Raw genomic sequence first — 72,089 nt, forward strand, 5'->3', positions numbered from 1 at the left:
ACATGCACGATTCTATAGAAAAAGTTTTCTTTATAACTCCAAATTTCAAAGTTTTAAAGGCAACTGCACACTGATATTATCATTCTTGTTTCATTTTAGCATGGATGTTGCTCCCTAGGAGGGCAAGATGACATAGATTTACTTTTAAATTTCAATTTAAAATAAAACCCAGAATTACTTAGGCCATGTAATTTCCATCAGGTTCATCAAGCACCTAGTAAAGTCTTAATTAGACATATCTAATATTAACTAACATTAGGTGGTAGAACCCATATAATTCCGCTTGTTCAAGGAAGTAGCTACAAATGAGGGTCCCCAAGGGGAGGTGTTCTCTCCTGGTATATTCCTTTTTTTAATTTCTAAATATTAGCTTCTGTTTCTATGGAAACTGCATATCTTGCTTTGCTATTTGCCTAAGAGACTTTTAGATAGGTTAAAATAAACTCACATAGTTAACAATAACAGTAACATTCTGCTCCGTTCTTAAAATCACACACATTTTCACAGATGAGTTAATAAATCAAACTTTATGATAGGAAATGGGGCTAATATCAATTGCAACCAGAGACTATGTTTTTGAATTCAAGGCCAAATATTTGAAAAAGGCTGCTATTCCTATATAGCTCTTACTTTAAAAAAATCTACTGAGAGTTGTTAATGGACTTCAGTAAAAGACTACCGGGAATACAGTTATCGTTTAACAAAATGGGGTATAATGACTCATTGCAATAAGGCAGAACTCACACCATGGAGAACTGTGGGTGATTCCGTGAAAGGCCATTAGAATGGGATGTGGGCCTGAGTTCGACGATTTGGGGGCAAGGTTCATGAAAGTGGAGTTTTGGACTGGATGCTATCAGGACTCAGTGACAGTTCTGTGATTCGATATGTTTAATAATCTCATGTGGCTAGCAGAGGAAAGAAGAAAGACTAAATTTGTAAGTGGTAAGGAAACAGCTCTTAGATGAGCCAGAATAAGGGAGGGTTAGTTATTTTAGTGGTTTGGACACTGTTCTTGTTTTTTGTCTGTGTTCAGCTATTATGTGGGAGTCTTGATTTCATCTAGATCCTTCAAAGTGACAGATAGGACTTTGGACTGCTGTGGTTCCACAGTGAAGTTGTTGATGTTCACCAGGAAACAGCTCTCCAAGCTCTGAGTGTCAAGCCAGTGAGCAGCAACGCTGAGGTGCTCATGATAGTGCCACGCCCATTCCTGGCTCTTGTTGTGCCAGGCCGCAGACCCCCCCCCCCAAAGACCACCAAGAGCCGAATCCGATGCAAGAACACGAGAGCCATTTATTGCAAGCTCGAGCCTGGACTTACAATTGTCACCGATGCAGCGGATCAGAGGTGTGAGTCCCCACCACGTGTTCAGCAGGGTTTTTATAGGGTTTCCAGCAAGAGGAGGGGGTTTCTATCCTAGCAGTTACATGATTGTCTTAAGGTTCGCGGGCTGCTACATAATTGGTCAGCATTTCACGGGCAAGTTTCAGGGTAGGCTCATTGGTTAGGGGCATAATCATTTCCAGTAAGGGTAGGGGCTTTCCAACTTAGTGATTACAAGACTGGTTAAATCATACATAGCAAGCAGATCATTGGTTGGGATACATAAGACTAACCATAGGACTGCAGGCAACAATATATTTTTTAACTGTTTATGACCCTACAGCTGCTTTATCCATGAACTTGACCAACCTGTCCATTTCCCAGTAACTGGGGTTGTGTTTCTCAACCCTTTGTCTAACTGGCAGCTGCTAGGGGTATAATTGCAGTTTTGATTGTGGGTTTTCTGAGAACTTTTCCAAAAACTGGTTTTTCAACAACTGTTTGTCCCTTAAGTGGCTAACTTGTGTTCTTCCTCAACACTCTCAGAATTGATTTCTCTTTTCTTTTTTTGTCAGAACCAATAACTGGATTTAAGAATCATTCAGGTCAGAGCATGAGTGACAGCTAGAGCCAAGGGCCTTGACCCTCTTAGTCCTGTACTCAGCAAGCACAAATTGGCTGTTGTGGATTTTTTTTCCTCTCTGACCATCTTTGATCTTTAGGGTATTTTTAAAAATTGTCATTTTTTTAATTATAAAAAGGGGAAGCTTAAAAACCATAAATCTAATTTTAAATCTACTTGGAGAGCCATTATACATTATCCAAATATGTTTCCTCAGTTCCAAATTTATTACTTTTCAGTTTAGTTTTCTCAATTAGCATATTGTATCAGACTAAAAATAAACTTTAGAACAAAAGCATCTGAAAATAGAAGCAAACAGAGAGCTTTTTCTACTCATTTTAGAAACCAATCCCCCACCATTTCACTACAACATCTTGAAGAGAGCATAATGAAATACAGGTGTTGACTTAAATCCTAAACTGTTTTTGTATTGTTGTCCATTAACCCTTTGCGGTTGTGAAGCACTGCGGAGGTATACATTTCTCCCTTGTTCTTGTTTCAGCCTCAGCATTCATACAAGATTAGCATTTGAGGGATTAAAGTTACAACCCCCAAGGTGACCTTAATCAAAACAGTGATCACAGCTTATTACACGGCTCACATTGATCTCACATTGAAGGGGATCAGCAAACACTGGGTACCTCTGTTATGGGAAAGAGAGGATGCTGAGGGGAGAGGCCATTCATTCACTAAACAACTAATCAATCAACTCGAAATGGGAGCCAGATTTGGTACGAGATGCTGAAATGCTGATGTGAGCGGAGCACAGAGCTCTTGCTCTCACAGTTTGCTATGGAGCAGGTGATCTGGACATGAGTCAGGCTCACAAATAAATGCCTGTGTGGTTGCAAGTGGAAGACCTCTGGATGATGGGGGGTCACTTCCATGAAAGAATGGAGCAGTGGCACCTGACATTCTTGAGGAAATAAAGTGTTAAGAGTGACATTTATGGGAAGAAGGAGAAGAAGATTGCTGAAGAATGTTATTAACAGAGGCAAGAGCAGAAACAGAGGCTTTAGGGAGGCTGTGAAGAGGTTTTGACCTTGTTAGGTGGTTTCCCTCCAAACAGATCCAGAAGTTTATCTGGTTTTGCCACATGCTTATTGATGTTGCATTCAAGAATGGCACCTGTGAGCTGATGAGGGCGACTGGAGCTGTGGGACCCTTTTTAAACCGCCTCCAGCTGAGGCTTCTCTGTATCCTTGAACACAGAGACAAGTCTTCTGACTTGAGAGGAGGTAGGCATAACTTTGGGCCAGCCAGCTGAGGGCAATTGCCTGATGAGTAGTACGCTTCAGCCATAGCCTTAATCTGCCCACCTTCAAATTGGCTCAGGGATCTGCACTCACTACTCTCTAGGATACGTGTCTCTCCCCATCCCCCAGAATTTCCAGCACAGAAGCCAGAGAGAATGAAGAATATCTATGTCTGTGGACTAGAAAATGCTTTATCAAAGCTCTATGTAAGATACTCTTTTCCTTGGTAGTTCTCTAGTGTTGTATACCATATCCAAACTCCTCTTTCTTAATAACACAAAGAATGTTTGTGGGTAAGGCTGTAGTAATTGGCATCAATTGCCCACGTCTAATTAGCTTTTGTTTCTTGTGTCAAAAATCTCACTGATGGACATTTATCGTACCAGAATACTCCAGTTGATTTAGCACAACCATATACTATCCTTGGTAATCAGGAATGTACACTTTGTACTTTGATGCTCAGTCTGATCTTTGCTGTTATTGTTGCGAGTTATTCTCCTTGCTCTAATGCTCTCCTGTGTGAGCCTTCAGGAGCTCCTGCGAAGCAGCGGAAATGATTCTTGCTCAGATCTTTACCCTGGAAAGATGAATCATGGTAATTCATAAAAGCCATGCAGAGTTCCGGCTTGACAGTTTAATAGCTTTCCTTTTAGTCAGTTGGTGTAAGAATCTAATTTTGAGCCTGTTCATTTGTGCAAAAAGGTCAATGTAATTTCATGATAGCTTCTATGTTTTTCCCCACAGAACCCATCATCTTCCAAACAGAACAGTGATGCGGGTACCATGTCATGTAAAGTAAATGCGACTAACAGGTCCAGATTCACACGTACAAAATCTTCACCTGGACAACATATAAGACCTTTACTTTTCTCCTCCACAATCATTCATCATAATCAGCTATTTCTGCCTCTTAAGCAACTATCCTTTCTCCATTCTGTCTACTATCAGAGGACAATTCTATCAGTATCATCCCTTTACATGACTCGTTCATGCTATACAATGTCAGGTAGCCTGCAATTGGTTATATTAGAGGCAATTGGCCCAGACAAAAAACTGATCAAGGACTGGTCTTGAGGAAACCCATTAGGGGCAATCTTCAGTCTGGTTAACATATTTATAAGCCAGGTCTTGTGTGCTCTCACCACTTTATCTCTATACACACCTTTAGGCTCCAGGTTTTGTAAGATAATCTATAAGGGCTGAGAAGTTGGCTCAGTGGTAGAGTGCTTGCCTCACATGCATGAGGCCCTGGGTTCGATTCCTCAGCATACATAAGCAGAAAAAGCCAGAAGTGGTGCCCTGTCTCAAGTGGTAGAGTGCTAGCCTTAAGCTGAGCAGCTGAGGGATAGGGCCCAGGCCCAGAGTTCAGTCCCCACAACTGACAAAAAAAAAGCTATAACATGTCCCTGGAAATGACAGAGGATAGTTCCATTTGGCAATGTGTGGATTATGCAGAAGTAATGATGACAGCACTCTTGAAATGAAAGCTGAAATCCACCTGTCCTTAGAAAAAGTTTTCCAAATGAAAGTATAGCCTGTAGAAGGGAAGGGCTTTTTTTCCCCAACTTGGAAGCGTCTTAGGAAGTGTTACTCTTTAGAGAGATAATTGTGGTTAATTCTTAACTCAGATACTTTCCCTTTATATTGTTAATACTAGTGAATCACCTCTTGTTATCAAAAGGCCTGTTGAAATTATACATTTTAATTTTGACCTTGAAGAGCTAAATACAGACACTAAACACCTTTACTCTGGAGAAATTAAAATCTAGGGGCTCAAAACAACTAACTACAACTTCAACAAATCTTAGAAGAGAAAAATCTGTTCTGGATGGATAAACAGCATTTGTTCTGGGTCTTGGAGTAGAAAGAAAGTATATTCTGGATAAATGGAATACATCAAAAATGCTCTGTTGTGATCAGAGACTAAGAGGAATGAGGCAAACATTAGCAGGGGACAGAGGATAAGCGAGGAAGAGTTGGAGTGAGAAATAACTAGGAAAGAAGTGTACACAGGGCATGGGGTACTTTAATGTCTTGTTAAAAAGTGTTCACTTTCTTCTTAACAGAAATTCAGATTTTTTTGAGGGGATGTAACATTTTTTTAATGTTATTTAGCTGTAAAAGAAAATAGCCAAGAGGTTAGAGAGTGGAGACAGGATGGTAAAAGGCTGGGAGGGAAGCGTTAGACTATAAAGAAGAGGAAGACCTGGGAACTCTGAATGCCTAGTAGACAACTGCTGGCCGTGGCAGCAGTTGAGAGAGTTGGAAATATCCTGGGCACAGTGGGCAGCTTCCAAGATGGCCTCAAGGCCCCTCATCTGCTGGTAGTTCCATCCCACATTGTATCTGGGTTGTTCTCTGTGGCCAATGGAACATGTCAGAAGTGATGGCACATGACATTCAATATTAGTTTACGAATAGCTTTTGTCTTGGCTGCTCACTTCTGTGTATTTGCTTAAGAGGAAACAGCTGCTCCTGAGTGAGAAGCCCTATGGGAATGGATGCTTTTTGACTACAGACATGTGAGTCAGCTTAGAAATCAATTCTGCAGCTCAAAGTAGTCTTTATATGACTCTGGCCCTAACTGACATCTTAACCATAACCTCTTCAGATCCTGAGCTTGAATCACTCAGCTGTGCTGCTTCTCATATCTTGTTTTAAGATGTTAAATCTGGGTGATTTGTTATGCAATGGTAGACAATAAATACCCTGAATTATTGGGCAGACTGATGAAGACAGGAAATACAGGGAAGGTAAACTAGTTTTAGCAAGGAAATGACAAATTTACTTTTCTACATGTTGAGTTGTGCTAATTCTGTCTATTCTTCAGACATTTGGGGACAGATACAGAGTTAGAAACCATCCGTGTGATATAGAAAGGTGGTTTTCAAGCCCAGGAATCCATTAGAATTATCTGGCAAGATTATTAGACAGGTTTTGTGGTCCTTTCCTCAAAGATTCTGGTTCTGTAAATTTGAGACTGGGCCCTAAAATCTGTACTTTGAACAAGTTCCCCAGTGATACTGACGTTTTTGGTCCAGAGATCACATTTTGAGAAATCAGTGGTGGAGAGAAATTCAGAAAACACAAAAGAATAATATTTATTGTAACTAATAATTCTCCTCTCTCTGTAATGTTATTCTTTTATAGAGCTGAAGTTAACCATCAAAAATGATGAAAGGATTTAAAAACACTTAACTGCTTTCCTTTGGATGTTGAATGTCTCTAATTTTCCTGGGTTAGAAGATTTTGCCAGGGGTGGGGGGTGATACTGGAAGGTGAGGGAACTTTTAAAGGGTAGGGCATAATGGAAAGTCCTGAGGTCATTGGTGAGTTGTGTCCTTGAAGGAGATTCTGGCCCATCCTCCCTCTCTCACTGGCTATGAAGTGCACAGTTTTCTTTTCCATACAGTCCCTGCCAGTTATTATTTGGCACAGCTACCAGAGGCCCGAAGCAATGGGCCCACCCAATACTGAACTGGAACCTCCCAAACCATGAGCCAAGATAAATACTTCTCTTTGTAAGCTAGCTTTTTAGGTATTTTATTAGAGTGACTAACACAGTGACCCAATTTAGAACTGGGGAAATTTGTGAACAGTTAAAAACCATGTGAAAAAAATTGAGTCTCCTTACTCGATTAGGACCATATATAATCAATAATTGTATGTATTCACAGGGAACAGCTTTTCTGCTACTGTCTTTTGGTTTTAGTGTTGTATTTATAACTTGACATGTATTTCAGTTGATTATTAGCAAGCACATAGGGAGAGATTCCAGGAGAAACCTTAAAATATTCAATTATGTGCTATAGCATTTTCATATTTCTTCTTAGATTATTAGAGTAAATCTCTAGAGATTTTGTTTTGACATCCAGGGGAACCAATTATATATTTCCCTTAGCAAACCTGTGAGGTATTGGTTGCTGCTTCTAGGGAGATGAGGTACAACCACCTGTTAACTAGAGGCCACTTTCATAATGAACAGCTGCTGCTTCAGAATAAAGGGTTGTATTTCTTTACTCTTTTGCTTTCCCACAAAGTTCACACATGTAGAAATTAAAATATTTGATTCATATAATTAGCTGACCATAGAAAGACAAATTAATTGAATTTTCCCCCAATGATTGCATGTGTGTGTGTATGTGTGCCCTAAAAGATTGATTTTTTTGTATCTGTAGATTTCATTTATCATCTTTAGCCATCTACATTAAAATGAGGATAGACACATAATCTCTGATGTAGAGAAGGCTGGTTCTTGGATTTAGTACCCCAGTTTCCTAGTAACCTATCACTTGCCTTACCATTTGATATGCAGTCCCAACCTTGTTGCCTAGAGACTGTCCTCATCTGACAATGAATGCAGAATGCTTTGTGCCTGCATTCCAGTACCTACCTTCCAATACCATCATTTATTGCTTCTTGTTTCAGAATGCATACATTTCATACACTGCCATACATTATGCTCCCCTTGTCCCTTAAACATTTTCCTTAGATGCAGCCTTCTGATTCTGGACCTATCAATGAACTCATGTCCTGTCTACCTTTCCTCTTACAGAGCCATTGTCAACTGCTATCTGTCCTGTCTGACCAGTGGTGTCTCATTTAGTTTCAGCTACAATTTTTCTAGTTCATCCTATTGCCAGATAAGCTAGAATATGTCCCTGAGAAAGACAGAAAAAAAGCTCCATTTGGCAATACACAGATTATACAGAATTAATGATGACAGCAGTCTTGAAATGAAGGTGTTTCACCCTAAAAGCTAAACTCCAAAGTTATGCTGGATGACCATTTTTACATTGTCATATTTATTTGTTCATATAGAGAGAGACCTATTTGCAGTTATCAGCTAAGCTCGCTGAGTCAATTAAGATGTTTTAGCAGATGTTTTAAATTAATCACTTGCCATTCAACCACTTATTATTTTTTGGGGGGGGGTCTGGTCGTGGGATCTGAACTCTGGGCCTAGGTGCTGTCCCTCAGCTCTTCAGCTCAAGGCTAGCGCTCTACCACTTGAGCCACAGTGCCACTTCCGGCTTTTTTCTGCTTATGTGGTGCTGAGGAATCGAACCCAGGGCCTCATGCATGCAAGGCAAGCACTCTACCACTGAGCCAATTTCCCAGCCCTTATTTTTTTATTATTAGTTTTTACTAAGTAGCTGTACAAAGGCATTTCAATTCTACAAGTCAGGTTATAAGTACAATGCATCTTGATCAATGTCACCCCTTTTTTTTTTCTTCCCCATCTTTTCCACATCCCATCCCTACCCTCAAGTAGTGTAGTTCATTTTTTGCATAATATACACTGAATGTACTCTACTATGTTAGTGTGTAATATAGTCAACAACTTCTTGAGAATTGGATGAGACTCATGATAAAAGGGTTTTGTTAAGGCGGGCTGCTAAAGGAAACAATGCCTTTCCAAAACTCCCTTCAGGAGACACTCAGAACAGCTCAAACCTCTACAGTTGATTCTTTTCCTCTAATGAATGTTAAAGACACAGACTGTGTCATCCTGAATCTTCTTGGTATATGAGGCAGGTTATAATCAACTCCCATAGGCAGGAAGAGGAGGACCGCCATTCTGCAGCCTCTTGTTAGAGTAATATATGGACATGCAAAATCCCTTTCCAAACCCAGAAGTGTTAGCAAACAAACACCTCACAGCATTCAGATTCAGTGAGTATGTTCAGCAGGTATGTGGGCTCAGATATAATGAGAATTTAATATTATCAGCTGAAACTAATGTGTGAAAATAGTTCTTGTTTTACTCAACTATGCATGAAGGGATGAAGGATTGACACCACCTCCAATTGGGCGTAAAAGTCTCAGCCAATAATTCTTTGTTGAAATATTTCCAACTTATTAAGTTTAGGACTATGAGGAGCCTGCTGGAATTAGTACAGATGAACATAATTGCCTAAGTATGGCATGGAATAAGTGTGTGTGTGTGTGTGTGTGTGTGTGTGTGTGTGTGTGTATTTCACATCCCACTTTGTCACACAGTGCTGAGATCTTCATCGTCTCTGTCTTCCAAAGGTTTTTAAAGGTCCTTTGATGTTTAATTCTTTAAACAATTTTTGAAAATTTTATTGTAAAGATGATGTATAGAGGGGATACAGTTAACATAAGTCTGGTAATACATTTTCTCTTGAACAGTGTCACCCACTCCCTCATTCTTTCCCAGTTTTTCCCCTCCCAACTCTCCCAACTAGTTGTATAGTTCATTTCTAACAGTGTCTAGTGAGCATCATGCTGAATTGGTTTACCCTTTGTTCTACCCTTTCTGTGTTTCTTTTTCCCCTCCCCAAATTAGATAAAGTTATATACAAGAAAAAGTCTAGAGAAATAAAAACAGTGACAAAAAGGGAATAAACTAAAGAAAAAAAGGAAAGAAGAAAAAAAGAACTGCCAACAATACAATTAAAAAACACTTGCTTCCAATCTTGGAGTTCATTTCAAAAAGCACATTTTATATGATCATACGTACATAGCTGTTGAGCTCTTGAACTTCCCTATGACCCAGCAATCCCACTCCTGGGCATCTATCCAAATGATCACAAACCAGGCTGCACTTAAGCCACCAGCACAACCATGTTCATTTCAGTATTGTTTACTATGTCATCAATCCAGACGCCCCCAAGTTGACAAATGGATTAAGAAAATGTAGTATATATACACAATGGAATTATATTCTTCCATTAGAATGAATGGCATTGCCCTATTCATAAGGAAATGGAGTGACTTGGAAAAAATTATAGTAAGTGAAGTAAGACTAAAAGAAACATAGGCTGCATCACTTCCTTCATTTGTAATAATTAGAATGTGCCTATAAACCTACGAGTAAACCCAATAGATAGTAAAAGACAAATAATTACACTTGGATATGATTCATTAAACAGCACTCTAAACTTTCACACAGTGATGTTTAATTCTAACAAACCTGGGCAAGGTGGCTGCTTAGGTCTGAGGTAAATACAATGATGTAATTTATAGAGATGTCTTGTCCAAATTGCTGTAAATTTAGCCATCAGGAGCAAATAAAAGTTTATTGATGCTTCTAGGTAGAATTTAAAATGGGTATTAAGAGTGAACCTTAGTCACCCAGCTCTGATAGACATTCGGAAGAGTTCAGTTAGGCTTACTCTAATGAACACAACCATTGAGATCAGAAGTATACGGACAATTCAAATTCTGAGACAAGAGTAAATAGAGCTCATGGAATTCGGGGGGGGGGGAATGGTGGGGCAGGGATATTTGGCCTATGTTGCTTTGTGTCAGGAGTATAGTGAACTCTTCCTCCCAAATGATTTCCTAACTCTGAGTCATTTGCCTGTTTCCTTTAGAGAATGATTTTGAATCCCCCATTCCTATAAATACACTACTTTTATTTTAAGAAAATTGAAAGGAAGAAATAGAATGATAAAATGATGTAGAATAATATTCTAAAGGTTAAGGTAGTGGTGAAGATTTGATTTTGTGTAAAGCAGTGGTGATTTTAACATGGGTCTAGTATGTTAGATTGAATTTTAGAAAGTTGCCAACACCCTGCCATTTGTGATGAACAGACCTGATGTTTGGGTATCATTCAATCCACAAAACAGAAGAATGGAAAGTTCATAATACTTAGGATTAGGCAGATCATACTTGAATTGCTATTCCTGATAGTTAACTATTTTCCTAAATTGTTTAACGTCTTCAAATGACAGTGTCCTCATCTGTGAAATTGGGATAGTCATACTTCCCCCTTTGAGAGTTTTAAAAAATATTAGATGAAATAATGGAAGGCCACCCATTCAGTAACTAACACATGGGAAACACAATGAATATTACTTTCTAACAGGAGCAGCCACATACTTGTGGGGCTCAGTGAGATACAGGAATGGTCCTGCTCCTTTGTGTTGTCCATGGTAGTGATAGCCATCTCCTACATGAGTCGTAGCTCCCTGCAGACATCTAATGTTACCCAAGATCATAAAAAAAGATCATGAAGTTCATCTGGTACTAATTATACTAACGTTAATTATAACTGGTAGAAATCCAGAGATATTGACAACAGTGTGTAGAGGGGATTTAAGGGCCAGATCTCGATGCCCAACATTGCTTTTGGAGCAACAAGTAAACAGCATATGGAGTCCAGTGGCTTCTGAAAGTTCTTGGCTCACAGAATCAATGATTTGAAAGTGCTGCTGGTGTGCATCAGAACTTACTGTGCTAAGACTGCTCCCAATGTTTCCTCTAAGAACTGCAAAACTACCATGGAAAGAACAACCCAGCTGGCCAGTAGAGTCACAGTTGTAATGCCAGCTGCACAGTAAGGAAAATGAACAGGGGACTCGTATGTACATTCTGTGGTGTGCTTAAATAAAACCACATACACTCCCCCTCACACACAAAAAACTGGAGTCCTCACTAAAATGTGAATTTCCAAATGGTGAGAACAAATCATTAAAACAGAATATGGTCCCTCTAGGAAGTGGTTGTCTAGGACACCAACCTGGGATAGTAAGCCAGATGGGTAGTTACACTAGAGCTTGATTTGATGATCTTGAAGACAGATGTGGGAATAATTATATAGATTTTTTTCTTTACCAGAGTACATCTTTTCAACAAACCTTTCTTAAGACAAAGCCTTCTATTCCTCTCTGAAAGGTTAGCATTGGGCTTTAAAAATAGAATGGTGCTTTTAGGTGACAGTAGAGGTGGGAAATGGACTCTTAGATTTGACTGCTTCCCAATTATTTAAAGATCTTCTATAGTCTTAACTCAGAAGAGACTCATAACAAAGGATTTCATACTATTTGTCCAAATAACCTTAAATAAAATCAACTGCTCCAGTTTCTAGCAGATGAAAAAAATATTGATAAAGAGTTCTCATCATTCTGGGTTTATTTGTGTGCCAAGGAATCCATCTTTCAACACCTACATTATGTATCTACTAATTTATAGATATGTCTTACATTTGCATAGATCCAACCAAGAAATCTCAGAGGTCTGTGCACTCTACAAGAAAAATAAGGTTTTAAAACACCTCTTGTACCTTCAGGTAAATGGCTCTTAGGTTTTTTTTTTCTGGACCCAAATGAAAACAAAAAGAAAACAATGTACTCGTCCTTCAGATTTCAGCTTAATGCCATTTTTCTGACTCTTCAAACTAAATTCAGCATCATCCTGCCCCAGTTTTACTTTTCAGAATGCCCTGTTTCCATCCATAACACAATTTAGCCAGCTCCAAAATACAGTGTTGTGTGTGTGTGTTTACTTGGGCACTGTCCTTTTCTTCAGAGTGTACAACCTGAAAATCAGGAATCTTGTGGGGTGGGTTGACTGCCACAAACCAACACAATGCTTGGCATGTGGAGGCTCTCATTAAATGTTTGTTGAGTGAAGAAAACAATGAAAAATCCGGTGGCTTATGCCTGTAATCCTAGCTATTCAGAAGGCTGAGATCTGAGAATCATGGTTCAAAGCCAGCCCGGGCAGGAAAATCTGTGAGACTCATCTCCAATTAACAATCAGAAAACTGGAAGTGGCGCTGTGGCTCAAATGGTAGAGCACTCACCTTGAGCTGAAGAGCTGAGGGACAGTGCCCAAGCCTAGAGTTCAAGCCCCACAGATGATAGGTTTTAGGACATAGGCCTACTAAGGATTTAAGTGGCAATGTGATTTTCCTAAAAAAAACATGATGACATGTGACAGGGGCATATCTCTAGGAAATGTTGTAGAAACTTAGATATTTTTCCTAGAACTCATACATTCCATCATTTTGATTTTTTGTTGTTTTCTTCACTCAACAAGATGTACTTCCTATGTGTTATTCTTCATTGACAATTTTGGTGATCCCTTGTACACAAAGGCTGTGGGCTTGAATGCAAAGAGTATTTTATTGTGTTTCTTTGGAGGCAAGATTTGAGTGACCTAACATGATGTCAGTGTGATGGGGTGGGTAGGGAGGAATGGGAGAGTGTTGAAATGGGTGACCTAGATCAAGATATGTTGTACTCAAAAACTGCTTTGTTAAATGACAACTCCTATGTACAACTACTTAAATAAAAAAATCTAAGCCAGTTTGGCTACTGAGTTGATGAAAAGACAATAACCAGGCAACAATGTCTCCTGCATTAGGTCACCTGTGTGTTGCTTTGAGTTGGTGAACTGAATGTCATACTTTTACAGGACAAGAGGCAATATGTAGCTTTCTTATATAAGTGTTTATTTGGCCACAAGCCCATGCTGTGCGGACATGAATCCTGATCATAGGTGATGGCAGCTATGTTGCATTCAACATGGATAAAATGACAATTGGGAAGTCATTTTTAATTGTGTAGTTGGAGGTACTCCTCTTTAAAATGGAAATGTGTGGATTAGAATTCCCCTAGAGCTGAGCATGCTGTGTAGTGAGGAGAGTCAAGGTTGGCCAAGAACTGAACGCATACCATTATTACACTTACAAATGGTACCAGCGGGTAGAACTCAGCTTCAGTGCCTTCATATAATACCCTGGCATATTTGTGTTGCTTTAAGAAGGTACTTTCCAAATGACAGATCTGCCCAGCAATGCAGAGAGCAAAGTAGTCATAGATGTATCTTAGTAGAGTCTGAAGACGCTCTTCAGAGAACTTAATGAGAAGAATGCTGATAGTGGACAGGAATTTAACTTAAGATTACCTCCAATCCTATGATTATTCTAAGTTCGTAAAGCCCAAATTAATAGATTCTTTGTAGGTGTATTAGAAAGATGGCTCTGATTATTGTTACCTTGAACATTTTACATCTTACTAAAAAAAGAGCAAAATTTCTTTTTATTCGCCTTCATAGTTAAACCCCTTGAAATCATTTGTAGGAACTGACACACTTGCTGCTGCCTCCCACATTTCACCTTTCCTCCATACCATGACTCATTCTGCTCAAGTCTGGCTTTGGTCTCCACTGATCTATTTGAATGTCTTGTTAAGTTCATGGATCACCCCCTTGTTGATAGACGCACTGGAAACTTCTGAGTCATTATGGCACTACCTGGAGCATTAAAATACCACTAATGACTTCTATCTTTACAAAAACAATCCTGTCTCTGGCTCTGCACTACTTTACCTTTCTGATTTTCCTCCTCTGTCATTTTCATTTCCTCTTGGAAATGGTTCATTTCCTCTATCTACCTTTGCAATGTGGTACTCTTACCACTTCTACCTTGTATCCTCCAGTTACCCCATAGAACTCAGTGATCATATGTCAGCTGATGGCATATGATCCCTGACTCAGATGTCTCTGCAGAAAGACATCTGGATTTGGATACAATTCGATTCTGATGGCCAATTGCCTCAGTAGCTCCTCTGGGGAGGGTCTTCTACTCACCTTCCCTTAGCCCATACCTTTTCCTTGAGATCTGCTCCACTTCCCAGATTTCAGAAATTGACCCCTCAGTTGCTCAAGCTAGAAACCTAGGTCTCTATTCTTTACCTATATTCACCTGAGTGTCAACTCCTTTCCTTTACATCTTTTTTGTGTCTATGCAATTTTCATATGTGATTAGCCTGGCAGGGGTCCTCAAGCCAAAACACCAACAGTTCTTGCCTGGTGTAGGATCGTACAAAGTATCTCTGGTTTCAATTTTCTTTCTGCCATTACTTTACACCAAACACTGATTTTTCTAAATATTCTTATCTCCTTCTGATGAACACCCCTCATCCACCTTACCCTCTACAGATCCTAATACACTCATGACTCTTTAGAATGACTTTCAGGACTTGTTACAGTCTGATGCCTTACTTTATGACTCTTTCAGACCCACAGTTCTGTAAGACAATGTATATTTTGTTTTTCCAGCCCAAATTCTCTCTGTTCTTTCTCTATGCCTCCAATCTGTATCCTATGTCATTGTATCACTACTATGCAAACCAATTTTTTTTCTGTTCCTGTGTCTTGAACTCAGAACCTGGGCACTGTTCCTGACCTCTTTTGCTCAAGGCTAGCACTATATCACTTGAGCCACTGCTCCACTTCTGGCTTTTTATGGTTAATTGAAGACTTATCTTTCCTGGGCTGACTTTGAACTGTGATCCTCAAATCTCAGTCTCCTGAATAGCTACAATTACAGGTGTGAGTCACTGGTCCCTGGCTTTCAATTAATTTTTTAAATTTTATTGTTCTGGAAAGCTGTGTTCTCCTTTTCAGAACTTCTTCAGCCCCTCTCCATGGTAGCAAGGTATTCATAATGTATTAGAAAGTTTGCTTTTCTTTGATCCCTTAGAATAGTCCATGAATACAGATGGTGTCTGAGGAACTTCTCATACAGTCCTTGGCAGATCAGTTATTTTCAACAAAAAGCAGAAACTCACCAGATTTTAAGGTGTAGTGTTTCATAGGTTAATTTCACTTCAATTGAATGTAATTTCCCATGGCTTGATATGTGTGTAGGAGTAACAGTAGAGGCTTAGTATGGACATACATATATACTTGTATGCAGATATAAGGTTCATATATACCCAAGTATGTAAGAACATATTCTATACATTCCATGTGACTGTTGTAATGATCACAACCAGGGAGACTAAACAGAAAATTATTCTCTCATGGTTCTGTAGGTCAGAAGTCTGTTATTTGGCTGTTGTTGGGGCTATGCTTCTCACAGGTACTCTTGGAAATTCTTTCTCTTGGCTCTTCCAGCTTCTGGTGGCTGTCAGCTTTACTTGGCTTATGGCTCCATCACTACAGTCTTTACCTCCAGTTTCACATGGGATGCTCTTCTGTGTGTCTCTCTCTTTTTTTTCTTGAATTTGGTGGTAGAGGTATTTGACCTCAGTACGTCACTGAGTCATGCCTCCAATTCTGTATGTCTCTTATGAGGACACACATGGCAAAACTGAGAGCTCACTTAGATAATTCAGGATCTCCTCATCCTAAGATATTGATTTGATTGTACATGCAAAGACTTTTTTGTCAAGTAAAGTCATAGGAATTAGGCCATAGATCTATCTTCTTTTTTTCTTCTTTTTTTGAGACACCATTTAATTCACTACAAATATATTTTCCATTATAAGTAAAAACATAAGTTATTACAAGTTTTCATCTCTGGGGAAACCTAAATCCTTTGTGATCCTGGGCTGATCCTGACCAAAGAAGTGTATGCATGTGTGTGTGTGTGTGTGTGTGTGTGTGTGTGTGTGTGTGTGTGTGTGTGTGTGTGTGTGTGTGTGTGTGTGTGTGTGTGTGTGTGTGTGTGTGTATTTCCTTAGTTAAGAAGAAAAAAGTACAAAACAGACAATTACAAGCCCTGTTTCTGTTCTTCTTAAATGAATCTATCTAAACACCATTGTTTTATGGTTATTAAGTAGAAGAAAATTCCTGCCAGGTGCTGATGGCTTATGTCTGCAATCCTACTACTCAGGAGGCTGAGATCTGAGGATCATGGTTTAAAGCCAGCCCAGGAAATTAATTTCATGAGACTCTTATCTCCAGTTGACCACCCAGAAGCTGGTGGAAGTGAAATTGTAGCTCAAACAGTACAATGCTAGCCCTGAGCAAAATTATCTCGGCATAGAACCCAGGTCTTGAGTTTAAGCCCTGGGACTGTCACCAAAACAGTTTTAAAAAATCCCACTCTCCCCCATTAGATTAAAATAATAATTTATGCTTAAAATTTCATGTTTGGTAGATAGAAGTCTAAAATTATAGAAGTCCATAAATTATAGATTTCTTCATATATATATATATATATATATATATTCTGTTATCTATTGAAAATGTTATCTAGTGCATTAGCTAGTAGTATAGCTGGTTGACAGCCCAGGTATTTGTGACTAAGGAGGATTGTTTTTGCATCTGTATCTGCATTGCACAGTTCCTTCACATTCCTAAATGTGTTCATGCTTTTCTATCACTCAAATGTGGCCAAACACATTTTTACATATAAACTTATTCCTATACAAGAAGCTAAGAAGAAATGTTCCCAAACAGATTTATGTAATTATATGTTTTACTTTTAATATGAAATTAAGAAATACCAATATAAATTAAAAATAGCTCAGGATTTATATTGGGGAATAATTTCAAGATACTTTTAAGATTTTACTTCTAAAACCAAATGTTACTTATGATATCTATACCCTGCAATACACAAAATCATGAGTTGGTACCTATATTTTCAGTGATGGTGAGTTTTACAATTCAGAACAGTCCTTTAGTTTATTGATTTGTGTTCCCAAACTAATTTGGGTAAGGAATAAATGAGGGATTTTTAAATGAGGGATTTTTACACACTTAAAATCTATTTTCTCTTAAAGACTTTTTCTAAGCAAAAATAAAATTGATCTTTTTTTTTAAAAGAAGAGGGTAACTGAAGTAGAGAGGAATGAACCAAAGTGATGGATGGAATCTTAGGACTTAGGTCATATACAATCGTTATCTTTTTCATTTTGCTTGGGAAGGTTCAAAGTCATAGTACATTTTTTGGGGGAGAGGGGGTCTGGTCATGGGGCCTGAACTCTGGACCTGGGTGCTGTCCCTCAGGTCTTCAGCTCAAGGCAAGTGCTCTACCACTGAGCCACCTTCCCAGCACCGTAGTACATTTTTTTTAAAAGAAAGGCTTTACTGCTTCTTTTAAAAGTTTTCATTTGTCTGAAGTTTTTATTAAAGCTACTCAGACATGCACAAACATTTAATGTTTATGCATTTGTGGTAATGTGCACTAATAGTTGCTGCTTCATGTCTAGTACAGAACATTATCACATACGTTTATTTATTTGAAACTGTTTGGCGTTATGTGTTGTGAGTTAATACTCAAGAGTAGGTCTCCAGTGGTCTCATGTCATCTTTTAGTTTGCTATCACCTGATTTTTTTACCTTTACGGAATTATTACATCCAGCATTAAGAACTTTTGACCTGGGGCTGGGAAGGTGGCTCAGTGGTATAGTGCTTGCCTTGTATGTGTGAGGCCCTGGGTTCAATTCCTCAGCACCACATAAGCAGAAAAACAAATACCCCCCCCCCAAAAAAAAGAAAGAACTTTTGACCAATGAACCAATAGACCTGAGGCAGAAGTATGAACTTTAGAAAGAATTCCGTCATGAGTAAAAGAGGAGCATGGGAATAAGTATCAAAGAGTGATAGCCATTAGGCTACATAGACTTTTTTTCTAGTAACAATGACTATGCTTCATAGAACACATAAATGCACAGGTATGGTCGGCTTTTTTGTGTTTTTCATGTTGAGGATAGGAGTTAGGGCCTTGTACATACTAGGTAAGGACTCTACCATTAAGCTACATCCCCTGCCCCAGGCTAATTCTTAAAACCTAATTAAATGAAAAAAATGTTAGTTCATTATAAAATAAAATAAACTTCACTAAGATACTCAAATATTAAGAAAATATTCACTGCTTTGTTTAAAATAAGCATTAAAAATTTAGTTAAGGTTATATAACTAGTTTGTTTTACTATGAAGTTAAAAATATCCTTAGGGAAAGTTTACATATAAATAAAATAACTTGGTGGTTTTATATCATTTTAAATACAGTTTTAATTTTCTTGAGGTATGTTTAATAATACAGTAATATAAGCATAATAAAATGCTTTCTTAACTGCTGGATCTGTGTGTGTGTGTGTGTGTGTGTGTGTGTGTGTGTGTGTGTGTGTGTGTGTGTGTGTGTGTGTGTGTGTGTGTGTGTGTGTGCATATGTATGTTTGCAAACCCTGGGCCTTGAACTCAGGGCCTACTCATTGTATCTGAGCATTTTTGTTCAAAGAGAACCCTTTACCAGTTGAGCCAAAGCTCCCCTTCTAGTGTTTTTGTTTTGGTAGTGACTTGGAAATAAGAGTCTCCTGGACTCCCTATCCAAACTGTATTCAAACTGCAGTCCTCAGATCTCAGTCTCCTGAGTAGCTAGAATTACAAGCATGAGCCACCAGCACCCAGCTGAATCTTAGATCTTTATTTTAATGTAGTTTTACTAAGCCTGCAGTATAAAACAATCTGCTCACTTTGTGGATCTAAAAGATAAGTACAATATTAAACTATTTTCATAAAATGTAGACCAAATTTCCTGTAATGAGCATATTCCACTTTTATTCTTTACTACCAAAACATTGTAGAAAATAGGTGATGCTGTGCATGTGAAATTCCAACTCACTGTTCATGGACTTATCTTTGATTTTTGCTCACGAAGTAGCAAGCCAATGTGGATAGGTATTGTAGAGAAATCACTGATGAGCTGACAGACTGTGGGCATGAGTAATTTGTTTATTAAGCAAGGCATATTTTTAAAATGACCTTTGATTTCTGATCATAAGAGAAAAAAAAATCTCTAACCATGAATCACAGAGTATTTTCAGTGTAAGTCATCTTTTGCTTTGGTTAGGATGTAAGACATGTCCACATTAAGGATCTCTCTAATAGATCATATTTATACAGTACTATGGCTGGCAGTAGATGTTCAAGAAATATTTTTTTCAGTCCTGCTGTCGCCCAACTCTCTGCCCCTACCCCCTGTCCAAATTGCTTTATTATAGTCTCTTGGGGAGCACTTTCCAAATTTCAGACATATACCTTACATGTGCTATTTAATTCATGCCAGAAACTAATTAGGTTTGATTACTCTCCACTTCACTGGTATACAAATGAGGGCTTGGGGAACTGAATGGATTTATGTAAGGTCATATCTGTCTTTGTCTCCAACCTACCCTTCTCACAGCTGTTCTGTAAATCTTTCTGAATCTAAGTTTGGACATGTCACACACAGAGTCAGTCTTTTGGTAGCTCTTGCAAGCTTTGGAATAAAATTCAAAAATCTTTAACATGGAAGAGGCTTTCTTGTTATTTCTTATCTGTCACCCTTTCTTACAAGCCATATCCATGTCTTTGTGTATGTATTCACATATATGTACACATATGTATTGATTGTATATGTACACATACATGTATTTAAAATATATGTGTATATACTTACATGTGTATATGTATATATGTGTATATATGTCACCATCCAATCTTTTTGTAGCTTCTTATTAGTGTTATAAATCCTTTTAAACTCTGCTTTTATGTGTTTCTTTTTCCTGCTGAAATTTCCTTCTCTCCTTCTACCCTTGGCCAATGCCTATTCAGAAATACATTTATCAGAATTATACACAAATTTCCCAAATGATAATGATACTATTTTAAAAGTGAAAATTATCCTGAATTTGTTTCACTCTTGAATGTCTTCCTTAGAAATTAATTAAAGGTCAAATACAGTGAAAGCAGGGGTTATATTGCGGGGTAGGGACATACAAAGCAACAAAGAAATCATCTTATAAATATGTTAGAAACAATCACATGAAAGAAAAAACATTTGAATACTTATCTTGGGGTTCATTTCACCTAACATCAACTTATCTGACCTAATTTGTGGAGGGGAAGGGAAAAAACAAATAGTTTAAATAGGGATACAGGTGGGCCCATTGCAACAACGAGATGTACAAGTCGTCATGTTGAAAACAAACTTTACAACTTTGGGGGGGAGGGTGGGAAGAGGGGAAGAAACAGGGGGTTGGTGGGGGGGAGATTGGAAGGGATAGGAAGGAGAAACAAAGGAGGAGGCAACAATGCTTGATAAGAAATGTACTTATTATCTTGCCCGTGTAATTGTAACTGCTCTGTACAGTATTTTCATAATAAAAAAAAGAAATTAATTAAAGGTAAATCTGTGCTAAAAAGAAGTAGCTGTTAAAGATGTCCTTGTTCCAAAAATTATGCACTTTGCCCAGTTAAGATACAGCAGTTGATGTAGTAATTAAGCTATTCTTCTTTAAGCAGGTCATAGGAGTAAATAACTAATGTAAGGTAAGCCTCTCGAGTTTTGTAGAATATGGGTCACAGGGTGGAAGGGCCTACATCTCATAACCTGGGTTCAGGATTGGGGCACTCAGTGTAGCTTTCAGTGGACAGGCTTACTGGAAGAAGAACTCAGGACTAGATTGGCCCTTCCATATTCAGGAAGCTTGACTATAAATTATAGTCCAGAATCAAAAACACTTGTATCAGGACACTCCTTTTCAGGTCCTTTTATTTGTATATTTTAAGATATATGAATGAGTTAGTCAATTATTTTTTTGAAATCTGTCTGGTCAAATCTAATTTGACCTGTTAGGTGTTTTTTCAGTTACTTTCAGTCTAGTGATGATTAAGCATCTTTACTGTTAGGTTCAGTACTAGCCATTGAACTTGTTAGCATATGACTGTAGGCTTTCTCTTTATTAGATCAAGAGTATTGTAACAAAAGAAATGTCTATATGTTTAATGATGTGGAAGGAAGAGGAAAAGCACATTGTATCTTGAAGGACTACACAGAGGCTCTTAGGATAAATGAGTTAATCAACTTGAGAATACCCTTGAAATATTAATACATATGGTCTCCACACAAATTATTTCTGGATAGAAAATGTCCAGGCCACTTATATGTGCTAATATATGAAAAGGTGGGGAATTCACTCATATATATTTGATAATATTTGAAACAAACTGTAGAGACATTTCTTTCTGAGAGACAGGACTAATGGGACATTTGAATCAATCTCCAGAAGGTGTGCGTGATCTGAAGAATGCAGCAGGGGCCAGTGAAGGACCAGGATGCCTAGCCCAACGCACGGAGTGCTTAAGTCATAGTGTGTTTTGCTTAAATGTTTTAAGACCAGATATGTTCCTGGAATTTGTGGCAGGGCTTTTGGACAGTCACTTCGAGTTCATGAGACCAAAGAAGTATTGAAATAAGGAAAGTACCTCAACTTGATATCTGGAGCCAAGTTCTATAGTGCTACCAATTTTTCTCAAAGGTTTGATTTTCTAGCCCATGTTCATAACTTCTTGTGTTATTCTGAAATCCTTCAGTCATCTCCTACACGATGTTGTGGCCAGAACTGGTTGTAATAGATGCTCGTTACATGTGAAGGAAGAAGTAACAATTCAAAGCCTGTGTTCCAGAGAAGCTTCAATTTCCCTATTATCTCTAACCAGCCATGGCACATCACTGAAGATGCAGAACTAAAATGCATTCGCTACATAGTCTAACTAAGCTGAAATGAATAGGCCCCCCCTTACTCAACTTCTTTTTTAAAATACGTATTTTATTATTATTAAGGTGTAATACAGCGGGGTTACCATTTCATAAGTCAGGTAAGGAGAACATTTTCTTTTTGGACAGTGTCACCCCTTCTTTCACCTTCCCCCAGTTCCCCTCTCCCATCCCTGCCCAGAAGTTGCATGGTTTTACATAGTTCATTTTCCACATAGTGTCTACTGAGTACCATGATTGCATTTGTTCACCCTCCCTACTCAAATTCTTAAGTGTTATCTGTAGAAAATAAAGATTTTTTCCTGCTATTTGCTTCTGTTAGTCTTATTTCTCACTAGGCCTTTATTTATGGCACAATTACTGAGTGTGTTAGAATAATTTTTTTGCAGTTTTCTTAGGCTTAGAACTCCATCATTTTAACTGTTAGAGTCCCATATTGTTTTGCACTCTGGGCCTTGAAAGTGATCACAGATCACAATTTAATGTTGAGATGCCTATCATCAAACGACATAAATTCAGTACATGAAAAGCATATAATGCTAGGCATGGTAAGGAGATCCTAATCCTCAGAAAGCTGCATTGTTTCCTATTGACCTTTTGCATTATGAATTCCAGTTTCTGTTATCTTCATAAGACTTGTTATGGGGAGAGAGAGTTTCTACTTCTAGAGACTATTCAACTGATTTCTCTGATTTCATTACCAAACTCTTATAAGGAAATACAAGAATTGACCATACAAGCTTTTAGGTACAATTTAGTGTGAATCTTATATTTGAGGATTTGTATTTCAAAGATCTGTACAACATCAAGATCAGAGATCTACTGACTCCTTCAGATAAAGAATACCTGTCCTGTTTTATTCTAGGGACTAAAAAGACAGGCTTGAAGAACCTGTGGAAAGAGAAGAGAACTTGCTTCAAACTTTCAGCTTCCTTAGGTCTGAGGATAGGATGTGGACATTGGAGAACAGCACAGGGATTGGAGGGCAATCTGAGATCAGAGCAGAGCAGAGAAGATTTACTGGACAATTATCTTGCTACTTTCATTTCCCACCTTTAAAGTCCTAAGATTTTGCTCCCTTCTCTCCTCTACCTACTCCATGAAAATTGTTCTTGCTATGAGCTGTTTTCTTGTCCTCAGTCTGAATGTTCTTCATAGTTTGAACCTAAGTTTTCATCTCTTCTCTTATTATTTTACTTTCCTTAGAGATCTCATTCACTAGCATGCGGGGAGGACAAAGTGGTAGTATTAAATAAATGATTGACACAAACTGAATCTACTTTAATTGCTCTTAGTCAATGAGAATGAGAGATGAGACCACAAATGTTAGAGCCAACAGAAGGCACAGGTTCTCAGCTAGGAGTGTGTCTCAGAATTATTTGGGTAGCTTTCTAAATACATATATCATCCCATGCCCACATTACCCAGAGAGTGGGTCTCAACATGTATATTTGATGTAACTTCCAAAAACATTGTGAAGCATGCCTATGGTTAGAACCATAGTGGAGAAGTGAAGCCTATAATGTACTCACTATTCTTGTGTGTGTGTGTGTGTTTGTGTGTGTGTGCACGAGCATGTATGCATTCGCACATATGCCAGTCTTGTGTCTTGAACTCAGAGCCTGGTCACTGTCTTACAGATTTTTTTGCTCAAAGCTAGTGCTCTACCACTTGAGTCACAGAGCTATCTCTCTGCTTCTTTTGGTGGCTAATGGAAGATGAAAGTCTCACAGACTTTCCTGCCCAGTGGCTTTAAACTGTGATTGAACTTTGGCTCTCAGCCTCCTGAGTTGCTAGGATTACAGGTATGAGCCACTGGTGCCTAGAAGAGTGGTATGTTTTTAAGGGTCAATAACTGATATAAGCATTGCAACTTGTAGTGTCAGATGTTGTTTATGAATTTTAGGCTGATTAGACTGCCTATATTTTAGGCCCTGGTTCAACTAACTCATCTCAGAACTCACCTGTATTGACCTTCCTCAAAAACTAAATCTCCCCTATATGTGAATATAATTACAAAGTGACTAGAAGACTGTATGTTATCTCCAAATACTTGCTGTATGAATAATAAACAGGAGAGTACCAACCCTACAGAAATATGATGCATATGTGAATGTCACAGCAAGATTTCTGATTCAGTGTAGCTAGCAGTTGTTGCTGTCTGCACATACAATGAGCTCATACCCAGCTTTGCAGTTGCTTCATGCCAAGGACAGCAAAGCTGAGGCTGCATGGAGACCTGCAGAGATGTGTGAGAGAGGCACCAGTTGGTCTCCAAGCGTTATAGCGAGGGCTGTGACTATGAGTCAGAAGAGGGGAGGAAGAGGGGATATGGCTTCTCTAAGCATTTTCTTTGCAGAATAGAGCTTCAGAGACCCTGAGGTGCCTTTGGCTCTTCTATTAGGGCTATCCCCTAGAGTAGAACACATCTCTACTTCTGACCTCTAATCTTACAACTCCAAGAACCCATGACTCATAATTGATTTTATCATTTTTTATTTTTTTGTTGGTCATGGGGGCTTAAACTCTGGGCCTGGGCATTATCCTTGAGCTCTTCAGCTCAAGGTGAGTATTCTATCACTTGAGCCACAGCGCCACTTCCAGTTTTCTCATGGTTAATTGGAGCTAAGAGTCTCACAGACTTTCCTGACCGGGCTGGCTTTGAACTGCAATCCCCAGATCTCAGCTTTCTCAGTTGCTAGCATTACAAATGTGAACCACCAGCACCTGACTATGACTCCTAAAATTTTAAAGTAATGTTACAAATTCTGATCTGTGTCTTCATGCTCTCTCACCAACTGCGCAAGACCCTATTTTCCCACTGTTCATCTATCTAAGAAACAAGCTTGCCACTCAGAGGACTGTCATATATCTATGATTACTACTTTGATTTTAGTCACCAATATAATAGCACAAGTGTGCTATTGGCTCCCCACAAGTGTGCTAATGGGTTGGACTGAAAAGCCTTTGTCAATACCAGAAAAGATTATTTCTTTGAGACAGCACCACACTGTGTAGTACAGGTTGGCTGTACATGATCCTCATGTCTCTGCCTCCTGAGTCCTGGGATTAGAGGCCTAGTGATGAAAGATTCTTTTCCTTTCAATCCTCAGAGGAAGAGATTAACCCTGATTAGTTCAGCAACAAATTACAGTTAGCAAAGACTTTTCCTTGTCATGCAAATCCTGGATCTCTGTGGGGTTTGAAAATTAACTTTGGAGTCTGTGGGGTGGATGTTTTTCTGGTACAGGTTGATCTCTGTAATTAGATACGCTTTCCATGATTCAGGTACAGAGGAAATATCTGTATGTGCATGGTGTTTTCCCACTGACTTTTATAGCAGTATCTCTCCGCAAGATATAAAAGGATAGGCTATGGTTTTGGAACAGTTTGGGTATGTCCCCCGAGGATTTGTGTGTTGCTTGGCCCTCACCATGATAGTGCTGAGGTGGTAAAATCCTTAAGGTTTCTGGCCTACTAGGATGGGAGGTCTTTAGGTTATTAAGGAAATGCCCCTGGAAGGGATTGAGGTGATTGTCATCAGTTCTCATCAGGAGGCTGTTTATAAAAAGAGGGGAGCCCACTTCTTGCCTCACCATGGGACCTTCTTCTCTTGCACACGCTCCTGCCATGGTGTCATGTTATGTTGGGACACAGACTCGTTAGAGGCCAAACCAATGGAGCTGTCCAATCTTGGACCTTTACCCTCCCCAGATAAACAAACTCTAAATAACCTAAACTCAATAAAGCCCCCAAATTAACTCTATTCTTTACCTAACCCCAGGGTGTTTTGTTATGGCAATAGGAGATGGACTAATATATTCCAATGTACATACTCCAAAATATCAATACTCTCAGTACTCCTTTGTTGACAATGCTCATTTCATTTAGTTTGAACAGAGCCTGAACTCACTGTTAGTAAAAGAACAATGAAATATTATACAAAAACAGATCTCTGCTTAGCTTCTTTTCTTACTGCATGACTTTAATTAACTTCTCAGCTTCTTCTTCTTAAACACAAAGATAGTAACATCCACTCAGTTGTGTTACTGTGAGGATTAAACATGATAAAAAATGTAAATCCCTTACAATGGCTCTGGTACTTGAGAAATATTAGCTCCTTTCCTTTGTTCCTCTTTTACTGAATGGTCTACTTTATAACATCATTATTTTAGGAACTGAAGTCTACAGAGAAATCCCATGACTTGATTTTCAGATGACTTGATATAACTTCAATATATGATCAACAAGGATCATAGATTCTTCCAGATAGGCTGTATCTCACTGCAGATACTACTGCTGGGTAGCAGTTTAAGAATTTCTGAACTGATTAACGCAAAGAAACTACCAATATTTGTGTTGCTTCCCAGCTTACATCGGTTTTCCGTGGATACTCACACGACAGTGTGTTCCACACTAGATTCATCACAAAATATCAGATAAGAAAACTCTTTGTTCGTATAATTTGGGGAGGGGAAGGGAAAAAACAAATTGTTTAAATAGGGATACAGATTGACCCATTGCAACAATGAGATGTACAAGGCGCTATGTCGAAAAATGAACTTTACAATTTAGGTGGGGGGTTCAGAGGGTGGAGTGGGGTTGGGGGGATGTAGCTGAGGAGGTTGGAGGGAGGGGATGGTAGGGGGAAAACAAAGGAGGAGGCAACAATGCTGGATAAGAAATGTACTCATTACCTTGCTCATGTAACTGTAACCCCTCTGTATGGTATTTTCACAATAAAAAACAATTAAAAAAAGAAAACCCTTTATCACAAAATACCAGATATATAAACCCTGTTACAACGTTAATCTCAGATGAAGATGGAACGGGTGGAAGGGAACAGATTTAACATGCAGTCCCTTATTTAGAATAAGCTTGGTTCTTCCTATATATACCCCCTCTTCCTGGACTTCTTTGCTACAAAATGGTTTTATTTATTTAGTTAGTTAGTTAGGTATTTAGTCAGTTAGTTTTATACAAGTACTGGGGCTTGAATTTAGGCCTGGCATTGTCTCTTAGCTTTTTAACTCAAGTCTGACACTTTTGTAGAGCGAAGACCTCTAAAACTTGAGCCACAGCTGAACTTCTTCTTTTTTCTTGGTTAATTGGAGATAAGAGTCTCACAAATTTTCCTGCCCCACTGGCTTCAAATCTTGATTCTTAGATCTCAGCCTCCTAAGTACATAGGATTACATGTGTGAGTCACCAGTGCTTGGCGTCACTTCATTCATTTTTAAATTTACCTTAATAATATCGCACAATTTGTAAGTGTTACTGATACCAAACAGTTAAATAATCCTAGAAGTCTTATTAATAACCTGGCAACCCTTCAATTCTAGCTCTCATGTCTTGCTTCTTAGAGACAGATTTCTTCAGATAGTTTAAATTGGTTAGACATTTGCCTCCAAATCTCCGCACTAAAAACTATGATTAAAATTGCTTTAGTCAATAAGCTATTTTTTGGGAAGATGCTTTTATAGAAGTGATACATCTGTTGAGCTGGTTATACTAAGAGTCAATGTTTAGAGTATGGTCAACTTGTAGATGATATTGTTGGCTGAGCTGTACCATATACATGATTGCTAACCCTTACTGGCAGACATTTTGTTTTCCTGGTTTTTTTCTCATTCTTCTTCCTCTTTAGTTTGTGTAGTTCCTTAAAACTATTTTCCCTCTATTTCAACTACTATTTTTCACATTTTAGGCTATCCTCCAAACCTGCTATAGTGCAGAAACCATGTAGGGTTTCGATAGAAGGGATTTGTTTGGGATACACTTTGAGAAACTTGAATGGCTGTATCCTTAATTCTTTCTTTTTATTTTTTATTTTTTTTTAAATTGTGAAAATACTGTACAGAGGGGTTACAATTACATGGGCAAGATAATGAGTACATTTCTTATCAATCATTGTAGCCTCCTCCTTTGTTTCCCCTTCCTGTCCCTTCCCATCCTCCCCCCGCCCTCCCACCCAACCCTCCCCACCCTCCCACCCTCCCCCCCACCAAAGTTGTGAAGTTTGTTTTCGACATAACGACTTGTACATCTTATGAGTCAGATTACTCAGAGAATTTTCCCCTAGTCCCCAGATGAAAGTCTCAGCATTCTTCTCTACATAATCTTCCCTTAACCTTCTTGTTTCCCTATGGTAGGTAGTACCTCTTCAACTGAGCTGGTGTTCCAGTCCATAGTATCTCCAGAGAGGAAATACTCACACTTTGTGGTATAGGAAATGAAATTAGCCTGGTAAAGTAATTTAGGTTGCAGAACACCAGGATGTTAAAATGTTTATTTTACTCAAATCATCTTTTCAACATTGTGTGTGTGTGTGTGTGTGTGTGTGTGTGTGTGTGTGTGTGTGTGTGTGTGTGTGTGTGTGTGTTGTTGTTGTTGTTTCTGTAGGAGGAGATATTGAACTCAGGTCCTCATTAGGCAGGTGCTCTACTATGGAGCCACACATCCAAGCAATTTTGCTCTGGTTATTTCTGAGATAACTAGGTTTTTCTGATTTTTTTTTCTCTAGCCATCCTGGACAGTGATCTTCATATTTATGATCTTGTAGTAGTTGAAATGACAGCTATTCAACAAATAGGCTCTATCTATTGGTTGAGTTTTCTGAGTAGCTAAGATTATAGGCATGAGGGACTTGACAACTGGCCCATTATTTTTCTTTATCTGTATTTCCTGTAATCCTATTAGATAAACAAAAAAACTAAAATTTTCTGTTATATATTTATATTAACCTTTGGGTAAAATATGGGAGGGGAGATATATGTACAGATGTTGTATGAGATATGTGGTTTTCTGGGCATATTAGTCATTTATCCACTCAATTAAATATTGATTGACCACCAACACCTATTTTAAACAAATAATAAATGGGAAAAATACATAGTAGTCTAGTTCTCATGTGCATTACTCTATGATGGAAGAGAGACAATAGATAAAAACATAATAAATAAAGTATATTAGAAAGGGATAAACTGTAAGGTAGGAGAAAGTAAAACATGAGATGGGTTTGAAAATTTAAATGTGTTGAGTTTGACTGGTCAGCGTCAGTCTCATTGCCAGAAGTCAAGGCTGTGACAGAGGTAAAAGCTGTTAGCAATAGCAATAACACGTCTGGGAAGGCACTTGGAAGAATGGAAAATTGAGATGTGCCACTTTGATCCGTACTATACTTTTATATATTTTTTAAAATGTATTATATAGTTAATTTTTACGGTTACACAGGCATGGACCTATACAAATTGCTCAAAATAATGAAAATTATGCTAATGTGTATAATCCTTTCTCTAGTACAATGTTCCAAGCTTACATAAACACAGGACTGACTGCAGGATCCTAATTCTTAGGCACACTCATTCAGTCCCAATGGAAGGGGTAATCACGTACTTTAGCCACTGTTCCATTGGTGGTTGTTTCATTCTTGAAATTGAACTATTTAAATCCAATTCATTTTTTTCTGATGAGTTCTAAGGCCAAATCTATTTCATGATCATATCACACAGGTTATTTGATGGTTTTTACTGAGAACACACAAAAAAGATTTTGCAGAGCAAACATAACAAAATTGAAATTCAACTCTTGCTGTCAAGAAGGTTTATGTAGAAATACATGTTTTATGTAGAAATACATGTTGATTACTTTGATTGTAAAATTTTGCTTTAGATGCTAGATTTTAGTGATAAATCTGTTCTCTGTTTCGAGAATGAATATCATTGGCCCATTACTTTGCTTCTCTTTAGAGAATCAGTACCCTTGGAAGGGTAGTCTGTGCAGAGCATTTGGGGGGGGTATAATATTAGTCTCTTTAACCTTAAAACATTTAGTGTACAGGAAGTCTAAATCTAACCATCCATCTAGTCAGAGAAGGGCTTGGGAACCATAAACCCAAGGATTCACTAATTTGAAAAGAGACAAAATACTCTAGTTACCCACAGAGGAAAAGAAATAAAGCTCAAATGTAATATATATTTTTTAATGAGGAGAAAAAAATGAGGAGCAGATGAAGAAAACATTCTCTAGGGGAGAATGCACCATTGTGCAAACTAAAATTTCAGATGTGGTTTAGCTAAAGAGAAGAGGTTCACTAAAAGAAAGCAGCAAACATTTGTCACAGGCTCTAATATGGTCATGAAATGAGTTCAAGTCTGGTACCTGGCCTGTCTGAGCAAAGCTTTCCTTTTGGGCAAGTCCAGCAGTGGGTGAAATCTGACAGGATTTTGGCTCAGATGACTGTGTGCTGTACTTGTCCAGCATCATGAAATGTGCATGCTGAGGGTCAAGGTCAAGAAGATAATGGGCTTGGGACATACATATAATGCTCCTAAAAAGGCATTAGGGTACAAATTATAGTATTTTTATACTTGTTATTCAGCTAATAAAGAAATAAACCATTTAATATTTTTGAGGACCTAAACTGAAGCTTGAGACTAGACTTAACTTCATTTGAAAGTGTTGTGCAGTTTCGAAAGGCAGCACATGGATTATACATAAATGCCACTTCCTGTGTGACTGGAGCTACCCCCATCTGATCACAGCATTCTGAATAATGCATGTTAACAGCACGGAACAAAACACGCAGTGCCCGCACTTGTTGGCAACGAAAAATAGAAAAATTTCTTCCCAAAAATTGTTAAAACATTGCTTAGGAGGAGGGAAAAAAAAGACCAATATGTTATTTCAGAAGCAGACTAACACAGAGATATGTGGAGGAGAGATGGCATAAGAAATGTTTGTTCCACATCTTTCCATTTTCATATTAAAAAGAAAAAGTGAACTGTTGGTCTGTGATAGGAACATCAAAGTAAATGCAATCAGTTACTGAAACTGGACTCTCGGCCAAATGGTTAGGGTCAAAGACAACTTTGTCATCCAGAATGAAAACCTGAACCTACTATTGCAAAAATAATCTGCACTTCATCTATGGCATTGCTGAGTTTCAGATGAATCTGTTGAGTATGGTAGCTATTAAATAGATTGAGAATTTGAGTCATAGTAGAAACAATTATTTCTAAACTTGTTTATGTAATGAATACTTTTCCACTTTTTTTACTTCTAAAATAAGTTGGACAACTACAGTGAGATTAGAAACATTTATTAATTTGGATCTTTGAAGTGATCACTCCTTCTTATTTTGCTTCAAAAATTTTTGTTTTCCAAGAGTGGGACTTAAACTAGGTAACTGATGATCTCACTCATTGGCTGGCACTCTACCACCTGAGCCATGCTTCCAACTCCTCCCACTCCCTTTTATAGAAGTATAAAATGAACCTAAAGTACAGGGTAGCCACATTTCTCTTATCATTTAAGCCAGGTGCCTTTATGAATAGGACCAGGCTTTCTGCCCATCCAGTTTATGACAAATAGAATTTATTATAAATATGCACTGGAGGAAGTGTTTGTGAGACCTGAGTAAATGGGAACATGCAGGGTATTACTGTTGTTGTTTCTTAAGCTTTGTGGTGAGTGATGAGGTTTATAGAAACACCAGGTGGTCTAAAATTCTGGAGGGCCGAAGATACCTCAGTAAAAACAAGAAACAACCCTCATCTCTGTGGAAGGACTGTCTCTTGCAGAGAAGATAAATGAGTTTGGAAAATGGAGAGATGGGGAGACAAAGACAGAGAAAAATGCTAATTTGCTCATTGGACCATCCACTCTTCATGGGCAAATAGCAACCTGCTGTTTTCAATTCATTTCTGCCTGCTGCCACAGGTCAATTCATAAGCCATATGTGCATGAATTCAATGTTGTACACCACCAAACCCTGTTGAGATAAGCCACAAGGGAAATATTTAACCAGTTAAATGTTTAACTGTTGCCACAGCAAGAAACGTTACAACATCTACAACTGCAGCAGTTTCTAAATGAAGGGATGAAGCTCCCAGAATTCCCCTAAAGCATTAAGACAGGAAGGTCTTTCAACTGTATCAGTTCAGCATTCAACAGAAAAGTCAATGTCTGAAAAGGAACTTAATGCTGTTTGCATATGAAAAAGTGACCAGCTAGGCAAGTACCATCAAGGATTTAGACTCTTTCAACCACCCTTAGCATATATCCATAAATTTCAAGACTGTTGCCTCATGGTGGCAAAGTGCCTGCTTTACCCTCAGCATTGTGCTTCATCTCAGGCAGAAGAAGAAGGCAAAGAATTAATGATGCAGCTACGCAAGTCCCATTTCTCTAAGGAGATTTTCCTGGAGTTCTGCTTACATCTCATATAAGAAAACACCATAGCTATAAAGCAGTCTTTCAAACTTTTAACATGCTGTTACCATGAGCAAAATTGAAGTTCTGCTTGTAATTTAAAAATGGGGGGGTGGGGGTGGGGGAAACAGGTATTTGATAGCTAGCATACATCACCAGTGTAGATAAGTCATTATTACAAATCATTCTAACTTATTTGTTGGTACATTTTCTATCTGTAATTCCTAATTCTGAACTGATTGAAATTCTGAAAGTATTCATTTCTATTTATTGTTTGTAAGTCAGGCAGAAGGGACTCAGGCTGACATTGCAAAACTGGTTTTGAGTGTTCATGTCTTTCCAATGTGTTCTAAGCAGTACCAAACATGTCAAGATTATCTTGCACAGAAACAAACTGCAAACGTATTGGAGGATTTTTAACTCTCCTGACAGCTGCCGGAAACCTTATCTTGTTTGGCAAATGTCTGAACATCTGATAACCATTGAATGTCTAACAAGATAAAGAAAACAACTGTTTGAACTGATATTGTAACTTAATTCTGGCCAGTAAGGAGTCATTAGACAAGTGGTAGAGGGGGAATAAATGAGGCTTTATAATTAGATGGACCAGGTTTTATATTACTGGCTTTACTGCTTATGTGCTATTTGACTTGGGGCTAGGTGATAGCTAATGGAGGACTCTGACTTGACTGGATTAAGGCATGCCTGGAGAATGGGTAAAGCAGTGCTTCCGGTGTGTCTGTTAGGGCGTTTCTGAGGTTTGTGTTTCACTGAATGGAGGGGAAGAACCAGCTCAATGTGGGAGGGTATCATTTAATCATCCTTGAGCTCAGATAGGACCGGAGGGCAGAAAAGACACTGATCTCTTTGGCTTGTCCTTCCTGAGTGGGGTGTGTTTTTCCTGCTGCAGCACTTAGTCCTTTGAATGCACCTCCACCCTGAAGAAGTTGTTGGTCCTTTGGTCTTGAAAGGGGGCTGTATTTTTGGCTTCTTTGGTCTGAGATTTTTTGTTTCTTAGACCAAGTCATGCATCCAGCTTTTCTGGCTGTACTTCTTGCAAATGAACACTGTGGAACTATTATATTCTTATTTTTTTCCTTCTCCTTTTCAAACTTTTCTTTTTTTGGGGGGGCAATATGGGAATTTGAGTTAGGGACCCAGGCTTGCTAGACAGGTGCTCTACATCTGAGCCCTTTCTAGCCCACCATTTAATTTTTTCAACTTCCGTGACCACCTTTTTAATAAATCACTACTTCTCTCTTTTCCCAACACATTTGCTTTGTTTTCCTAGAAAATCCAAACTGACTCGGATTTTGGTACCAAGAAGTAGTTCTAGAGGAATAAAATTTCAGGAATAAAGTTTGTTAATTATTTTGGAGGTTTCTGAGTTGGTCCTCTAATCTGATTAAACCTAAACATGCTAAGGACAGTACTTCTAATAGCACAGAATGAACCCATAGTCCATGGTTGCTCATAGACAATTGCTCACAGACAGAGATATACAAAACAAATGTGATAGTTAAACTTGTCAACTTGATTGGATTAAGAAACACCTTAAAGGTTGGTAAAGCACACCTCTGAGCTAGCAGGTGAGGGCATTTCCAGAGAGGATAGGATTAGGAAGGCTCTGATTCAATGAATGGCTTAATCTTGTCCTGGATTCAAATCTGAGTAAATTATTGGAAGGAGATGAAACCATGAAGGTGGAGTCTAGTTTGAAGCTGGTGAGTTGCTGGAAGCATGGCTTTAAAGAACACATTTAGTCCTGGTCCCTCCCTGCTAACCTCTCTGCTTCCTGGCTGCCATGTGAAGAACAATTCTGGTCCTCCATGCCATTTCTTGCTGATGTTCCATATTATCATCTCACTAGGAACAGTGGAGCCAGTCACCTATGGAATATAACCTATGAAATAATTCTTTTCTTCTTCAAGTTATTATTTTTTTCATGCATCTGGTCACAGAGACAAAAAAGTTGACTAGCACAAAATTCATTTTACACCCTTTACCTACCACCAAGATGGCCAGAAATTTAGTGACTGTGCACAAGATACTTTCAAAAGTTTGTGGAAAATAAAGCAATCTAATGAGTACTGGTTGATGGCTCCTCATGTTGCTGGATAAAGTGATGAAAGCAAAGAATGAGCTCAGGGATTCAAATTCCCAGTTCCAGATGTGCACAAATAGCCTAAAAGCTTCTAAGCATGCCCTGAAGGAGAATATTAACTTCTATAGCCAAAGGGCTGAGGTTGCTGAATAGCAACACAAACAATCGGCTAAACTACAAGGAAAGTTTAACTCTAGGACTCCCAGAGTATCAACTTTTACTGTAAGGGTGCTGACAGCGAGAGAATAGAATTTTGGAAGTTGGGATGAAGATGTGTGGGAGGACTGGTAACACTGGGAACATTGAATCTAAATTTTGATGAGTTTTTTTTTTCTCCCAAGAATAGTGGCCTCCTTATCCCCATCCTAGTATTGATCTGTTTACCTCTTTCTGAGGGGGTTAATCCTTCTGATGCCTGAGAAAACCTACACCAACAGATCAGTAAAGAACTTCTGATTGACATGTTGTCATCAAAACCTGTAGTACAGAAGATAAAGAGAGTATACTTAGAGCTGCTAGAGAGAAAAGACAGGTTACTTAATTACAAGGGAAAAAATCTATCAGAATAACATAAGATTTATCACCAGAAACCTTAAGAGCCAAGGATGGCTTGCTATGATGTATTTTAAGCACTGAAAGCAAGCAGCTTCCAGCAAAGATTACTATATTCAGCCAGCCAAGTTTCCATTCATAACATTCCATGAGAAGCAAAAACTAAAACAATTTATCACCACTAAGCCAGCACTACAGAGGATACTTAAAGATATTCTTAACAGAAGTTCAGCATGAACATGAAAGAGGTAGAGAAAACAGACCTTACCAGACAAGCAGATAAACAGAAGAACAGAAGAGACACAACATAAAAATTGAGGGTAACATGACAAGTTATACCACACACCTCTCAATTCTAACAATGTGAGTGGAATCAATCTCTAATCAAAAGACATGGATTGTCTAATTTGTGGAATACAAATAAATACATAAATCACTTTGCCACATGCTATGACATAAATGGAATAAAAAATGTAATAGGAATTTTTTGTTGTTGTATGGTGGTATTAGTTTTAAACTCAGAGCCTTGTGTGTGGTAAGCAGGAACTCCAGTTCACTATTTTAAAAAAATTTTGCTCTGGATATGTTTGAGATAGGGTTTTGCTTTTTGCCTGGGCCATACTTGAACTATGATCTACATATTTTACGTGTCCCATAGTGTCTAATATGACAGGAATGAATCATAATATCTAACTTGTCTTGGGAACTCATGGACTTTGTGGCCTGGGATGGCCTAGAACTATGATTTTTCTAATCTCACCAACCTATATAACTAGATGTATGATGTATACCTGCTCTTGACTGAGAAGGGGTCTGTCTTCATTCCCTAGACTTATATCAAGCCATAATCCCTGGATTTCATTCTCTCAAGTAGCTAATAATATAGATGTGTGAGCCTCCTGTGCCAAGTTTATGTGTCTTTTGAATTAACATTTTTATTGTACAACTTATAGATTCACATGCTTCTGTAAGAATAAAGAGACCCTGAGACTGTTGCTCAGTTTCACCCAATGCAAATATTATAGTATTATATCTTAATTGAAGTTTTGATAATGATATAGTTTAAATGTGTTATTCAAATTTCCTCAGGCTTCTTTTTTCTTACTTATGTGTAATTATATATTCTAAAGCATTTAATCAACTGTGTGGACCCAGATACCGAACAGTTCCAATATTGCTTTGACTGTTGTCCTTTTACAAACACAGCCATCTGCTACCCACTTACTCTTCTGTTTATTGATTGATTATTGAGACTGTGAATTTAAAGTAATGATAGTTCAGCATTCTAGACAGTTACTTTGTGAAGTTTTTTGTTAGTTTGTTTCTTCTGGTTTTTGTTTCTTCATCCCTCTTTATTTTTGCCTCTCACAGATTGCCTAAATATTCTTTTTTTAAAATTCAGTTGGATTAAAAGTGATTTTAAATTAATAATTTTAGAATAGTGGCTTTGATTTGTATAGTTTTTATAGTGATTTCTCTGGGTATCAGCAATACAAACATTGACTTATGATAGTTGCTAGAATCAACATTTATTACACTGAAGTGTAGTAACCCATTTAGGTTTCTTTTTCTCATCACCTCAGGTTTTAATATCCTAGTCCAAATGGTGTTATAATTTTTGTTTGAATAATCAAAATAGGAATTATGAAACTCCTAAGGAAAGGATAGCTTATTGCATATATCAATAATTCTTCCCTCTTTGTGTTCTTTCTTCCTTTCTCATGCACAAAGAATCTTCCTTTCGTTGTTTGTTTAAAGAACTTTCTGAGGTGAACTCTTAAGGATATATCTACAAAAAACAAATCCTTTTAGTTTGCCTTCATATGTCCATATTTCCTGTAGGATTTTACTAGATATAAGAATCCACAATAGGTAATTCTTTTCTTTCAGTACTTTATAAATATTATGCTACTTCCTTCTACTCTGTTATTATTCCAATTCGTATTTCTCTATTGGCAATATCTCTTGATATTTTTGTTGTTCACTTTCATTTTCAACTATCCTATGGTTTAGTATGAACTTCTTTACATTTATCTTACTTGGGTTTTACTCAAGTTCGTGTATGTGTAAGTGTGATTTTTTGCCAAATTTGGGGGTTTTCAGCCATTATTTATTCAAATATTCTTTTTACCTTATTCTCTTTTCAGAACTCTGACGAAATGACTGTGGAACTCACAGGAACTTTAAGCTCTGTTTTTTAAAAATTATTGTTTATTGTTGTTTTGAATCTACTTTCTGTTTTTCAGGTTGAGCTAATTTACTTGTTCTAGCTTCACATTATTGGTTCTAACTTGTGTTATCTCCACTCTGCTATTGTGTCCATCACACGTTTTCTGTTGCTTTTTTAGAAAGGTGTATTATTGTGGTTTTTTCCAGTTCTATAATTTCTTTTGGTTCATTTATAGTGTATTCCTTTGCTGAGATTTGTCTCATAGTTATTTTGAGAGAATTTGTGATCACTGAAGCAGTTTTATAATCTTACTTTAAAATCTTTGATAGTGAACTTCAATACCTGATTCATTCAGGACTGAGCATTAGTTGACTGCTTTTTTCCACTGAAGTTCAGATTTTCTGGATTCTCAGTATTATAGGTTACTTTCCCCCCTTGGATTCTAGCATTTTATCTATTATGTTGTAGAACTTGGGTCCTTTGTCCCTTATTCTAGAAGTAGTTACTCTGTTTAAGTTTCATACATATGTCCAAGTCTTTTGTTGAGAGCCATTCTAGCAGAATTCACTTTGCAGAACCTCTTTTGTGTTCTTTTGGACTGTTTGGTGTATCAGGTCTGACGTGTTTCTCAATGGTCCCCACTAGTGCTCATTAAAGGGGCAAAGGCATTTTCGCAGGCCAAGCCTTAAAGGTTTTCTCAGGGGAATGGGCAAGGTGAAGTGCTCTCTCACTATCCTGATGTTTGTTAAGGTTAGAATGTCAGGGGACAGGCTGGGAAGGTGGCTCAGTGGTAGAGCTCTTGCCTTGCATGCATGAGGCCCTGGGTTCTATTCCTCAGCTCCACATAAGCAAAAAGAAAAAAAAGCCAGAAGTGGCACTGTGGCTCAAGTAGAGAGCTAGCCTTGAGCTGAAGAGCTGAGGGACAGCACCCAGACCCAGAATTCAGGCCCCACGACCGGACCCCCCCCACCAAAAAAAAGAATGTCAGGGGACAATTAAGACATTAAAAAAGAGAGAAATGCCCTGGAGTAGACTGCCAGACTATTGCCTTTGCTAGGTGCCTTTCATCTCCTTAGCCTGGTGCCTTTGGTTGGGGAAGGCAAGTCTCAGGCCCACATGAGCAAAAGGCTTCCTTCCCATCTTCAGCTGCCTGCTACTAAGTCTTTTTATCTGCTTCCACCACCTTCTGCAAGTAAATTTTATTTAAAGTTTGCCTTTGATGGTGATGTTTAAGAAAAGATGGTTTCGTTGTGCTGAGGACTATTTGTACAGCTGTATTTGTATGGGTGATTATTTAGTTTGGTTTCCTAGTAACTAAACCCTATAGGGTTTTATGTGACTTCATTTAATATTCTATTCAGGATGCTTGCTGTCTTGTGTCTTGAAATAATAGTGACTGAAGAGAACTGTTTGTTTGGAGGGTCAATGGGCTCTATTTCAGTCATTGGTTTCACCATAGATTAAGATACAATAGACAATTGGATCCTACCAGATTTGAGTTCAACACACAACTCAGGAGTATTGCTAATTCAATGAAAAACTGAAATAAGAATCACAGTCAGGCATAACAATGTGCAAGAACTGGCAATTTAATAAGAGGAGATAGGAATTTTGTACCAAAGAGATGACCGATTTGTTAATGAACGTAATTGAACTTTGAAATATCATCCTCTCTCCCATTTTGTTTTTGTCTCACAATATGCTTACTTTGTTTTCAAACCAAAGTGGTTTAATTCCACACTGAATTCTTGGTCTGTAGCACATGTCCAGAGTTTCTACTAGTGTTCTTTAAAGTTTACTGGCAGTGGAGCATGGTGGCTAACAGCTTGAACTTTGGAGTCAGACCTCTTGGGTTTAAATCCTTGGCCATATGAATTACCAGACAATATGACATTAGTAAACCATAAAATTCTCCATGACTTCTATTGTCTATGCTATAAAATGGGATTAATGAAATGTACTTTTAGGTTGCTTATGAGTAATGTGTTAGAAAATATATGTGACATACCTAACGTAGGCCCTGACACTTGGAAATAGCTGTTAATGTGATTAAGATATAGTTGAAAGATCACAGGATTCTAAAGCCTGGCCTGTTATATGTGTAACGTTGCTGAGATTTCCTTATTTGTAAAATGCAAATAACAATGAATGATGGCTTCTTAATATTATTACCAAGACTACTGAGAAAATTGCAGAAGTACAATGTAAAGGATACATGCTGGCCATTGTATATCTCTTGGTGTGTTTCATTGTCAGCATGATTGTAGTTGTCAGTCATAATCAGTTAACATTCAGACATACAGTTTTTCTCCTCATGCCAATTTCTGGGACTCTTCAAGACATTTTATGGTTCATGCTTCCATGTTTCTAACCTTTGTAACATGTTTAAATAATATTTATTGAACACTGTATAGAAATACTGGTTGAACATTGCATTGGGTAATCCTCACATCTGTTTTATGAGGTATCTTATTTTCATTTTATATATAAGCCTGCAAGTTGCAGAAGTAAATAGCCTCAAATCAAATATTTTGGGAAAAAAAAAGTATCAGACATGAATTTTGAACCCAATCTGACTTCCAAACCAAATACTTTGTATATCTTTGTCTATGAAGCCAGATAATGAAGACTCATCTTAGATTATTTACTGAATTGCCTGCTTTATCATGTCATCTTTTTCTAGTCACTCACAGAACCTGGTCCATTAGCTGCTAATTGTCTATATGGAGTCCTTAGCTTCTCTCCTTTCTGCCACTACTGCTCATTCTATTTCCTCTGCCTTACAATAGTCAGTGAATGAGACTCCTTGTGCTAGACCCTTTCTAGTCTTTTGTCTACAGTGTCATCAAAGAAGTCTTTCTAAAATGATAGCTCTCTTCTAGTAGTTCCCTTTATTCTTGCTTTTCAACCCAGCAGATGAGGCGTGTTCTTAGGTAGCTTGGGCTTTCATCATTGTCTCTTTCTACCTACTCCATCTTATTTTACTTTTCAACAGTATCATTCTACTTCTGTTGAAAAAATGTGTTATGTCATTTACTGTCTTATGTCTACTCCAGATGTAAAAGTTGCTTATATTTTTCAAAACCACTGCAGACATCACATCTCATATTAAATTTAAGATATCTATTAAATTTTATCCTTGGCTTTAATAAGATCCTGTCATTAAATTACTCTTTTTTTTTAAGTCACGTTTCCCTCTCCTAAAGTCTTATTTGTCAAAAGTCATTGGATAACATAATTAGAAAGGGTAAACTTTACTGGATGTAAATTTTAACTTAAAAATCATGATTTTAAAACTTGAGGCTTAAGAAAATCATTAACAAAAGGAAATCTGTGGCCCTGAATTTGATATGTGGTCCTCTCTAACTCATTCCTAACAAGTGACCTTTCTTCTTACTTCCTGGATCTCTCTCCTCTTTCCAAATAATTTTTTTTTGCCAGTCATGGGGCTTGAACTCAGGCTTGAACTCAGGGCTCGGGCACTGTCCTTGAGCCTCTTTCTGCTCAAGGCTAGCACTCTAGCACTTGAACCACAGCACTACCTCCAGCTTTTTCCTGAGTAGTTTGCTGGAGATAAGAGTCTTACCAACTTTCTTGCTTGGGTTGGCTTCAAACAGCGATCCTCAGATCTCAGCCTCCTGAGTAGCTTGGAGGACAGGGTCTAGTGTTCAGCTTGCAAATAAGTTTTAAAACAGACAGACAAATATGCTATGATACATTAATAATGCAGTAGGATGTGCATTGCTCAAAGCTACAAAGAAATGAGCTAAGCCGTCACAGCTTGTATTCTATTGTATTCTATCCCACTTCACTGGATTTGCACATGTTCCACTCAGTCTAGACACTTCCAGTACTTCACAATTCCTCTCTCTACTTGCCTAAGCCTTATGATCAAGTTCTCACCGCACACTCAACTCACCCTGCTGAGGGCTCCATTGTTAGAGAATATTTGTTTACTTGACCATCGGCCCCACCTAATGGCTGAGGGCTCCTTGAAGGCAGAGTTCATGCATCTTATTTCTGTATCTCTAGGGTCTTCCTTTTTTGTCATAGAATAGATGCTTTACACGTATTTGCTAAATGAATATATTGGGAATATTTCTATTGCTAACCTGTATATAATAGAGCATGTGTGTGGCATATAGTACTTCCTGGGACTCTAAGACTTGAAATACATTTTATTCATGGTCTCTACTTTTTCTTTTTTCAGGTCCTGGGGCTTGAAACAGGGCCTGGGCATTGTCTTTGAGCTGCTTCTGATGAAGGTTAGTGCTCTTCCACTTGAGCCACAGCACTCCTTCTGGCCTTTTCTGAGTACTTTTCTGAGTAGATAGTCTTATGGCTTCTCCTGCCTGGAGTTGGCTTTGAACTGCGATCCTTAGATCTCAACCTCCTGAGTAGCTAGGATTACAAGCATGAGCAACCAGTGCCTGGCCCGTGACCTCCATTTTTTTAAAAAAAGAATCTCCATCCATTGGTTCGTGCAGACAATAACTACATTTTCAAATTCTATTCAAACTATTCATATATATTTGTCATGGAGTTCTACATAAAATAAAATATCAGGGATTTCTAAGGGTTCACCACATAATCTGGCATGGTTTCTTTGCACTTGCTCAGATAGCCCTAATTTTCCAAACTCCATTGTTCAGAAACAATGGAGCCATTTTTTTTCTGATTTGAGGCATCAAAAAACTCACTTTGAGATTTCTTGCAATTCTTCTGCATGTAGTTTCAAAATATTCTATATTGCATACTTCTAAGTAGACTTGACAAATATTCCCAGTACTAAGCCTATGTACAGAAGAGAAATTTCTGGAAGGGGATTTAGACAAAAATACTAATACTGCAATTAAAATGTTTTGGGTGAGTATTTTTTCTCATTACACTTTACTGAAAAATACAAAAACTTTTCAAAATTTGACCTAGAACTCTGGCTCTCTCACCTGAAAAAAATTGGAAGTATCTCTGTTGGTTTTAATCACTAGTACATTGGAGTTGAGATGTACCAGGGCCTCCTGCTGCCAAAAATTAATTTGCACATGCATCAGGCCATGCACTCAGTGCATGGCCTGGATTCGGAGGAATTGTGCCCGTGGTTATTTTGTGAGCTAATATGAGCTTCTGCATCAGCACAGGGTCTGCCATTGGCTAGAAAATGGGGCTATGACTCAGAAAGGCCATTTCTATTTTTGCCTTTTCACTGACTTAATGTGCAACCCCACTCTTTTAACCCCTGTCTGCCTCAGTGTCTTCACCTGTGCTATAGCTTTACCTTTACAGAGAAAGAAAAAAAAGTAGAGAAATGTTGCTTAGTGGACAACTAAGTTTTCATTGCTGCAGGAAGATTATGCATCTGTTCCACAGCTATCTCCTTATTAAAAATGAGATGCCACTAAGGAATACGAGAAGATCTGTTAAAATAACCCTTCCAGGCACTGTGATAATTAACCCCCACATTACTGTTACTCATAATGCTGAACTCATGGGGCTGAAGTACAGAAATGCCACAGTCCAAGTTTTTGTCCAATTAGATATGCCATTCACAGAACAATATAATGGAAAGAAAGGAATTAGGTATAAATTCCTTCTCTACTGCAAAGAAAGGAAAGAAAGCTCACTGCAATGTGTTTGAGACGGCAGTACATGAGATGAGGACAGTCTTTGTGGCGAAGAATGAAAAGTGGTTGTTTGCCCATAAGTAATAAGCAAGCACTCTACTAATGAGTTTACTGACAGCAACACAAAGTCTGAGTCACTCAGCAATCAGCTGCTATTTTCTCATGGACATATATGAATAGAGTAGATTTCCTCCTTCATTTTCTTAGTTTAAAAGTTGTCTCTGTCTATCCTGATCCAGGCTCTATTCTAGGGAATGTATAAACAACACAAATAAGCCTTTCTTTAAAATATAACCACAATCTATGGACCATAGAATTTTAAGCTTGGATTTTGACTAGTATATCTAACACAAAAATTAATTGGCATTTCTTCATTCACATTCTCTTTTCTAGTTGTCACTTATAAGAAATGAGATTTTTCAGCCATGGTATACCATACAAACATGCTCTCTACATTCTTGTGTGTATGTGTGTGTGTGTGTGTGTGTGTGTGTGTGTGTGTGTGTGTGTGTTTGTGTGTGTATGTGTGTGTGTGTTTGTGTGTGTGTGTTTGTGTGTGTGTATGTGTGTGTGTTTGTGTGTGTGTGTGTGTGTGTGTGTGTGTGTGTGTTAGTCCTGGGGCTTGAACTTGAGGCATGGGAGCTGCCCCTGATGCTCTTTCTACTGAAGGCCAGTGTTCTACCACTTGAGCTACAGAGCCACTTCTGGCTTTTTCTGAGTAGTTCCTTTTCTTCCTCTTCTTCTTCTTCTTCTTCTTTCTTTTTTTTTTTTTTTTTTTTTGAGATGAGAGTCTCACCAACTTTCCTGCCCAGGCTGGCTTTGAACCATGATCCCCAGCTCTCAGCCTCCTGTGTAGCTAGAATTATAGGCATGAGCCACGGGCTCCTGGCTGCTCTACACATTCTTTTTTGACAAATACCATACTCTCATTCGGGCTCAAGATCTGTTGGAAATGGCATGTATATAGTTTGAAAATAGAGAATGCTGAAGCCCAAAGGACTCAACACCCTGATATTGTTCTTGCGGAACACAGAGGTGAATAGAACCTGTGCATCTTCACTCTTAATTCAAAATTCACTGATTAGCTTCTTGTGTAAATTCATGAAGTGAACCTCTTATTTCCAAAGACAGGTGGAAAAATGCAAAATAACCATAACTTGGTGGCAAAGAATATAGGAAAATTATTGACAAAATTCTGTTTCCCATAGTTAGATAAAATAATATTAATTAATACTTAAGATTTATTATGCAGCTAAAAATAGCCAATATAAACTGGTGGCTCACACCTGTAATCTAAGCTACTCAAGAGACTGAGATCTGAGGATCCTGGTTCCAAGCCAGCCTGAGCAGGAAAGTCTGTGGGGCTCTTATCTTCAATTAACTATCAAAAAGACAAAGTGGAGCTGACTCAACTGGTAGAGCACCAGCCTTAAGCATAAAAGCTCAGGGACAGTGCCTAGGCCTTGAGTCAAACCCAGGACTGGCGCAAACAATTAATACTGTCTCCATCACTACAGCAAAAAAAAAAAAAAAAGGAGTTTTCCTCCTTTGGTCATTTTGTACAAACCCAGTTAGTCACAGAGACACCCTGTGTGTTCATACACGTTCTTAAAGCTTGAGCTCTAGAAGTCATTTTAAAAATAAAATTCAGAGTTGGAATGCCTATGAGAAATGTGTGCAGAGTTCCTTGAATGTTTGTTTATTTAAACATACAGTTGATTCTTGGAGTCAAGCCCAGAGCAAATTCGCAATGACATGTAAAGGCATACAATGACTCTAAATTTGGAAGAGGAAAGGATAATGGTGAAGGAAGACAAGCATTTAGTGGAAATTCCACTTATTATTTTTCCTTCTTACAATCGCTAGGGGCTAAACTCATCACCCAAAGTCTTACACTTTGTCCTGTAATCTGCCTTGCTGCCCTTCAGACACAAATGTGATGAGACACAAGAGTCTAGCCTTTCTGCAGAACAAATAAAAACCAGTGGCAGGTTTTGCATCTCTCCAGCATGGTCCCTTGTCTGGGTTTAGCAGATGAATTATTTGTCATCTGAGCCAGTTTGAGATTAAAGAATGCAAACTTCAAGGTACTCTGGGAAAAGAATTTGTCTACAGGGCCCTCACCCCTGTGATACGTTTTTGTTTCCTCTTCAGACTGAAGTGATTCAGTGTCTCTTGGCCTTACTATGAGTTGTACAGACTCAGGTCAAAATTGCAGTGTACACCATTAACTTCATGCCATAGTTTTTTCTTGTTGTCACCTTTAGTCATTTTCACCTTTAGTACTCCAAAACTTGGACATGAGTTTTCAATACATATGATGAGCACAAACAACCAAAGGAAACTCATAAATCATTTTTGTCAGTGATTCCTCTCTCCATATGCATAAATACATACATACACACACACACACACACACACACACACACACACACACACACACACACACACACACACAAACAGCTCCCTATAAAATTTCCTCCATTGTAAACCTTCTAAATTTTTTTTTTGGTTGGTCATGGGGCTTGAACTCTGGGCTTGGGTGTTGTCCCTGTGCTCTTCAGCTCAAAGTGAGTGCTTACTGCTGGAGCCACAGTGCCACTTCTGGTTTTCTAGTAAACCTTCTAAATTATAAGTATTGTTAGGTATCATTAAAAAAAATTCATTTTGTTTCTCCTTTGGAGAACAAAACAAAAATCACTGTTGCTTTTTTTTTTTTTTTTTGGAAGGCAGCACTTTGTATGAATTGGTAGATCCTTTATTTGAGAAATTTCAAAATAATAAAAAATACCAAAAAGCAGTTGGATGGTTGCTTCTCTGTAATAACTACCTTCAAAAATAAACTTAGAAGCAAATGTACATAGCCCAACGAATGGTGGATAAGAAGTAAACCAACATACAGCCACTCAAAATAAATTTTTTGCCTTTGTGTATCAAAGGCTAGGAGAATGCTAAGTATGACATTTATTTGATGGCAATCTTCATTGAAGACATAAAGCATTGAACAGAGTTTGGTTTGGGGTTATTTAATGGTGAGCGTAGAAAGAGTCATTTCCTTGGTGTGGGAATGGAGGCTGATGTAATACATGCCACATCACCATGCTTACACGTAATCTGAGACAGAAAAAATGATGCTTTAAGTAAAATCTAAGAGCCAGAGGAAACAGGGTGGACAACTGTCCAGGAGTGGTGGTAGTAGTTATAGTAGGAACAAATACAGAAGAGCCTTGAAACTGCAGTGAGAGACAGGGGACATCTCCTGGTATATAAGCTACAGAATTCTCACCAAAAGCCTAGCCTGGCTGTTTTACTTTGTGCCTTAGTACAATTCTGTTGCCCAGGAAAGATAACACTTTGCCTCAAGAACACAAGCTTTCTGAGGAAGGTTCACCTGTATCTTTGTATTTCAATACAGCCCAGTGCTAGCTAAAAATAAATGTGTAGTTAATAACAGAATGAAAGAATACAGGTTCAATAAGGTACATATAACTATGAGAGGAAGTAGGATATAGAAGTATAGAGATAGATTCCCTACCAAATCAGTTTCTGGAAATAAAAATGTCTTCAGATCCTGTGTCCTAAGGATATAATTACAGCACCACAGCCCTGAGGACTAAAGCTAAAGAAGCATCACTCTCTAACTGATATTTGTTCAGTGATTGCAACCTTTTCTGGTAATGGCCAGTAATATGTTTTTAGAATTGCTCCAAAAAAGCTCATAATGAAGTAAATATGAGGCAATTTTAACAGTCATTTACAAAGTGGTTTCACATCCATTTTTCAATTTTGACAAGAATCCTAGTGAAAGCACTTCGAAGAAGTAACAGTTGACAGCTTCGGAGATGACTTTCCTTCAGTGAGGTCACAGTGAATAGTATGACCTGTACAAATTCCATGTGCTTGTAGCTATTATTTGGTCTACTTCAGCTTCTGGTGAGAAATAGAAGCCTTTAGGCTTCCAATCAAACTAAAGGGCCATTTATCATTATATCTTTTTTTAATGCTTACGTCTTCTTTTCCTCAGACAAAATTTACTTTACTGTGTTTAATCAGTCCATTTATACCAATGTTGCATTTAGACAACATTTTTTTATTGTGAAAATACTGTACAGAGTGGTTACAATTACATGGGCAAGATAATGAGTACATTTCTTGTGAAACATTGTTGCCTCCTCCTTTGTTTCTCCTTCCAATCCCTTCCCATATCTCCCCCACCCATCCCTGCCCCCCTCCCCCCAGCCAAAGTTGTCAACTTCGTTTTTCGACATAACGACTTGTACATCTCATTGTTGCAATGGGTCCACCTGTATCCCTAGTTAAACGATTTGTTTTTCCCCTTCCCCTCCACAAATTATACCAACATCAAATACAGTAAAAGCAAGGGTTATACCATGGGGGAGGGACATACAAAGCAACAAAGAAATCATCTTATAAATATGTTAGAAACAATCGCATGAAAGAAAAAAAAAATTTGAATACTTATCTTGGGGTTCATTTTACCTAACATCAACTTATCTGACCTTTTCTCCTTGTCTCAGACAATTATGTTTATTGCAGCATTATTTACCATAGCTAAGATATAGAACCAACCCAGATGCCCCTCAGTAGATGAATGGATCAAGAAAATGTGGTATATATACACAATGGAATTCTATGCCTCCATCAGAAAGAATGACATTGCCCCATTTGTTAGGAAATGGAAAGACTTGGAAAAAATTATATTTAGTGAAGCAAGCCAAGCCCAAAGAAACATAGGTCCCATGGTTTTCCTTATTTGCAATAACTAGTATATGTCATTATATCTTTATTCCAATTAATGGACTCTAATTATCTAGGGTGCTTGGTGGTAAATAATATGTGCTTGCTTTTTCTTTGAATGACAGTTCCGATGACCAGAGTCAGAACATCATGAGGTTGGCAATAGCTACACTCAGTAAGTTCAGGAGCTACTTTATGCTCTAGGTTTCTGTTAGGACTATTTCCATTCAATGACCTTCAATGGATGGGCTAGTAAGGAGTATTCATGAGAGGATTACTTGCTGTATAAAGAACACACCAAAACACAATGCCTTCTAATCCATTTGCAGAAGAGCAGTGAAAATGACTGAAAAATAAGTAGGGCTTTCTAAAATTAAATTAGTTCATATATTCAAAATTTCTCAGTACTGTCATCTTCTAATTTTGTTATCTGTAAATCTAAGGAGTACCAAAGAGCCATCTTGTCAACACAACAACTTTTTATTGCTAAGTGCTGTCACTGTGGGGAGGTCTGATGTCCTGTTGTGTGAGATGGAGGGTAATTCTGCATAAATTGTAGATTTTTTTCAGAGAAATAAAGTCCAAATAAAAAATACAATTAAAGCAAAACATAATAAACAAACAAATGTATCCCCACAATGTTAGCAATTAGTGATGTGTCTGAGGTCTCATTCTAGAAAAACCTTCATGGTTGATTAAGGTGATGTTGCCAATAGAAACTCAATATAGACAGGCCTATGATGTTAACAGGGGCTAGTAAATACTAGCACCAAGCAACTGAAAAAGGAATTGGTATAACAGAGCAGGATGCCAGAATACATCTTTCTTTTTCCTTCCTTCCTTCCTTATTTCCTTCTTTCCTTCCTTCCTTCCTTCCTTCCTTCCTTCCTTCCTTCCTTCCTTCCTTCCTTCCTTCCTTCCTTCCTTCTGTCTTTCCTTCCTTTCTTCCACCCTCCCTCCTTTCCTTTTTTCTCTCTTTCTTTCTTTTTGCTCTGATTAAATCCTAGGCAAGTCTGGATAGACAGATGTAGAAATACACTAGCAATTTAGCCAGTCCAAATAACAGATTTAATGAAAGACTGATGTGCCGAACAGTAAGAAGCAAGATATTTCAATAATCTTCTCTGAGGCCTTGAACAGTTGTACCATTTTCCCAGTACAGGATTTTAATGAGACATAGGGGTACTCTCTTAATCCTTCAGGTCAGCTGATGTTATTGCAGGAAAAACAGCATCAAGAAATCCACATGCTACACATAACTGCCAAGAAGATCTGATTGTCTCAAGAAAGGATTTATGAGATAAGCAAGTGGGGGATTAGCGCCCACAACTGCCTGAGTATAAAATTCACTCTAAAAACAAAGCATCTACATTCTCTCAGTCGACATGATTTGTATATACAAAATAATATACTGCTAGCTTTCTGCGAAAGTAGGCAATTATATTCTTATGTAAGTTGGTGTAATGGTTTTAATAAGTAGCTTTTTTAAAAAAAGGTCCATGCATTAAAGTCATGAGTGCACTAGCACTAGAGTGCTATTGGGAGGTGGTGGAACTTGTAGGGAAAGATTTAGGACATTAGTGAATGCCTTTGGAGTGAACCATGGTGCTCCCACAGGTTTATGTTCTTTTTTGCTTGGCTGATGAGATGAAGGGGTTTTCTCTGCTATGTACTTCTGAATGGAGTCAGCACAACAATTTGCAATTTTTAAAGTGGTCAACTCCAACCTCTATCCTTAGATGCAGAAGCTATTCTGAGATCAACTCACATTTTTTCAAAAAAAAATTTGTTGTTGCACCCTAAACAATTGAGGACTTGAATAATCAAGATTTCAAGCTCAAATTTTAGAAAAAGTCTCTAGTGGACAAATACTTCTCATTTAAAGAGAAGTTTTCTTCGAAAAACAAGTCGTTTAAATAAGGATACAGGTGGCCCCGTTGCAACAATGAGAAGTTCAAGTCATTATGTCGAAAACAAACTTTACAACTTTGGTGGGGGGGGCAGGGAGGATTGGGTGGGGGAAACGGGGGGGGGGGGAGGATGGGAAGGGATGGGAAGGGTAAACAAAGGAGGAGGCTACAATGCTTGATAAGAAATGTACTCATTATCTTGCCCATGCAATTGTAACCCCTCTGTACAGTATTTTCACAATAAAAATAAATAAAAATTAAAAAAAAACAAAATATCAGGGAGAGCACATTGAAGCCTGACATGTTACAAGAAAGTCTAGAAATTTGTTTGAATCTGCCTATTTTTGTATCTCTATCCTGAGAAAAAGGATTTTTTCTCCCAAAACAATGATGAAGCCTTGAATTACTGAGAACCAATGAGATCATTTTTAAAAGTGATAACAATATGCACATAATCCGAAGAGTGATACCACAAAAAGTGAAAATTGGTGGGCACTGATGGCTCATACCTGTAATCCTCACTACTTAAGAGGCCATGATCTGAGGATTGCCATTCAAAGCCAGTCTGGGAAGGAAAGTCTTTGAGACTCTTGTCTCCAATTAATCACCAGGAAATCAGATGACACTGTGGCTCAATGTGGTAGAGCACTAGCCTTGGGCAAAAGAACTCAGTAACAGTGCCCAGGCCCTGAGTTCAAGCCTTGGGATAGGCACAGAGAATAAAAAATATAAGTGAGAACAGTACCAGTTGTTGTATTATAAGCTAACAAGTGGTAGAAACCAAAAACAAAAGGGCAAGGGACAATCCAGAAGGATACTTCAATGAGCCAATGAAACAACCTATTTTGCTGGTGAAGTCTTTAAGAGCATATCCTCCCTCCCACCCTCCTTCCCTCTCCCTCTCTCCTCTCTCTCTCTCCTCTCTCTCTCTCTCTCTCTCTCTCTCTCTCTCTCTCTCTCTCTCTCTCTCTCTCTCTCTCTCTCTCTCTCTCTCCCTCTGCCTCCCTTGCTCCTTCCCTTTCTTCTCTCCCTCCTATTCTTTTTCTGTTTCTGTCCTCTCTCTCTCCTCTCTCTTCTCTCTCTCTCTCTCTCTCTCTCTCTCTCTCTCTCTCTCTCTCTCTCTCTCTCTCTCTCTCTCTCTCTCTCTCTTTGTCTGTCTTAGCTTCCCTCCCTTGCTCCCTCCCTCCCTACTTTCTTTCCTCCCATGGCGCTCTCTCTCTCTCTCTCTCTCTCTCTCTCTCTCTCTCTCTCTCTCTCTCTCTCTCTGTCTTTCTCTTCTTCTCTGTTTTACTCTCTGTCTCTCTTTTCCTCTCTTACACAATTTTAATTCAAGCAAGTTTTGCAGAAGTATCTATATCCAAGAGAAGTAATTATTGGGACAGAGTGCCAAGTCCTTGGTGGCAGGAGGAAGAACAAGAGCTATTAACTCTGGAAGACAGGTGCCAAGACATCCCACTAGAAGCATCTGTCTTCTTCCCCTTAAACTCATATAAAGCCTGCAGAGCCCTATTCACCTGCTTTTCCTCTAGGGAGGCTTCATATACCTAGAACAGCTGTCCATCTTGTTAATCTCATCAGAGATTTATTCAAAGAGACAAATTCAAAGTCAAGAATGAAAACCACCCAGTGAAAATTATATAGAACACAGAGCATAGTCAGAATAAAAAGATCCAATAAAACAAAACTAAGGTTTATAGAGTGAATCTATACTATCGTTGGAAAGATTAGGGAAAGTAATTACATCCAGAAAACTAATTACAAGTAATTAGAGAAAAATTAATTAGAAATTAAAATTCAGTACTTACACATGATTAAAATATTGTACATACAGAAATATTTAGCAAATAATGCACTTACAGATAAAATATTTGAAACAGAGTAAGTTTAATTAGGACTAAAAACAGAATATCACTACTGCAAGGCAGAACTGAGAAGCAAAAAATCAAAAAAAGCAAAAAAAGCAAGATATGAAAACTCTGTTTGTTTGTAGATGATGTGACTTTTTACCTGTCAAGCACTTGGGGACAATGGCGGCAAGCCATTAGAAGTACATACAGAAATCTGGAGTTGATCTGACATGGAATTAATATGCAAAATCAATGGCTTCTGTACTTTTAAATAGTCGCCATTCAGGGAATACTACTTACCATAGCAACAAAGACAATAGAGTAACAATAAATAGATTGGGTGAGAAAAATAACTATGTGTATAGAGAGGAAAATGTCACTGAATGGCAAAAGCTTAGACCTCAATAAATAGTGAGCTCTTGTGGTCAAGAAAGAGATGGTGTCATAAGATCTTGACTCCTTCTTCAATAAATACATAAAGTAAATGCTGTCCAGTCAATAATCCTAGTAGAATTTTTATTGAAAATGAGAATTTTTCAAGGAATACTGATGATATAAGAATCATTAAAAACAATCCTGAAAAAGAACTCCATTAGACCGGATTTGCCTTATCAGATATTAAAGCATGACTCTTAGATGAAGAAAATGACACCTGCCTCATTAAAAGTGTTCTCAGATCAGAATGTTGCAGCCTGGAAAAAGTTGAGGTTGGCAAATAAGACTTTCCTTCATGCCCAAGTAGATTACCTGTTGTGTGATGCTCAGCCTAGAGATTGATGAATGGAACTTGGCCTGCATGTGGCAGACTCTGGAATATGTCCTAGTGAGGCTGTGTGTGAAAATATTCCAGGCTGACGTTGTAGAGCTGGACCTGGAGAGAGTGAGTTCCTCTTACAGAAAATGATTCGTTCAAACGAATCATTTCATCTGTAATGAATGTCTGCATCTGTGATGTGGAAAATTCTAAAGACAGGTATTGAGGGCAGGTATAGGGGATGCATCTGAAATAACCTAGTGCTCTTTGCACAGGAGGTGCCATTTTGTAGAGTTCTAGTCTAGTTCTACACTAGAACTAGAACTAGAGTTCAGTGTCTGTCTGAACAGTTGTCTGTGGAGAGGGCCAGTACCCAACCAGGAAGGTCTTGATGGGGTGCCCTGAATATAGTGGCTCCTTGGTGGGCACTGCTAAGTGAGTACAGCTTGATGGGTCTTAGTGGTGAATAGTCTGGTCTTTTCATCACCTGTGCCATTGCTTGATGTGGGCCAATCAGTGGCCATGCACGCATTATTCTGAGTATTAACTTTTGGTAAATTCTCTGCTTATTCATTGTGAAAGTACATTTGTGAAGTCCCCTTCTCATATTTCCGAAGTAACTATTTGGTTATCTGTCAAACAAGGACAATCTTTCAGTATCGTATCATGAAAATCTTTTCAGAACAAATTTGACATATACTCAATAATGTATTAATATGATGCCATCATTTTTATAACCTCTACTTTTACTCAATCCAAATGCTTTTATGTAAGTTCTTTCAGAATCATACAAATCAAATTCTATAAATCACATGATTAGCTCAAATGAAAAAAATACCTATCAAATACTTATGTTGAGGGAGGGGTTGTGGAAAGATGTCATTTTGATCCCTGAGTAAATAGCAAGCTTTTACTTTGTTTAGATAGAGTTCCATTATGTAGAAAGCATTTTCTCTCTTGGTTGGCAAGTTATTTCTTAGATGTCTTAGACAAATCATTGCTAAACAGTGTTCTAGTTCTGTGAAGTGATATATAAATGATAGAAAACAGGCGCTTAGCATGTAAGTGTGCAGTCATCATAGCAAACCAGATCTGACTTGAAAGTCAGGAAATGCCTGACATTCCAGAAATTGTCTTTGGGAAAGTGATTTCAGCTCCATTAATTTTTCCTTTCTATAGTGGGTCAGAGACACTCAAAAAGTTTGCCTTTTCAAAATGTTAATAAAATAAACCCGGCAGATGTTGAATAGCTTCAACAAGAACAAAGTGATTGCTTTTGTTGGAGGATACCTTCATCACAGATGACACGTGGCTTCTCTTAGATCAAGTGAGTTCTGTGAAGATGGCTGTGGGATGTGCCTAGAAGCCATGAATGAGATCACAAAAATGGCAGCACCACTGATGCCCTTTGAGGGTGATATGTAGAACACACACACTGCTTACTAAAGTGTTTACATGAGCATATCCTCTGATAATTACATAATTCAGAGATCACCACAATTGGTCTCACACTTGGAATCCTTGCAGATATGATTTCTATAGAGCTTTTAAGAATTTCATATCCGGAAGTGGCGCTGTAGCTCAAGTGGTAGAGCGCTCGCCTTGAGCTGAAGAGCTGAGGGACAGCGCCCAGGCCCAGAGTTCAAGCCCCACGACCGACAAAAAAAAAAAAAAAAAAAAAAAAAAAAAGAATTTCATATCCATAATAATCCTATCTACTCAGGAGACTGAGATCTGAGGATCGCAGTTCAAAGCCAGCCAGGGCAGGAAAGACCATGAGACTCTTATCTCCAATAAACCACCAGAAAACCAGAATTGGCACCGTGGCTCAAGTGGTAGAGTGATCGCCTTGAGCAGAAGAGCTCAGGGACAGCATCCAGACCCAGAGTTCAAGCCCCATGAATGACAAAAAAAATAGAATTTTCTCAGTGTCTTGGAATAATGGACAACTGACTGAATGCAGGAACCACGTATGAACAGCTATTAAAGAGCTCAGAAAATGACAAATCTCTAAAGACCTTTCCACAGCTGTAACAGTAAGGGCTTAATTGACTGCTCTAGAAATGAGTACAGACAGGGCTTGTTCCCTATGCTCTTTGCTCTCATTTCCTGGGTAAATTTTGATGCCAGCTGAAATGATCTGAGGATACTCACTTGGTCTAACCAGATGCTGAAACCCTTCATGCTTCAACTAAATTATGAAGCAGTATGCTGCAATTAAGACATTCGTGGCTTCCTTAGATAACTCCTAAGCAAAGGAAACCATCATTTGCTGTAGATTTTGCCTTGACTCCCAATGAATACAGAAGCTATAGGAATCCAGACTCATAAGAATGAATAATGAATAGCAAAACTTTTTATAATATAGCTATGAGACTATATAGATGTTCATATCTCTTATTTCATTTAACCTTAATGTCCTCTATAATAAGTAAAATAAAAGGTTATTTTTCACAGTTCCAAGGAACTGTACAGATTGAAGCCCAGCCATGTAGCTTGAGGGCTGGGTGGGGATAGAATACCTTTCTATTTACCTACCAAGTTCCATTGCTGGGTATTTCTGACTTCAAAAATTGGTATTTATGCTGTGTCTTGTTGGATATTTTGGCCAACATTTAAGTTTTCAAACTTACCTTTTAAATCATCTCTCGTGAACAGATCATATTTTATTATCATAAGAATAAAAATAAAAAGGTACTTTTCCTACTCTGAGTTTTAAATATTGCTTAAATTGGAAAGCAAAACACACAATAATTGGGCTTTCTTAGCTGAGCTAAAGTCAAAGAGAGAATTTGTTTTCAATTTCATTTCTGTAATTCTATCAACTATGGAATATCCTAAATTTCCCCAAATCATTTTTTACTTTCCATTGAGTTTAGTTGTTTTAAAATATAAAGTTGTGCCAGGTGCCGGTGGCTCACACCTGTAATCCTAGCAACTCAGGAGGCTGAGTTCTGAGGATCACGGTTCAAAGTCAGCCCAGGCAGGAAAGTCCATGAGACTCTTATCTCCAATAAACCATTCACTAAACTGGAAGTGGCGCTGTGGCTCAAGTGGTAGAGGACTCGCCTTGAGCTGAAGAGCTGAGGGACAGCGCCCAGGCCCAGAGTTCAAGCCTCATAATTGGAAAAAAAATATAATATAATATAATATAAAATAAAATAAAGTATAAAGTTGTGAAGCAAAGAGATAATCTTATAGAAAGATCAGTAGCTACTCCATGTCAAGTACCACCATAGACTCAAAACCACAATAGAAAATTACATATTCCATGGGTAATCCTCACAAGAATCCCACAAAGATTCATTTTATTGAGCTCATTTTATGAATTATAAAACTACATTCTGAAAGTTAGAAGGGGGAAAAGATTTCTCTGTGTGCTGCAATGAGTATGAATGAAACACAAAAAGGTCATGATATGCACCAACAAATGCTAAATACCAAAATGTGCTTGTAACTATCACTGGATTATTTGCTTAGACTGAAAGCCGGGGAAGACATGACTATTGGCCAACAGGAAGAGAGCCCTATTTCTCATGCCATCCTTTTTCTTTTCTTTTCTATAATGGAATAGTGAGTGGCCACTTCCCATTTTGATGATAGGAAAATGGGGAAACAGTATTGAAAAACTGTGACTGAAGCCTGATTCAGCAGGATGTTGTGTACATTTTGCTTCTCAGATACAATCTGACTCACTTAATGTCTATATAAACAGGTGGAAGAGCCAACAGTGGCCAACCACAAAAATTACTTCCATTCCATTCTATCACATGAAAGCTATAGAAACAAGACAAAGGACATCTAATATGAACCTACTTGGTGCTTTCAAACACAGAAAGCAACAGTCAAAAATATAATTCAAGAAGATTTTTCTGAAGACTGAAATGTATACAATGAAATGGTAAACGGTCTCAGAGTTGGCCCAGTTCAGTCAACACAAAGAAATAGCCTGTTAAAATATTTGGACTTTACAATAACAATGAAAATGAAGCCTGTGGTCAGCCAACAAGAAAAGGGCCAAGTCTTTCTTTTATGAGTAAGAGAAAAATCAGTTGATTGCAGGCATATCTGATTACACCTACTGCCAGAGGACAATGGAACCATTTCAACCAAGTGTTCACGAAGAATTTTATCTTTAGGCAAGCTGTCCTTCAAACATAAAGGCTACAGAAAAGTTGCTTTCTAGTGCAAGTGCTTAGAAATATTGTTTGCAATACTCTTTCCAACGTAAGGAGTCTAAGTAGATTAAAGAGGAACCTTTAACAAGACGAGAGTGACAGTATTCATGGTAACATATGTATGTATGTATATAAATATGTGCTCCCGGAAAGCCAGGGCAATAGGACTGGCAGTGAGCACTGAAAATATTGAACTATAAGACAAAAGATGAGACTCTGAGAATGTCCTGTAGAAAGTCAGTAGTAAATATTATTTTTAATGAGGAATATGACAGAGGAGAAAAGGAAAAGCAAGGATATGAATGACCTTTATTGATGGCCTTATCTATAGCAGAGATCCAAAAGGTAGCATCAAAAATTTATTATTTGGTTGTGGAGGTGGGAGGTAAGGTAGAGGAAAAATAAAGGAGGAGGCAACAATGCTCAATAGAAAATGTACTCATTACCTTGTTCATGTAACTGTAACCCCTCTGTACAGCAGAATATGTACAAAAAGTTATTTGGGAATAATTTCAAATTTATACAAGGTTACAAAATCAAAAATATCTTCTTAATAGATTTACACATTTTCAACACTTTACCCAGTTTGTTTTACCATTAATTTTTCAGTAGTACATATATGTATAAATATGTATATACAGGCATGCACTCACATATATAGACATGTATGTATATACACATAAATGTATCAAATGTATGCACAGACATACAGTTGTATGTACATGTATGTACACATGCATGTATAAACATGTATACATAGATACATTTCTGTATTACATTTATGAGCCACCTGAAGCAATGTTACACATGGAACTTACCTTTAAATAAGTCAAAGTATATTTCCTAATAAGGATAGTATGTCCTATAACTGCAGTACAATTGTCAACCTCATAAATGTACATTGACATAACACTCCTGATATCTAATTCTTTACCTACATTCAAGCTTTGTCAGGAGATCTAACTATAACATTTACAGTATTTATTGCATATTCTGCAATTATAGGTCAAGGATCAGGTATTGTACTAAATTATGTTCTTCAATTTTCTTAATCTAGAACATTTTCTCAGTGAAATAATATGCCAAAAGACTACGAGTTACCTACAAACACTTCATTTTCATTTTTAGAAAAAAAAGTCCTTATTTCTATTTATTGATGTTCTCTTGTGATTGATTGGATCTAGGTTTTTCGTTCCTAGATTGAAGGTTGCATCTTACACATTGTTTTATCCAAACTCTGGATCATGTGACGCTCATCTGGCCATCACATGCAAGGTTAATGTTCGTCTTCCTGTCCAGATATGGTCCTCTTTTTTTACTCTATTACCATTGTTTAGCTTATTTCCTCTTGAAGCTAATAAACACTGTGTAAGGGAGACACTTTAAGGGTGTTTTGTTGTTGTTTTGTTTCCGATTTTTCATTTGCCTTGCTGGAAATAACAAGGTTTCATACTGGGTCTCACATTACCCCCTTCCATATACTCAATAAGCTGCTTATGTGGATAACCAGTTTTACACATGGTATATTTTGTAAAGTAGTCAAGTAATATGTGTATGAAAAAGTTCTCTTAGTAGGAAACTAACAAAAACTATAAAATGTAAAAAAGCCCACAAATAACATAAAATTGTAAATGGAACAATTAAGAGAAAATATAAGCCTTTCTTTGTATTAGAACTACATTTTATGAATAAAATGTAAGATAAGCAAATAGACTACAGTGAGAAAGATTTATAAAAATACATAAACAAAAAGTTGTTATGTAGTTGTCACATACATATGTAAAATGTCCTGCATTTTACTTACTAGAAGGAATAGATTTTCATAGTGAACCATAAAACAATATATAACTCTTTGTACCACACAAGAAAAATGAAAAGGTTTTAAGTGGAAAAATACATGGCAAGAAAATGCAGACCAAGTCTCAACAAAGAATAGAAGTTAACAGGTATTTAATAGTGCAAAGATAAATGCTAAGTAAGATAATATAAGTTCCTAAGACCAAGAGAGGAAAAGACTAGAGAAAGAAGAAATACGAAGTCATAGTCCTAATATCAGACAATATGGAATTTAGGTCAAGGAGCATTCAGCAATTCAGTGCTAAAAAGTGCAATTCACAGTAAAGATATAAATAACACAGCAGTAATGTCCACAAGGCAGAATTTGCAAATACCCAGGAAGACCTGAGTAGCAATGTACTAGGGTCAGGAAACTTCACCTCACATAGTCTATCACAAGTCAAGTAAGTAAAACAAGGTACAGGAGGAAAATACTAATACATCTAACAATTGTCTATTAACCACTAATGTTTAGTAATTAACAATCAAATGATAAAGTTACTAGGTAGAGTTGGTGGCTATATTAAAAATGTGTATGTGCCCTGTTTCTCAAGGACCCTTCATAGGGATTTAGAAATTAAGATATTCTAAAAGTAAAAATGTCATTTTTCTAGCACAATACAATAAAGTAAAATTAACAATAAATTGGGTTTATATGACCCTCCTGAGTTTAGAAGTTAAAAATACCTTTAAAATGTAATAGTTAAAGCACTATATGTATGCATGCATTTATTAATTTAAGCAGCATTTTGCTATGTTGTCCAAGCTAGCCTTGAACACTTGATCTTTCTGTCTCTGACTCCTGAATCCTGAAAAGACAAGTATGTACTCAGTTAAGAATATTTTCAGTGATCAAAGAAAAATACATGCCATTCTTACATATCTTCTTATAAGTGACAAAGAGAAAAAAAGAAAAGCAATTGGAGGGTAAATAAGTTAAAAAAGTAAAAATATATGAGTTAATAGGAAGAGTAGTATCAACAAATGAATCCAAGGAGGAAAAAAATAAAGTGGAAAACAAAGGAGAAGGTACAACCTACAGATAAATGTTGAGGAAAATCACTGGTGAAGGTATTGCCTGGTATGTATGAGGGAGCAATCTATTACTTTTTGAAAAATCAGTTTGGATTTTTCTAAATTTTCTGTAGATAGTTTTGATAATCTATTTCTAGATTGTCCACTATATTAATGTTTTCCAATATGTTTGCATCAGTTTGAGCAAAATAGTCTTGTAAAATTTCTATTGTATATAATACAATGTTGAATGGAATGGCAAATATAGTTGATTTTTGGGCTGGGAAGGTGACTCAGTGGTAGAGTGCTTGCCTTGCATGCATGAGGCCCTGGGTTTGATTCCTCAGCAACATATAAGCAGAAAAAGCCGGAAGTGGCGCTGTGGCTCAAGTGGTAGAGGGCTATCCTTGACCTGAAGAGCTGAGGGACAGCGCCCAGGCCCAGAGTTCAGTCCTCATGACCGACCCTCCCCCCACCAAAAATATATATAATTGATTTTCAAGCTCTAAAAATGAAAACAGTAAGTAATGATGTGATGAGAGGCTGTACATACCCCCTAAACCAGCAGCCAAAACCAGATCTGTCATTAGTAGCCCAGTCCTTAAACAGAAATCTGGAAATGTGTCCAGTTAGAGATTGGAGTCATTAGTTCAGAAGGAGGAATGCAACTGCCTTCTCCTGAAGAGGTAAGCCTCCATCTTCCACCCCTAATCCACTTGAAGGTGGTGTGGAAGACAATCACTCAAGAGTCTGAGCATCATCTGAGAGCCAGAATTCACTCTATGCAAATATATCATCAGTGCTTTTGAGATCAGGAGAAAAAATTCCAGAGTGGGACATGGAAGGATGCAAGAATGAATCAAGTAGATACAGGCTGAGCATCCCTTATCTCAAATGCTGAAATGAGGTCTCCAGTGACACTTACAAAATGATTAACACTGTGGACTAAAGTTATCTTCAGCCTATGTGTATAGATGTATTAGAAACAATTTCATTCTGAGACTTGGGTCTCATCCTCAGGGTATCTCATGATATATTTGTAAATATTCCAAAATCTGAGAAACTGTCCTCCATCCATAACAATCCGAAATCGAAAACATTCCTGATCTCCAGCCTTTTGGATAAAGGATACCCAGCCTACACTTAGAAACTAATAGGACCTATGCCAAACTGCGAATAGTTCATGCAAGGTCTCAGACTGCCAGGTGAAGAGCTATAGTAGTAAGAATCATAGATATGAGCCCCAGGACAGAGAAGGGTAGAGCAGAACTCCCAGGGCAGACAGCTATACGGTTGTGGGGGTGAGGGCTATCTACAACTAAGTCTGGAGTTAAATCCCCTTCTCTCTCTTTCTCTATCTAACCCTAGTGGAGAAACTGACCTGTCTTTCCTACTCCAGTAGTAGAGGTCAGCCTGGCCTCTCTGGGAGGAGAAGCTAAGCTTGTTAAGATAGACTGAGCCAGAGTGGAGTTTTTATATCTAAACAAACAAGCAGGGAAACTATGGCTCTTGCACCATACTCTTTAATGGGCAAGAAAAGGGGACCATTCTATAGCTCCTTTGGGGGCAGTGATGGAAGAAAATAGATAAAGCAATTTCTTGCCATAGTTTCCTCAGTTCAGGCTATTTGATAACTTGTCTATAAATGAAGTAAAATCTAGAAGCAGACTACAGTGAACTTAAGGTATCTCGGATCAAAGCTTTTAGAAGCTGTTAGATTCAACTGGGTAGCTCACTGCTCACCAAAAACTGTTCTGTCTTACAACATTTGCAGGAAAATTAAATACAAATGAGAAGCAGATTGACCTCAAACATACTTAAGATCTTTTTTTTCTTCTTCTTGGAAATATATACAATTCACAACCATCTAGTTTTAATTTGACTTATTAACAGTTGCTGGATATCACTATTTTGTAATGTATTTGAGACTCTGCTGTTGAATATGAAGATCTTATTTCTTCCTTATGGATTGGTTTACATTTATATTTTCCAAATGGAAAAAAATGCAACAAAGATCTTAAAAAGAAGTCGGGTTGCTTGGTACTAAAGCAATAACTATACACATTAGGTGAATTGCACGGATGGTTTTAACAGTGAGGGAGTTGTGGTGTTGGACACCTGGGCAGGGCCAAGAAACTTATAACTAAAAACCAGAGCCCCTGGCCTAGTCTGGGTGGCCTCTGCTTTTCTACCTGAAATCACTGCTTCTTTATTGAACAGGAGCTTCTGGTCTCAACAGAACCTCATCAGATATGGAACCACTACCCCTTCTTTCCTCCCCTCTCTGATTGAGAGAGCAGACACTTACTTGGGCTAAGTATAACACATTTGTAAGTTGACTTACTCCTTCAATAGGAAGGTAAAATAAAATCCCATTTCCAGATAGTGATATTACATAGGTGAGGACAGGCAGGTATGAAGATAGGCAGGTGTGGAGGAGCATTTCCCCTCGTACTGCATAGAAATATACATTCTCTAATACAATACATTTGAGTGGTAACAGCACAGTCTTTGGTGAAAAATGTCACCTTTGCCATTTACGAGCTGAGCTGTTGTATCAGACGTACAGGCTGTTTTCTCTGCCCCACCCCTTCTGTGAGATAGGAAATGCTAGGATAATTCTAACAAGGAAAACAGAACATTTCCAACTATTTGCAAAGGAAGGAATTTAGCAAGGTGACTGGGTTGAACAGGTGCACCCACATGGCATGGGGGCCTTTTGGAGACTCAGGATAGCTACAGACAGGCATGCGTCACCTCAGGATGAAGAGGAGGGATGTCAAGCATGAAGAAGGCCAATTATGTAGACTATTGTCCAGTTTAGCACTGGACGTTCTCAATCTCCCCCCACAGAAAAAAAAAACCTTTTTTCACACAAATATACATGGTTTGTATAAAAATCACAAATGTCAATTGTTCATATTTTATTGAATACATATTGAACATGCCAACCTTCTAGATAATTACTCTAGTAATTAAAATGGAGTCAGAGTATGATATCTGCTTAATTCTCTCCTTTACTGGAAAAAATAGTTTCAAAAAGAAATTTATTTGTTTATTGCAAACAAAGATGTGAGGGGGAAATGTCATGGATTCTCCTTTACCTGCACCCTCGAATCTCCCTTTTGAGCTCCTATTGGTCTAGCTAGCTGGCAATCAAGCTGATGTGGGAATCTTCTGGTACACTTCAGGTATTTGACAGATGGTAGAGATATGGAAAAATATTTCTAAAATAATAACCATTGCTTTTTGTTCTGCTTTTTTGTTTGTTTTGCCTCCTCCTTTTATTATATATATATATATATATATATATATATATATATATATATATATAATTGTGAAAATACCATACAGCGGGGTTACAATTACATGAGCAATTAATGAGTACATTTCTTATCAAGCCTCCTCCTTTGTTTCCCATTCCCATTCCTTCCCATATGCCGCCTCCCCCATCCCCCGCCAAAGTTGTAAAGTTCGTTTTTCGACATAATGTCTTGTACATCTCATTGTTGCAATGGGTCCACCTGTATCCCTATTTAAACAATTTGTTTTTTCCCTCTCCCTTCCCCAAATTATACCAACATCAAATACAGTGTTTGTGAGTTTTTTTGTCAGTCTTGGGGCTTGAACCCTGGGCCTGGGCAGCGTCCTAGAGCTCTTCAGCTCAGGACAGTGCTCTACTACTTGAGCCACTGTGCCACTTCCGGTTTTCTGGTGGTTTATTGGAGATAAGTCTCACAGATTTTCCTGTTCAGGCTGGCTTTGAACTGCGATCCTCAGATCTCAGCTACCTGAGTAGCTAGGATTACAGGCATGAGCCATCATCACCAGGCTAACCATTGTTTTCATGTGCTGATTTCTTTTATCTCTTTTGCTCTCCAAACATCAGGTAAGTGATGACAGGGGAAATGATCTCAAATCTCTTTCTGGCTTTTGCTTCCTAAAACTTCTGGCCTTTGGGGTATGTAAAGACAAGGCAAAATGTCTGAGAGTTGGGAGTTTTGAAGAAGATAGGGATTTCTTCTCAGTGCCTCAAACCCTTAACCCTTCATATTTGATAAGAATTCCTCAGGAAAAGATTAGGAGAAGAGATTGAAGGAGAAGCAATTCCCTTGGCTTTGGTGGATTAAAGAACCAGCAACCGTTTGATCAGAGCCCAGAAGAGAATTCAAAGCCCAAATAAAACACTGGGCTCTGGAAGGGAAGGAAACCTGTGTTCTGCTCCCAGAGGAGAGCCCTAGAGAGGGAAGAAGTTTCTGTATGGTAAATGACAAATGCCTCCCAAATGTTCCCCAGCCAGCAGGAAGGCCTCTTGTGCAGCAGAGGAAATGTAGACCTTGAGAAGCCATTTGGTGGAACAGGAGACTCAGTAGCAACACAGATAAAAAGCATATTCTCCATAGGTTCTAGGGAAAAGCTTTTGAACTATAGATTGTATGAAGAAAGCACTGTGAAGGGCTCTTAAACACACCAGTGTACTCACAAGTAACATGTTATTTATAGGGAAGAAGGCTAGGTTAGAGTTTATTTTGCAGTGGGCAACTGTTATTTTTGCCTCTCGGACTCTCGATCCATGCTAAGCTGTCAATATTTTATAACACATATATAATTACGCTAGTAGTAGAGCCATAGTCTCTGAGGAAAAACTTTTGCTTTATAATTACTGGGAAGTAGATTACTTTCTAACTAAAAACATGTTCTATATGGAGACAGAGAATAGAATCAACACAAGTAAAGTAGGGACCAAGACAATCAGTTTCTAGTGCCATTATTTTGGACCCTTTGCATCAAGCTGTTAGTGAAACAGATACTATTCCTTGACTTTGTAGTGATTTGAGCAATACATTTCTTTTATATTTAAATCTGTTAGTGTTAAATTTTCTGCCACTTATACCCAAGAGCACTAAGTTATACATTGTTCAAATAATCGACTCACTATTCCACGTAACACTAAGTAAATGACTTTCAGCACCTGAGCTGGTATCCCTGGGGGGATTGAGATGATATGTGTAGTACCCTTACTTTCAGGATATTCAATCAATGCTAACTACTCTGTGCAGTACTGCATACTGTTTGAAGGCTTTAGGTGTTAGAGCAGCTTCCCCATTTCTCATTTGAATCCTGTCATTTACTATCTGTGTGGCCTTAGACAAGTTGCTTATTCCTCTGTGGGCCTTAGTTATTTCCTATGTAAAATGGAAGTAGAGTTAGTACCCACTTTTGTTCTATGGAATAAAGAGTTAATTTTGTTAGGTATTTAATATGTTGTACAACATATTAGCTACAACTACATACAATAAGATGGACTCTTGACATAGTAAAGGCTTGATTATTTAATCATTATTTAATCATCATGCTAATGCAGATGTTTAGGAGGGCTAGTGATATACTGGCTAAGGTACTGAATTTGAAGTCAGAAGAACTTGGCTCATGTCACTTCATTGCCTAACCTTTGGAGAATCATTTAGCAGTCTGGATCCCAGAGACATAGGGTAATAGTGAATGGAAAATACGAATAGTCTTCTTTGAAAGACTCAAGATATGTCTCTTGGTGTAGCTCTTAAGTTCTTTTCACTTGCTGTATTGGAATTTGAACTTTGAGTCTATTAAAGTGCTACCTCTTGAGTCACCAGGACTAGCCCCTCAGCCCTTCCTGCTTTTGTTACTTTTCAGATAAGATCTGCAACTCTTTCCCCAGGTTGCACTTGGACAGAAACCCTCCTCCCTGTGCCTCTTGTGTAGGCAGGATTATAGGAGGCCTGCACTGCTATGGCCAGTGGGATCTTGAGTTCTTGAAAGAGTGTTGGCTGTGGGATAAAGTGATTTAGAAGCATTGTTAGAACAGTGGGGCCAACCTGGCAGATGTCACAAATGAATCTCAGTTCCCTTTGCTGAGTAGGCTGAAGGAGAGATTCTGGGAATCTGTGGATTTTAGTAATTACTTGGGTGATAACCACTTAGAACCAAGAGTCATTGCATGAATAAATTTGACTGTTGAGTTTGCATTCACCAACAACTTCTTAAAGGTAAAAGATATTAATTTAAAGGTGGTAAATATCTCTTTGGAGTAAGACAGATTATCCAGTTTGGTTCATTCATTCACAAAGCACTTATTTCTCACATTTCTTGATGTGTCTGGATTGTGGGGATTTTCTTAAGGCTCTCTTTTAACCTTTGTAAAGTCTAACTGAAATTAAAAGAGGAGTCTTGACTTTCCCTTTTCTCTACTATGATCTCAACGCAGCCACTGCTTGATTGCTCCAAGATTTATACCTGGAGTTTGTTTTTACCATGTAAGGCAATGTGGTCATCACTAGGACAGCTGCCCGAAGTGCTATGACTTCCAGTTTCTGAGAGACGGTGGCCATGCTCCTGCCATGCCACAGAGGGTCACTAGTCCATGAGGAGACAGCGGAGAGCATGAGAAGAACTATTCATTGTTGCTTACACAGAACGACAAGGCAGGGCCTGGTAAACATGATAGGCCTGACTAGTTCACTTGATTTTGATGAGCTCTGGACCCATGAGTTGGTCTCTAGTTGTCTAATACCTGGGCTTGGGATGACTCAGTGCTGGCAAATATTGGCTTGGTATGTAAGATAGATAGAGCTATGCTGGAGGAATCTGGGCTGGTTTTTATGTGTGGTCCTGAGGTATTCTTTTGCTATCTCCCCCAGTAGAGCAGGGTCTCCAGATTAGTATAACAATCCAAGATGTCAAAGCATTGCAGAGTTCAGCAAGTAAACAGCATGCCAAACACAATGAAGCATGCTTTGCTTCAAGAAATAGAAGATACTGTTCCTTCTAGTTTCCGCAAAGATGGCAGAGAGGGATATATTTCCTCCTTGTCTTCTTGAATTGTTTTTGAAATTCACAGATAAATTGATAGCCATAGAAAGGAAGGAGGCTAAGATTTATTGACTGCTGATTCTGTAATCTAATTTGTCACTACTGGGGGTTCTAGGGGCTGTAGGATATTAACACTGCCAGGATGATCCTATTAGGACACATTTTGTATGGCATATTAGGGGGCCTGTGGATGTTGATTTCTGCCATTTCTGCTAACAGGCTGAAGAAATGTCCATCTGCCAAGTGATTCTCACACATATTTCACCCTTTGGGGGAATGGAGATGGATTACTAATCTTTTTAATGTGGTAAACAAATCTCTGAGCTTTGCTCATATTAATGTAAAAAAAGAAGTTGCTTTAGGAATAATAATTATATTTATTTTAAAATAACTTCATAAAGTACTTTTATAATTTAATATGTAGTGTTTTAATTGTTGCACTATATTCTTACTCATCAATAACAAAACTGTTAATGGGCCCATAGCAAAGAGTCATCACAAACAATTATTACTGAAAGGCTGCTATTACATCATACAACAATGTGTCTGAAAAGTGATTTCATTTACATATGCTTTTTTTTCTAAATCTTCACACTAGGTTTTTGTTGTAATTATTAAAGTTCCTATCTTGTTATTTTTGTTTCTGTAATGAAGAAACCTGTTTATACTAGACTGGTAAAATTTTTTGGAAAATGTGTTTTATAGTAGTTAACAACTTCTGCAGGAAATATTAATCAGCATAACACATACATGAATCTGAATAAACTCTTTTAATAACTTTCAAGGATAATTTAGTTTTATGAAAGGAAGCTGAGAATATTATAGGCCCACAGGGTGCTTTTATCTTGCCCAAATAACAAAGTATTAAATGTAATGCTTTTAACACAATTTCTTTTTTCTACAATACTTTTCTTGAGACAATTACAAAAGAGAAAATGAGAGTCAAAAACCCTTAGCTAATGTTTTGTAACCAGCTGAGCTGTCTTAAGCAGATTAAGCTCTTTGGAACTCAGTTTCCTCATTTAATAAAGGGAGAATAAGCATATCTCAATCCAATGTGAGGATTAAGTGGCATAAAGTGCCCTATAAAACCTTGACAGACCTTCAGGATGAGAATCACTCTGGGAAGTTTCATCAGGCATTTGACTTACCGGAAGATAAGAGGTTCCTTATCTTTCTGTAGTAATCATTGGTTTTTTCATAATGTCCCTTTCTTTTGTGCTCTTATGCAAACCCAAATTAGTTCCAATATATTATTCATTTTTCTGCTCATTTTGTCTCCTTATTTTGTACAAGAAGAGATCAAGAGAAGATTTCAGCAAAGTAACAATTTTGCCATCTCAATTTTTATGATCTAAGAATTGAGGATTGGGGTCTTACCTTTCACCTCTCGATGCCTTTTTCATTTCTCAAGTTCTCCTGATTGGAACTGCTAGCTGGTCTTTGCTAACATTCCCTTCCAAATGGCTTCCTAAGGGCAGGAATAAGACAAAGTGAAAGCTGGAGAAGCGATTGTCTGCCTTTTGGGTATAAGAAAATGCCTGTTCTGGGACATAGGGTAGCTAGATGCAGAAAGATAGGTACTTCTCAGCTGAGGCTGTGCTTTATTCCCTGGTGAGTTGTAGGCATGTCTCTGTGGCCGGACCTACATACTGTATGGAGCAACTGTGTGGGTTCTTCCAAATGCAACAGCACACTTCCATTTGATGAGACTCTCTTGGTGCCTTGATTGCCACTCGTTGCAATACACACTTCTTAACTACCTTGAGGTGGGTCTGGAAGCTGAGAAGACACGAGTCTCTGCTCTCTATGCTCAGTCAAAGGTCAAAGATGGTTGAGTTTCACCTTAGGTTTGGAGTCATCAGAGATGAGGCTTCAAAGTTATAAAAGACAGGGAGGTAAGGACAATGTCTCTACGGTGATTGTAGCCTGACTACAAGCCAGTACTAAATCTAGAGTGAGAGCGAGCAAGCATTTCAGAGAGTACGGTTTTATAAATCCCAAGTGTGGGAGGAGACCATCCAGGTAAGCTAGAAGAGACACTAAAGAGATGGAGATAGAGTATCTTAGTACCATTAGCAGTGTGAGGCATAGAGGAGGTGTTGGTAATTAAATCACAAGAATTGAAATCAGGCAAAGGAAGATGCATCATCCACTGCTTCACTTTACCAGAACCTAACTACCAGTGAATTTTCCTCATGGCTCCTCTGAAAAAGTCACTGCTGGTCATGTCTTTTGATTCAATGGACCACCGGAAGATAGCCATCTTACCTGTAAGCACCTCCAAGAAGGCCTCTCCAGCAGGACAGGCAAAATGTCTGGATTCTCCCATTCTTGACTGAGTCATGGTGCTTGCTTCAGATGAACTTAATATGTCACAAATACCAACATAGAATTTCTATGGAGTATTTTTTCTTATTCTCTCCTAAGTCCACAAATGTGCCAGCTCATTTGTCTGATTTTGGCTTGCAAAGGGATGCTGGCTTAACAAATTGCCTCATTAGTGATGCTATAACGGAAGCATTACCACTGCTGCCTGTCTCATCCAGGTGCTAAGACAACATTGGTTGTCCCAGCACTGATGTGAGTCACATATTAACAATGGTACCCTTTGTTTTTATGGGAGATGAAACTGAAATCCTATATTCATGTGGTGTCGCTAGGTAACAGAATATAGCTGGAATCCTTCACTGTATATGCTAATCCTGTCATCCTCCACTCAGTTATAGATGCTAAGGAGAGCCCTGGGTGCAGATTCTGGGCACAAGGGGACCTATGTCTACCAACTTTACTTATTACTACCTCAGTTACATTATAATTAATGTGGTGAATTGTAAGAGAGTTTCAAGTAGGGCTGCTCTTCTGAATGATTATTCATGTCTACTAGGTCTCTGGAATAGTATTAATTCCTGGAAGTGCAATGATGAGTAAATGGCAGTTGTTACTTTCAAAATGTCCTCTATGTAGTAGCAAACTAGGCAAATAAGCTCACCACTGCATGGTAGGAGAGTAAGTGGAATGGAATAAGCGATGATGGAATAAAGCTCAGAGGAACTATAGTAACTGAAATTTAGGCATAAAATATTGAGGTTGTATCCGGGTATAGTGACTTGTGCTCAGCTATAATTTTAGTTCTCAAGAAACTAAAACAGAGGATCTTGAGCTCTGAGTCAGTCCAAACCTTGGTATTAAAAAACTAAATGGAACTGCTTTCATACTATGTGAGAATATTGACTGACAACGTGAGTTAGACTGCCTGGCTAGATTTTCTATTCTAATACTTCTCACATCAGTCATGAAGTGCCATGAAAATGAACAAGTGTGGTAGATATATTGGAAGAAATAAGAGGCAAACCATAACAATAATCTTGAATGAAAAGACAGTTTAAGATTTTTTTTTTCTTGTCTGGGGATTGAACTCGGCCTGGTTACTGTCCTTGAACTTCTCTTACTCCAGGCTAGCACTCTACTGCTTGAGCCAAAGCACCACTTGTGGCTTTTTCTGTGTATGTGGTATTGAGGAATAAAACGCAGGTCTTCCTGCAAGTGAGGCAAACATTCTATCACTAAGCCACATTCTCAGCCCTGAGAAGACAGTTTATAAAATATGTATGGGCATGATAAAATTTCTAGAATTTAAAGCATGGAAAAATAACCCAATATGTTTTTGGCATGCATTCTTATAATCATGAAGAAATCATACAATTATAAAGAAATCTACTGAAATATTAAATATCCAAATAGATTCATTTGGTAGGAAATGGATGGGATTTTCAAGTATGACAAGTGGTTCTTAACAATGTGTGTAGTACTTTAGTTCTTAAATGGAAATAGGAATATGTCTGGAATAAAAATATTTTAAAATAGAGAGCTGGTCCTTTGCAACATCAGGTACATAAAAAATAAAATGAAACAAAACCAAGAGAAAGTGAAATATTCATATCAGGTCAAGTAGAATTGAAAAGTATAGATCTTAAATGAGTGATAGGTATATTTTATCACAGTGAAACACAATGCACAGAAACTAAAGCAAATATGAAACTTAAACTCCCAGCTCAAAAAGCTGTAAAACCATGTAAAGTAAAAACTCTCAGAAATCTAAGATTCTGATAAAACTCAAGATAATGGTCTAGAACCTAGTAATGTCTTGCAGACCTATTGTAAAAACAAATGAATGTGGGAGTTTAAATATACTAACATACACTCAATGTATGTTAGCATCATATTGTAGAAACAAATGAATGCAAGAGTTTAAATAGTCTAACATATACTCAATGTAAAGATATTTATGACATTTCTCATCTTATAAAGAAATGTACCTGTGCTTTTCTTACCCATGAGGCATTTTCAAAAACCAATTAAACACTGACCCAGAAAAAAAAGGTTTTAATTTTAAAGTAGCGGTGTCACAAGAAGATTCTCTGATACAATATAAGAAACAACATAAGCCCAGAAATTAAGAAGTATATATTTTATAATTAAATTCTGGAAGTGAAAAAGAAGGAATAAAGATAGAAAAAAATGAATAACTAAAAGGACAAATGTCTTATTAAAACAATCAGTATTAAGAGAGTGAAAACTCAAAACTCCTTCAAAGACTAAGCAGAGAGGGAGGAGTTGTGAAATGTGCTGTTATAAGTCAAAAGAGATTAAGAACACAGTGACTGGGTACATGCCAAGCCCAGGTGGCCAAAACTTCAAAAGGAAAAATACAATAATAAGTAATGAGAGAGGAAAAGGGAGAGGAAGGGAAATGGAGGGGGAATGAAGAATAAAACAAGCCAAATGGAAATAAGATGATATATTCCATAAATATTATTAGAACAATTGAAAGAAAAAATCAAGCCAGATCCTGACCACACAAAAATATAAAGGAATTTCCAAGTGAATTTAAAATTAAATGTAGAATAAATCTGTACAAGCACTTGAAAAAATATACAGCAGCTCAGAAGGGGGCTGCTTTCGTCAGCAATAGAGAATCTCAGTGATCAAATTGGAAATAAACATAGATTTTTTTACATTGAAATGTACACATTACCTAGAAATTTCTGTATGATAAAACCTTATTAAAAATTAAATTCAAAAGAGATGACATTGATTAGATGTGATGTAGTCATAAATTGATATTAAACCCCTTTGTACAACCACTTAAGTATAATTTTTAAAAATGAAATTCAGATAGACTGTGAAAAGGCATCTTTTTTTCAATTCATAAGACTTAAAGAGCTTTTAGAAATCAGTAAAAAATATAGTAAAATATAAAACTAGGTAAAGAATAGTAACAAAATAATTCACAGAAAAGGAATTACAAGTGAAAATAATTATATTTAAAAAGATGTTGGTCACACTACAATAAGGAGAAACACATTATTAAGTGCAATGTAATTTTTAATACACCAGATTAATTAATGGTTGCTTTCATAAACTCTTAGAGAAATTGTTAATTTATACATACCCTCTTTAAAGAAAATATCTCTTGACAGATTTACTAAAATTGAAATTTGAATAACTTCTAGCACACTTCTAGAAATAGTTTGATGGAAATAAAAACATGTATGTGTGATAATATACATATAGGCATGCCTACTGCTTCATTGCTTGCAGTAGCCAAGAGTAGAAGCAAATCAAATACCCACAATAGATCATATACAATTTGATTACAATGTATCCATAGTCTCTAATACTCTGCTGCAATTTGAAAAATAAAATAAATTTAAATATACATAAATTCTGAAAAACATATGTTTGTCTAAGTTACTTTGTGTGGACAGAATTGGAATAAAGAGAAAATACCAGTTTTTAACACCTTTGTATTGTTGAACTGTTATAACAAGCATGAAACTGTATTACTTTTGGGTTTGGGGAGTTAATTTAAAATTCTTTTATTTATTTATTTTTTAAATAAATAAGTTTTTTTATTGTGAAAATACCGTACAGAGGGATTACAATTACATGAGCAAGGTAATGAGTACATTTATCAAGCATTGTTGCCTCCTCCTTTGTTTCTCCTTACCATCCCTTCCCTCCAATCTCCCAATTTAAA

The sequence above is a fragment of the Dipodomys merriami genome, unplaced genomic scaffold (genome assembly GCF_024711535.1).
Source record: "Dipodomys merriami isolate MVZ:Mamm:240054 unplaced genomic scaffold, mDipMer1.0.p SCAF_8, whole genome shotgun sequence".
Taxonomy (NCBI): Eukaryota; Metazoa; Chordata; class Mammalia; order Rodentia; family Heteromyidae; genus Dipodomys; species Dipodomys merriami.